The 58871-nt window shown below is 47.4% G+C and overlaps 1 protein-coding gene across 2 annotated transcripts; it reads right to left on the reverse strand.

Annotated features, from left to right (window-relative positions):
* Nucleotides 1-5650: 5650 nt before the first annotated feature.
* On the reverse strand, nucleotides 5651-54264 carry LOC149430681 (transmembrane channel-like protein 6). Of its 2 annotated transcripts, XM_089666104.1 has the most exons (20): nucleotides 54054-54264; nucleotides 50349-50443; nucleotides 42380-42457; nucleotides 39813-39959; nucleotides 36942-37047; nucleotides 35326-35410; nucleotides 34725-34979; nucleotides 34412-34605; nucleotides 31805-31949; nucleotides 29803-29955; nucleotides 27956-28128; nucleotides 26595-26676; nucleotides 23506-23603; nucleotides 23190-23288; nucleotides 20260-20335; nucleotides 16774-16907; nucleotides 11646-11822; nucleotides 10547-10625; nucleotides 8898-8993; nucleotides 5651-5985 (listed from the first exon to the last, which is right to left on the reverse strand). In XM_089666104.1, the coding sequence occupies exons 1-20, from the start codon at nucleotides 54092-54094 to the stop codon at nucleotides 5965-5967; spliced, it is 2334 nt and encodes a 777-aa protein (XP_089522230.1). In that variant the 5' UTR covers nucleotides 54095-54264; the 3' UTR covers nucleotides 5651-5964. The 2 variants fall into 2 exon arrangements, with proteins under 2 accessions (XP_089522230.1, XP_089522229.1); XM_089666103.1 differs by lacking the exons at nucleotides 29803-29955; nucleotides 42380-42457; nucleotides 50349-50443; nucleotides 54054-54264 and having other exon boundaries at nucleotides 39813-39952.
* Nucleotides 54265-58871: the final 4607 nt, after the last annotated feature.

The raw sequence follows: 58871 nt of genomic DNA on the forward strand, positions 1-58871 counted from the left end.
ACCAACCCCCCCCCCCCCTCAATCACATCAGCAGTCCTCTCTCATATCAGCCCCCCATCACATCAGCAGTCCTCCCTTCATATCAGCCCCTCCATTACATCAGCAGTCCTCCCTCATATCAGCCCCCCCATCACATCAGCAGTCCTCCCTTCATATCAGCCCCTCCATTACATCAGCAGTCCTCCCTCATATCAGTCCCCCCTCCATCACAAAAGCAGTCCTCCCTTCATATCAGCCCCCGCCCCCTCCATCACATAAGCAGTCCTCCCTTCATATCAGCCCCCCCCCCCCTCCATCACATCAGCAGTCCTCCCTTCATATCAGACACCCCCATCACATCAGCAGTCCACCCTTCATATCAGCCCCTCCATCACATCAGCAGTCCTCCCTCATATCAGCCCCCCCCCCCTCCATCACATAAGCAGTCCTCCCTTCATATCAGCCCCCCCGTCCATCACATCAGCAGTCCTCCCTTCATATCAGACACCCCCATCACATCAGCAGTCCTTCCTTCATACCAACCCCCCCCCCCCTCAATCACATCAGCAGTCCTCTCTCATATCAGCCCCCCATCACATCAGCAGTCCTCCCTTCATATCAGCCCCTCCATTACATCAGCAGTCCTCCCTCATATCAGCCCCCCCATCACATCAGCAGTCCTCCCTTCATATCAGCCCCTCCATTACATCAGCAGTCCTCCCTCATATCAGTCCCCCCCCCTCCATCACAAAAGCAGTCCTCCCTTCATATCAGCCCCCGCCCCCTCCATCACATCAGCAGTCCTCCCTTCATATCAGCCCCCCCCATCACATCAGCAGTCCCCCCTTTATATCAGCCCCCCCCATCACATCAGCAGTCCCCCTTTATATCAGCCCCCCCCCCATCACATCAGCAGTCCCCCTTTCATATCAGCACCCTCCTTCCATCGCATCAGTAGTCCTCCCTTTATATCAGCCCCCCCCCCCCCCCCATCATATCAACAGTCCTCCCTTCACTTCAGAAGCACCCATTACATTTTAAGTTCTCTCTCATATCAGATGCCAACCCCCCCCCCCCCCCCCCACCATCACACCAGAAGTCCTCCATTCACATCAGAAGTTCTCCCTTCACTTTAGAGGCCCCCTCATCACATCAACAGTCCCCCTTTCACACTGGAAATGTTCCCATCAGATCAGAAGCCCCCCATCATATTAGAAGCCCCCCCGTTACATCAGATTCCCCCCTATCCCATCAGAAGCCCCCCATCACATCTGAAGAGCTCCCTGCACTTCAGAAGCTCCCCATCACATCATAAGTTCTCCCTTCATATCAGATACCACCCCCCTTCATATCAGAACCCCGCCATTGCATCAGAAGTCCTCCCTTCACCTTAACCCCCCCCCATATCTGAACCCCCCATCACATCAAACATCCTCCCTTCACATCAGATCCCCCCCCCCCCTTCATATCAGAACCCCCACCCTATCACATTCAAAGTTCTTCCTTCACATCAGATACCCCCCCCCTTCATATCAGAATCCCCACTCTATCAGATCTGAAGTTCTCCCTTCACATCAGATACCCCCCCCCTTCATATCAGAATCCCCACCCTATCAGATCCGAAGTTCTCCCTTCACATCAGATACCCACCCCCTTCATATCAGAACCCCCCCATCACATCAGAAGTCCTCCCTTCACATCAGATACCCCCCCCTTTCATATCTGAATCCCCACCCTATCACATCCGAAGTCCTCCCTTCACATCAGATACCCCCTTCCTATCAGAACCCCCCTTCCATCACATCAGAAGTCCTCCCTCCACATCAGATAATCCCCCCCTTCATATCAGAACCCCCACCCTATCACATCAGAAGTCCTCCCTTCACATCAGAAGTCCTCCCTTCACATCAGATTCCCCCCCTCCCCCTTCATATCAGAATTCCCACCCTATCACATCCAAAGTCCTCCCTTCATATCAGATACCCCCTTCCTATCAGAACCCCCCTTCCATCACATCAGAAGTCCTCCCTTCACATCAGATAACCCCCCCCCTTTCATATCAGAGCCCCCACCCTATCACACCAGAAGTCCTCCCTTCACATCAGATAACCCCCCCCCTTCATATCAGAACCCCCACCCTATCACATCAGAAGTCCTCCTTTCACATCAGAAGTCCTCCCTCCACATCAGATAACCCCCCCCCTTCATATCAGAACCCCCACTGTATCACAACAGAAGTCCTCCCTTAACATCAGATCCTCCCTCCCCCATTTCGTATCAGAACTCCCCTGACCCCTGCACTCTGTACCAGGGGTGGACTGACAACTCATGGGGCCCCCGGGCAATAGGGGATCATGGGGCCCCTGTGTCTTTGCCCAGACTCAAAAAAGCCTATGAAAAGGTACCAGGAGCATGTCACGGGGCCCCCTACTGACCCCGGGCCCTTGGGCAGTGCCCGAGTTTCCAAATGGTCAGTCCACCCCTGGTCTGTACATTCCTAACTCCTGACCCCTGAAGGCTGAACCTCCAGTACAGAAAAAAAATATCTATGGCCTTTGCATGCAGACAGACAGTGTAGGAGGTTATCAGCTTATAAGATTGCTGGCATCTGGATCAGCAGATATTTGTTCTTCTTATTGAACAGATATTTAAAAAAAAAAAGAACTTTCAATGGTATATTTATCAGACCAAAAGGGAGCAGATAATAAAATGTCATTGTACGGGTTTTACACACAATTCAGAGTTATCTGATAGTAATCAAAGAACAATGTATTTGTGACTTTGTTACTTCATTTGCCACTTTACTATATAGGAATGTTAACATTGTTCTAGATGGTCTTCTGTAATTTGGCCACTAGATGGCAGCAGGGTTTAAAAAAATTCAATTACCACATCCTGATGATTTTCCTGATATAAAACATTAATATTCGTTATATTTCCCCAAGTATTGGACCGCCGGCCTTTCCCCGCACATGACCTTTAATGGCCCCCCAGTCTTTGTCCATAGGGTTCAATATTGAGTTGGCCCCACCCTTTGCAGCTATAACAGCTTCAACTCTTCTGGGAAGGCCGTCCACAAGGTTTAGGAGGGTGTCTATGGGAAGGTTGGACCATTCTTCCAGAAGCACATTTGTCAGGTCAGGCACTGATGTCGGGGGAGGAGGCCTGGCTCGCAGTCTCCACTCTAATTCATCCCAAAGGTGTTCTATGGGGTTGAGGTCAGGACTCTGTGCAGGACAGTCAAGTTCCTCCACCCCAAACTGGCTCCTCCATGTCTTTATGGACCTTGCTTTGTGTACTGGTGCGCAGTCATGTTGGAACAGGAAAGGGCCATCCCCAAACTCTTCCCACAAAGTTGGGAGCATGAAATTGTCCAAAATGTCGCCTTAAGAGTTCCTTTCACTGGAACTAGGGGGCCAAGCCCAACCCCTGAAAAACAGCCCCCACACCATAATCCCCCTCTGTGACGGAGGAGTGGGTGGAACAAAACAAACATGGAGAGCAGGAATACACACAAGTCTTTTATTGAAAGGCAAGGAAAGCAGAGTTCTGGTAGGCAAAGGGGTAAATCTGTAACACAGGGCTGAACACACTACAGGGATAGCAGGAATCCAGCAGACAAAGGGTTAAGTTCGGCACGCAGGGCAAAAGGTCCAGGCAGAGAAGAGTTAAGTCCAGCACACAGGGCAAAAGATCCGAGCAGAGCAGAGTTATGTCCGGCACGCAGGGCAAAAGGTCCAAGCAGAGCAGAGTTATGTCCGGCACACAGGGCAAAAGGTCCAAGCAGAGCAGAGTTAAGTCCGGCACAAAGGGCAAAAGGTTCTCGGCAGAGCAGAGTTAAGTCCGGCACACAGGGCAAAAGGTTCTCGGCAGAAGGGGGTTTAGTCCAGAGTCAAAAGCAACAGTCCATCTAGGCTAGATCTAGGGGGTGCTGGGGTGGGCTGTGGCCCCCCCAGATTTCATTTCTGCCCCACAAAGCTTACTGGACTCTGTGCCCTGCCGCTGGGCTCCTGTTCCCAACCCTGTACTGCACACACAGAAGACACTGGCAGTGCAGCTCCCCGTCTCCCGCACAGCAGAGTTCACGTTCCTTTACATAGAGCCAGGACAGTGCACAATGCAATGTGAGGGGATGTAAACTGCAGAAGAAGAATAAGTGGGAAAAGTGTGAAATGGAGATGGTGACCATACCATCATCCTGACTCAGAGGGTAGGGGGCGCACCCCTCTGTTACTCAGTGACCATACCATCATCCTGACTCAGAGGGTAGGTGGAGCACCCCTCTGTTACTCAGTGATAGTACCATCATCCAGACTCAGAGGGTAGGAGGAGTGCCCCTCTGTTACTCAGTGATAGTACCATCATCCCAACTCAGAGGGTGCCCCTCTGAGTCGGGATGATGGTACGGTCACTGAGTAACAGAGGGTAGGAGGGAGCGCCCCTCTGTTTACTCAGTGACCGTACCATCATCCTGACTCAGAGGGTAGGAGGAGAGTCCCTCTGTTACTCGGTGATCGTACCCATCATCCGAACTCAGACTGCAGGAGGAGAGCCCCTCTGTTACTCTGTGGCCGTACCATCATCCCGACTCAGAGGTTAGGAGGAGCGCCCCTGTTTTTCTGCAACCGTACCATCATCCCGACTCAGATTGCAGGAGGCGAGTCCCTCTGTTACTCTGTGACCGTACCATCATGCCGACTTAGAGGTAGGAGGAGCGCTCCTCTGTTACTTGGGGACTGTACCATCATCCAAACTCAGAGGTTAGGAGGAGATCCCCTGTTATTCTGCAACCGTACCATTAGTCTAACTCAGAGGGTAGCAGGAGAACCCTCTCTGTTACTCTGTGACTGTACCATCATCCCGACTCAGAAAGTAGGAGTGCCCCTCTGTTTCTCAGTGACTACCATCATCCCAACTCAGAAGGTAGGAGGAGCGCCCCTCTGTTTCTCAGTGACTGTACCATCATCCCAACTCAGAAGGTAGGAGGAGCGCCCCTCTGTTTCTCAGTGACTGTACCATCATCCCGACTCAGAAGGTAGGAGGAGCGCCCCTCTGTTACTCAGTGACTGTACCGCCATCCCGACTCAGAAGGAAGGAGGAGCGCCCCTCTGTTTCTCAGTGACTGTACCGCCATCCCGACTCAAAAGGTAGGAGGAGCGCCCCTCTGTTTCTCAGTGACTGTACCATCATCCCGACTCAGAAGGTAGGAGCGCCCCTCTGTTAGGAAAAATGAATAGGAATAGCAGTAGAGACACCTTACAGAACCACATTCCTTTGAGACAAGTCCTCTTGTATTTCTAGTTATTGAGAAGACTGCTTATCCCATAATTTAGCATCTTTAGAAGCGTCCAGTTTCCCGGGTCTTCCATCCGAGCATTAGGCTGTCGAATGGGTGGAGTTATGTGTTAAACATTAGAGGACTGTAAACTATAAAAAGGCTTAAACCAACTTCAGAGCCTTTGTAGGACAGATAATTGTGCAAGTTCAGGGCAAGGCGGAGCAGAATGGCTCTGCCTAAGGACTGCTGCTGGCATTGGATATCAGCCACACATGGAGAGCATTGTTTTCAGTGAGTCGGCCGACTCCACAACTGCTATACAGCACTGCAAAGTAGGATGCAATGTTGGAATATGTAAAGCCAACATCTACATAGATAATCACAATCCATACATAGATGCATTTTTTTTTATTTTGTTTTTCAAAAACAAAAACACAATAATAACATTTCATATAAAACTCATCTCTTTTACACGTCATAAAAAATAAGACTATACAATTCTCTTTACAGTGGAAATCCCCAATAAACAAGTATCATTTTTTATTATAAATAGAGTCACATAAAAAGACATGATTCTGCAATTGAAATGATCCAGGATCTGGCCGCACTTTACAGGGGCCCAGCTATGGCATGACGAGTCATTTGGCAGAGATCGGCCTCACGGTCCCAATGTTTTTGTTGTTCTTTTTTGCGTTTCTGCACTTCGATCAATCCTGTCCCGTAGATTCCTGTAGATACAAATAGTGATCATCATCAGTATAAAAGCAGATAAGATCATCCTGAGATTCAAATGTCACAAATGCATGAAAAAAATAATGTGAACCCCACAGTGGTCCGAATATATTGTCACAGTGTGAGAACCTGACAGTGTAAAAGCAGGCAGAAGGGACACAGGGTTCGCAGAGTGAGGGGTCCCAGAATGTCCATGATAAATGGAAAGGCTTTGCAACTTTCTCTTGGTTCTGCAATTTCCAAATTGGGTTCCAGAGTCCAAAGGCTTCAAAGAGTCTCAGGTGGGATGAAGCCTTTAACCCTGGAGACCAGCAGGGTGTGTGCACAGCCCTTATAATAAAGTGCCTGCCAGCAGGTCAGGGCTCCCATTAGGAGACAGGTGTGCTCAAGTAGGAAAAACTGACGAATAGATTTATCACTGAAAGCAACTCAGATCCCTACACAGAACACTCACCTTCTCCCTATAGCATCACCCCCTCACTGTCAGGACCTAGGTCTGAACCTGCGACCTCTGCTGTGTCTGGCAATGTGTCCTCTCGCTGAGCCACCTGAGATGCTGGACAGCACCCTGTCTGAATCAATGAACAATCCTGCCTTGAACCTTGTTCCTGCTACTCCATGAACTTTCTATTTAAGCTATGCCTTTGCACTTCCTGTTTGCCAGAATATTGTACTGTCTGCAGCCAATATCTTGCTCTAGTCACGCCTGCTGTCATCTATATCTCTGCTACCACTCTTTACCTATTTTTGCCTTGTTCCTTGATTACGCTTCTGCTTAATCCCAACCTGGGACCATTTGTTACCGACCTCTAGCTAGTTAACTGACTACGCTTCTGCTTGATCCCTACCTGCTATATCTGCTACTGGACCCCACCTTGCTCACCTCCTAGTGGGGCGATCCTGAGGACCACAACCTGGTACTAACATGCAGCAAAACCCATCTCCACCATCAGGGGCTCTGGTGAATACCAGTTAGTGCCTCGACTTCGCACCTCAGGTGAGCCAGGGTCATCCTCCAGGGTGACCTGCTGTTGCACTTATCCAGCTGGTCGGTGAAAGCCTCTCTACTGCGATAGCTATGGGACTCTGAGCCTGACCCCTGATACTCAATTACCAAAATGCTGCAATAACTCGGTCGCCAGGGAGGCAGGAGCAATGAAGGGATACCACTGGAGCAAATTAGTGTTCTGCTCCTAATAATCCTGTCGTTGGCAAGTTGCCACTTATAATGTGCCTTGGGCCTTGAAGAGTCAGATCATAGACTGATATGGGCCTTTGGTTGAAGAGTTGATGGATCTTACAATGACATGGGACTTTGGTTGAAGAGTTGGATCATAGTGTGACATGGGCCTTTGTTTGAAGAGTTGATGGGTCATAGTGTGATATAGGTCCTAGGTTGAAGAGTCAGATCATAAACTAATATGGGCTTTTGGTGGAAGAGTTGATGGATCATTTAATGATGTGGGCCTTAGGTTGAAGAGTCAGATCATAAATTCACATGGGTCTTTGGTTGAAGAGTTGATGGATCATAGTGTGACACGGGCATTGGTTGAAGAATTGATGGATCATAGTGTGATATAGGTCTTAGGTTGAAGAGTCAGATCATAAACTAATATGGACTTTTGGTTGAAGAGTTGATGGATCATACAATGATGTGGGCCTTAGGTTGAAGAGTCAGATCATAATTTCACATGGGTCTTTGGTTGAGGAGTTGATGGATCATCGTGTGACACAAGCCTTTAAAGAGTTCAGATCATAACATGACATGGGCCGTATTATGAAGGGAAAAATTGTAATGTGACATGGGCCTTTGGTTGAACAGTTGAAGAATCATAGTGTGACATAGGCCTTAGGTTGAAGAGTCAGATCATAGACTGATATGGGCCTGTGGTTGAAGAGTTGATGGATCATACAATGATGTGGGCCTTAGGCTGAAGAGTCGGATCATAGTGTGACATAGGCCTTAGGTTGAAGAGTCAGATCATAGACTGATATGGGCCTGTGGTTGAAGAGTTGATGGATCATACAATGATGTGGGCCTTAGGCTGAAGAGTCGGTTCATAGTGTGACATGAGCCTTAAGTTGAAGAGTCAGATCATAGACCGATATGGGCCTTTCGTTGAAGAGTTGATGGATCATACAATGACATGGGCCTTAGGTTGAAGAGTCAGATCATAATTTCACATGGGTCTTGGGTTGAGGAGTTGATGGATCATCGTGTGACACAAGCCTTTAAAGAGTTCAGATCATAACATGACATGGGCCGTATTATGAAGGGAAAAATTGTAATGTGACATGGGCCTTTGGTTGAACAGTTGAAGAATCATAGTGTGACATAGGCCTTAGGTTGAAGAGTCAGATCATAGACTGATATGGGCCTGTGGTTGAAGAGTTGATGGATCATACAATGATGTGGGCCTTAGGCTGAAGAGTCGGATCATAGTGTGACATAGGCCTTAGGTTGAAGAGTCAGATCATAGACTGATATGGGCCTGTGGTTGAAGAGTTGATGGATCATACAATGATGTGGGCCTTAGGCTGAAGAGTCGGTTCATAGTGTGACATGAGCCTTAAGTTGAAGAGTCAGATCATAGACCGATATGGGCCTTTCGTTGAAGAGTTGATGGATCATACAATGACATGGGCCTTAGGTTGAAGAGTCAGATCATAGTGTAACATTGGCCATTGAAGAGTTCACAGATCATAGCATGACATGGGCCTTATTATTTTTTCCCCAAGTGCAGTACAAGAACTAAAAAAGCCTCCTGTTTTCAGAAAATAAAACTTTCAAACCTTACCAGTCAAAGCCCAGTGTCCTTCATGTTAGGAGATGAATCGTCTCCATTACAACTAATATGTTTCCTCTATTGGGAATTGTCAGTTGTATGGGCTACAATGGTAGACTCACCCTGGCTTGCAGTGATTTCTGACATCTGTGAATTCTGCTCCTCCTCTCATATACTGAATGGAGTCTTACAATCAGGAAGCGTTTATCCTCTCCTTCCTAGGGCAGACAGGAGAAAAGACAAGAGTTAAACAAGAGCTTGATTAGATCTGACCTTCAAGAAGATAGTACGGTTGTGTATTCCTTTAGACAGAATTACATGTATGGTTACGTACAATTAGTGTGATTGTTGTATCAGCCAAGAAACAGGATCCCAGAACACCTCCCCGCTGTACTGCGAAGATGGGGAAAGGTGGAGGTGTGGTTTAGCCCTAACACATTTCATCCCCAAGGATGACAATGGTGATACTCCATAGTTAGAGTACAGGACAAGAAGCGGGTTACTGGCAGGATTACAGGTGAAAATAAAGGAAAAAAGCCTGATAAAGAAAAAGAATGCAGCCATCACATCTAAGGAATGGTAAGGAGCTATAATATATTTTTGCATTTGGCAGCACACATTGATTTGTGTCCCACTGGTGGCAATCAGGATGGGCCTTGTTGATGCCTTTAGTTGCCACAAAGCAGTTCTCCGAGAGGAGGCAATCAAATCTCACCCACCCCCACTCAAAGGAATAGAACAGTGGGGGGAGCCCCTGAGGATATCCCATAGGACGAAATGCTTTGGGCGGATCTAGCAGATTGACGTCATACTCAGGCAGGAGTCTTGCCAACAGTGTCTGCTGTATGTTTTAGCTGGCTTGCCTTAATTTTTAGCTCATTATTTTAAATTGCACCAATGGTAACACTATTTGTAGCTTCTTTCTACTCTTTCCTGGGGATTTGGAGAACATTTTCCACCCTTTCAGACTGGTGAACAGTGGAAGGCCTAAAGAACAGTTTGTTTCCATGTTGACTTCTATATCTGCGAGGTCCTACTGTCCGGTGAGTGTGCACCCAGGTAACTTTTTAGTGGTTGGTGTCCATCATAGAGGTCTCAGCCTGTATAGGAGCAGTGTGAATACAAAGCATTTGCAGAGTTTCAGCAAGCTTTGTTGAAGCTTTTAAAGTACCATTCAGCTCCAGTTTGTAAATGCTGAACACAGATACTAATGGGAGTGCTGATTGCCACTTTAAGCAAACTGCTAGCAGGCTTCAGCAGCTTTCAACAAGCTTCAAGAAGTTCTGAAGCCTGCTAGCAGCTTGCTTAAAGTGGCAAGCAGTGCTCCCAATAGGATCTGTGTTCAACATTTACAAACTGGAGCTGAATGGTACTTTAAAAGCTTCAACAAAGCTGTGCTAAAGGTTCTGCAAATGCTTTGTCATAGCTTGCTATTCACACTGCTCTTATATAGACTGAGGCCCGTGTGAAACAGGCCCAAAAGCCTTTTGTGCAAGCATTTCCTCCTGTTTGGAGGGCTGATCTCCAGGATTTTAGGATTGGACTTTTTGGATTGTTATGGAGGATATGGACTCTCAACATGAGATACATATTCTGACATTGGTCTCTTTTATATGAGGTGGTATACAAGGACTTTATATATCGTTCTTTTTCACTGGCTGTTTGTAAGTATTATTGTGGATTGAGCTCTTTACTTTGTTGTAATGGGACATGCTCACCACTAATGGTGAGTATAAGAGACCTTAGGGATCCTTGTAATAAATGGACTTACGTTGGCGATCTGCTCCTTCAGCAAGTTGATGACTTTTCTCTGTCCTTTTACAATCTGGATATGGAAGTAAATTACCACCCTGGGAAAACAATATTATCATTAGAATATTTCTCTCTTCAGATTATATAATGCAGTACTTTGTAGACGTTCATCACATTCAACAGGAAATGCTCAGCAATTAAAAAAAAAGTCTCATCAACCATCTATGTATCTTCTGCAGCTCTGATGATACTATCTGGATGAGTATCAGAAAGTTCAACAGATGAAGGACATTTATATGTGACCAATTAGGGGTACCTTGTCCTGGGTAGTTGAGAACCTTCACAAACAACTCTTTATTTATCCAACCTATACTCTCAAAGTCTACTTATTCACCATAGTTCCACAGATTATTTCTTCTCTTTCATGTAAAAACTTCCCTGGCATTCAGTCCCACCAAGAAGCCAAGGCATGGCTTAGCCTGGTGGAGCCAACATCTATTAAAGGGGGTACTACCACAAACAACTCTTTATTTATCCAGCCAATACACTCAAAATCCACTTGTTCACCACCATAGTTCCACAGAATAATTTTCTTCTTCCACGTATAAATTTCCATGACACTCATTCCCACAACATTAACCTGGTGGAGCCAACATCTACTAAAGCAGGGGTGTCCAAACTGTGGCCCGAGGGCCCTTTGCGAGCCTTTATCCAGCCCTTGGGGCACTATTCCTCCCAATGATATGAAGCAGTATTCCTTCACTGACAACAACAACGGGGCACTATTGATAACACTTATGTGGTCCTATTCCTCCCATTAATACCAATGATGGGCACTACACTTCCTCCTACTGACCACCATCCTTGAGGCCATGTTTATTCTCACTGATGCTGGGCCCTAAACATTTTCTACCCCCACTGGCCACACTCCGGCCCATAATCCGAAGGACCATAATCCGGGGCCTTTGTTTGAGAAGTTTAGAGACCCCTGTAAAGGATGAGTCCACTCACTCTAGCTCTTCTGCCCTAACCCATTGATTGACCCTTTAAGTGCATTCTTTGAATTTTTTTTTCCTAGCAGAGATGTATTTATCATCCAGTACTCTCCAGCAACTCACAACAGGACTGAAGATGCCACGTATATGAACAAAGTATTCTCCCAGAGGTAGTGGTGGATCCAGCTGACCCAGCTCAGACGAGGGTTCAAGACTTCTAGTTGCCGGACATAACTTTTGCCGGCCTCATTCATTGTGCTGAGAGATTGGAATGGGCCGCAGGATTTTGAAGGCGTTACCCTGTCAAAGAGAGAGGGATGGTGTCACTGCATATGGTATTAAAGGGAACGTTCTGTATAGTGGATCAGCGCACAAGATTTTTTCTTTATATACAGTTTGAATCCCTCAGCTCACAATCTGAACATTAATGTTCCTCAGCAAGTTGCCCAATGTAAATTCCATAAATATTATCCTTATTGTGAGAACCACCAGCCGACACTTTGCCTGGCTGATGGTTCTCAATCATGGCAGCTCCGCCCCCCACTGACAATTGAGAACCAGAGTTGTTTCCAGTCATGTGATGCAGGCTGGAGACTTCATTGACAAAACAAGACTTCAACTCTTCAAGCAGTAGTAGTGTGCATCTGATTAAAGTGTTACTAAACCCAGGAACCTGCATTCACTATATCCACTCCCTCCGAACCCCGCATTCACTATATCCACTCCCTCCGAACCCCGCATTCACTATATCCGCTCTCCCCGGACCCTGCATTCACTATATCCACTCCCTCCGAACCCCGCATTCACTATATCCGCTCTCCCCGGACCCTGCATTCACTATATCCGCTCTCCCCGGACCCCGCATTCACTATATCCGCTCCCTCCGGACCCCGCATTCACTATATCCCCTCTCCCCGGACACCGCATTCACTATATCCGCTCTCCCGGACCCCGCATTCACTATATCCGCTCTCCCCGGACCCCGCATTCACTATATCCGCTCTCCCCGGACCCCGCATTCACTATATCCGCTCCCTCCGGACCCCGCATTCACTATATCCGCTCCCTCCGGACCCCGCATTCACTATATCCGCTCTCCCCGGACCCCGCATTCACTATATCCGCTCCCTCCGGACCCTGCATTCACTATATCCGGTCTCCCCGGACCCTGCATTCACTATATCCGGTCTCCCCGGACCCCGCATTCACTATATCCGCTCTCCCCGGACCCCGCATTCACTATATCCGCTCTCTCCGGACCCTGCATTCACTATATCTGGTCTCCCCGGACCCCGCATTCACTATATCCGCTCTCCACGGACCCCGCATTCACTATATCCGCTCTCCCCGTACCCCGCATTCACTATATCCGCTCTCCCCAGACCCCGCATTCACTATATCCGCTCTGCCCGGACCCCGCATTCACTATATCCGCTCTCCCCGGACCCTGCATTCACGATATCCGCTCTCCCCGGACCCTGCATTCACTATATCCGCTCTCCCCGGACCCCGCATTCACTATATCCGCTCTCCCCGGACCCCGCATTCACTATAGCCGCTCTCCCCGGACCCCGCATTCACTATATCCGCTCTCCCCAGACCCCGCATTCACTATATCCGCTCTCCCCGGACCCCGCATTCACTATATCCGCTCTCCCCGGACCCTGCATTCACTATATCTGGTCTCCCACAGTATACAGAACATAGAAATGCAATTATTTTAGTCAATATAAACTGCTAAATACCTTTTCTGATCAGCGGTATATAGCAGTCTTGTGACTTCTATCAGTGTCCAGCAGAGCACTGGTTAAAGCTTGTAGGAGGAGTTTTAGTTCTCCTCTGACTGTTCTGTGAGGCTGCATGACCCCTGACCCTCTGTCTGGATACCACTGATTGGCCCTGTGCCTATCACATGCACCCTCCCAAAAAAAAAAGCAATTCACACCAAACTGAGCATATACCGGGTGCCTCCTAGGGCTCTGTGCTATCAGCAGATGGACTGGGGACTGTGGAAGAAGGGGAGGATCAGAGAAGACAGGATCAAACAGCCTTTTTTACACAATATGGAGGATTAATCCCTTAGGTTCCACAGTGAGTATAACAAGCATGCTTTACTGCATCTACAGACTGATTTTACAGTTGTGGGTTTAGTAACACTTTAATACAGTACTTGTCAGGTTCAATTACAGTATGAAGAAAAAATATTAAGAAAAATGCATTTTTTTTTCATTTTTGCACATTTCATAGCCTATAATAAAAAGACAGCACAATTTTTTTTTTTAAAAGGTGTACTAAATAAAAGCCTTATATGTCCTTAAAACAATGCCAATATATATTATTCATAGAGTCTCTTTCATGCTGAATACATTTGGCCCCGACATCTAGGCATTAATCACCTTTGGTCAAAAAAGGATTAAAAACAATAATCTCTTTCAAACTTAAATAAAAAAAAAATTTAAATGACCGCAAATGTTAGGTGTACACCTTTGTGTCTGCATTTTCATACTTCTTTTTTGCATTTTTTAAATGCGCTGCCACTGAAGTCTATAGGGCCAAAAATGTGCATTGGTGCACCAAAAAAGCACCTGCGGTATTTTTCACGCCCCAGGGAAGTGCAGCGTACAAGGGTGAATGGGACCCATGGAAAAGAATGGAAATCATCTTGTCGTGCGTTGTTACATGTCAGGCAAATGCACGCTAAATCACACACATGTGAACAAGGACCAGGGACTCCTCTATTAACAAGCACAAAATATGAAGAATCATCTTTTGGCTGCATCGCCACCTACACGTGTATCTTGGTACTGCAGCCCCAAGTATAGAACTCGCGTAAGTACAGAGCTCAAGTCTAAGTATAGGGCTTGGGTCTGATTACAGAACTCAGGTCTAAGTATAAAGCTCAGCACTAAGCACACAGATTGACCCTAAGCACAGACCCCGGCCCCAAGCACAGACCCCGGCCCCAAGCACAGACCCCGGCCCCAAGCACAGACCCCGGCCCCAAGCACAGACCCCGGCCCCAAGCACAGACCTCGGCACCAAGCACAGACCTTGGCACCAAGCACAGACCTCGGCACCAAGCACAGATCCCGGCACCAAGCACAGAACTCGGCCCCAAGCACAGATCTCAGCCCCAAGCACAGGTCTCGGCTCCAAAGGCAGAACTTGACCCCAAGCATAGATCTCGGCCCAAAGCACAGATCTCGGCCCAAAGCACAGATCTCGGCCCAAAGCACAGATCTCGGCCCAAAGCACAGATCTCGGCCCAAAGCACAGATCTCGGCCCAAAGCACAGACCTCGGCCCCAAGCACAGACCCCGGCCCCAAGCACAGACCCCGGCCCCAAGCACAGGTGTCGGCCCCAAGCACAGGTGTCGGCCCCAAGCACAGGTGTCGGCCCCATGCACAGGTGTCGGCCCCATGCACAGGTGTCGGCCCCATGCACAGGTGTCGGCCTCAAGCACAGGTGTCGGACCCATGCACAGATCTCGGCCCCAAGCACAGATCCCGGCCCCAAGCACAGATCTCGGCCCCAAGCACAGATCCCGGCCCCAGGCACAGATCCTGGCCCCAGGCACAGATCCCGGCCCCAGGCACAGATCCCGGCCCCAGGCCCCAAGCACAGGTCTCGGCTCCAAAGGCAGAACTTGACCCCAAGCACAGATCTCGGCCCAAAGCACAGATCTCGGCCCAAAGCACAGATCTCGGCCCAAAGCACAGATCTCGGCCCAAAGCACAGATCTCGGCCCAAAGCACAGACCTCGGCCCCAAGCACAGACCCCGGCCCCAAGCACAGACCCCGGCCCCAAGCACAGGTGTCGGCCCCATGCACAGGTGTCGGCCCCATGCACAGGTGTCGGCCCCATGCACAGGTGTCGGCCTCAAGCACAGGTGTCGGACCCATGCACAGATCCCGGCCCCAAGCACAGATCCCGGCCCCAAGCACAGATCTCGGCCCCAAGCACAGATCCCGGCCCCAGGCACAGATCCTGGCCCCAGGCACAGATCCCGGCCCCAGGCACAGATCCCGGCCCCAGGCCCCAAGCACAGGTCTCGGCTCCAAAGGCAGAACTTGACCCCAAGCACAGATCTCGGCCCCAAGCGCAGATCTCGGCTCCAAAGGCAGAACTTGGCCCCAAGCACAGATCTCGGTCCCAAGCACAGATCTCGGCCCCAAGCACAGATCTCGGCCCCAAGCACAGATCTCGGCCCCAAGCACAGATCTCGGCCCAAAGCACAGATCTAGGCCCCAAGCACAGATCCCGGCCCCAAGCACAGACCCCGGCCCCAAGCACAGACCCCGGCCCCAAGCACAGACCCCGGCCCCAAGCACAGACCCCGGCCCCAAGCACAGACCCCGGCCCCAAGCACAGACCCCGGCCCCAAGCACAGACCCCGGCCCCAAGCACAGACCCCGGCCCCAAGCACAGACCCCGGCCCCAAGCACAGACCCCGGCCCCAAGCACAGGTGTCGGCCCCATGCACAGATCTCGGCCCCAAACACAGATCCCGGCCCCAAACACAGATCCCGGCCCCAAACACAGATCCCGGCCCCAAACACAGATCCCGGCCCCAGGCACAGATGCCGGCCCCAGGCACAGATGCCGGCCCCAGGCACAGATCCCGGCCCCAGGCACAGATCCCGGCCCCAGGCACAGATCCCGGCCCCAGGCACAGATCCCGGCCCCAGGCACAGATCCCGGCCCCAGGCACAGATCCCGGCCCCAGGCACAGATCCCGGCCCCAGGCACAGATCCCGGCCCCAGGCACAGATCCCGGCCCCAGGCACAGATCCCGGCCCCAAGCACAGATCTCGGCCCCAAGCACAGATCTCGGCCACAAGCACAGATCTCGGCCACAAGCACAGATCACGGGTCCAAGCACAGAACTCGGCCCCAAGCTCAGATCTCGGCCCCAAGCACAGATCTCGGCCCCAAGCACAGATCTCGGCCCCAAGCACAGATCTCGGCCCCAAGCACAGATCTCGGCCCCAAGCACAGAACTCGGCCCCAAGCACAGAACTCGGCCCCAAGCACAGAACTCGGCCCCAAGCACAGAACTCGGCCCCAAGTGCTGAGCTTGGGTCTAAGTACAAAATTTTGATTTTTCAGATACAGACATAAATAGACATTTCACACACTGCTGAGTTCTTTGGGGGGGGGGGTGTAGAGGTAATGTAAACCTTCTGAATTATATACAGTAGCTCATATACTATATGTACTGTAGATACACGTGCATTTCATCTACTTACGACCACACAGTGTAAGAGAGGAATATGGACGCCCCGAGAAAAGACGGAAAGCAAAGCAGAGTCAGAAACACCGTACTCATATGAGAGGCCCTCCACGGCTTACTGGGCGATCGGCAGTTCCGCATCAGGCTAGCCTACAAAAGTTTAAAATGAGATCTTATTTAAAGTGTTTGAAAACGTCCGAAAAGAAAAATGAACAAAGCATAAACTGCTATAGTGTGTACTTGCCTCAATCCAAAGCACCTAATGTGGTTCCTATTTGATCTCTCCTTTATCTCCATGAGTCATTCTGACAGGCTATGTAGACACCACAGACACCCACTCCCCCTCCAGCACACAGAAGGTGGTTGACAGCCAGGGGGGTTTGTCCTTTCCCTCAACTCGGGTCTCAGATTACACTCAGCTCTCCTCTATCAACTTGTGCAGTGTGTAACCTAAGATCCCCACCCCCTGTTTGCTGGAGCTGAGCAAAAGCCTTTGACCTGTGTGATTTAGAAGGCTGTAGACAAGAGAGGGCTGCAGATAAACAGGTACAACGTATGCAGGAGGAGTTGTTAGATCTCTGTGTATCACATGAGGCCAGTCACTTCACTGAGTATATGTAAGAAAGCGACCACTTAACAAGAATAGGTCTATACCATTTCCAGACCTACTACAGGATGAAACATATCCACATCCAAACTGCACCCAGATTCAGTGTCTAAAACCGTCTAAAAAAATCCATAATATTATAACATTCAAATACACGTCAATTCTGCTAGAAGTCCAGTGAGCTCCTCTTCTGTACCTGAGGTGTGGAGTCCAAGCACTAACTGGTGTTCACCAGAGCTCCTGATGGTGGAGATGCATTTTGCTGCGTGTTAGCACCAGGTCCGGTCCTCAGGATCACCCCACCAGGAGGTGAGCAAGCAGAGGTCCAGTAGCGTATAAGCAGGTAAGGATCAAATGGAAGAGTGGTCAGTAAACAAGCCAAGGTCGGTAATGAGCAGTCGCAGGTTGGGATCAGGCAGAAGCATAGTCAAGAACAAGCCAAGGTCGGTAATGAGCAGTCGCAGGTTGGGGTCAGGCAGAAGCATAGTCAAGAACAAGCCAAGGTCGGTAATGAGCAGTCGCAGGTTGGAATCAGGCAGAAGCATAGTCAAGAACAAGCCAAGGTCGGTAATGAGCAGTCGCAGGTTGGGATCAGGCAGAAGCATAGTCGAGAACAAGCCAAGGTCGGTAATGAGAAGCCGCAGGTTGGGATCAGGCAGAAGCGTAGTCGAGAACAAGCCAAGGTCGGTAATGAGCAGTCGCAGGTTGGGATCAGGCAGAAGCGTAGTCGAGAACAAGCCAAGGTCGGTAATGAGCAGTCGCAGGTTGGGATCAGGCAGAAGCGTAGTCGAGAACAAGCCAAGGTCGGTAATGAGCAGTCGCAGGTTGGGATCAGGCAGAAGCGTAGTCGAGAACAAGCCAAGGTCGGTAATGAGCAGTCGCAGGTTGGGATCAGGCAGAAGCATAGTCGAGAACAAGCCAAGGTCGGTAATGAGAAGCCGCAGGTTGGGATCAGGCAGAAGCGTAGTCGAGAACAAGCCAAGGTCGGTAATGAGCAGTCGCAGGTTGGGATCAGGCAGAAGCGTAGTCGAGAACAAGCCAAGGTCGGTAATGAGCAGTCGCAGGTTGGGATCAGGCAGAAGCGTAGTCAAGAACAAGCCAAGGTCAGTAATGAGCAATCGCAGGTTGGGATCAGGCAGAAGCGTAGTCAAGAACAAGCCAAGGTCGGTAATGAGCAGTCGCAGGTTGGGATCAGGCAGAAGCGTAGTCAAGAACAAGCCAAGGTCTGTAATGAGCAGTCGCAGGTTGGGATCAGGCAGAAGCGTAGTCAAGAACAAGCCAAGGTCGGTAATGAGCAGTCGCAGGTTGGGATCAGGCAGAAGCGTAGTCAAGAACAAGCCAAGGTCTGTAATGAACAGTCGCAGGTTGGGATCAGGCAGAAGCGTATTCGAGAACAAGCCAAGGTCGGTAAGGAGCAGTCGCAGGTTGGGATCAGGCAGAAGCGTAGTTGAGAACAAGCCAAGGTCGGTAAGGAGCAGTCGCAGGTTGGGATCAGGCAGAAGCGTAGTCAAGAACAAGCCAAGGTCTGTAATGAGCAGTCACAGGTTGGGATCAGGCAGAAGCGTATTCGAGAACAAGCCAAGGTCGGTAAGGAGCAGTCGCAGGTTGGGATCAGGCAGAAGCGTAGTCGAGAACAAGCCAAGGTCGGTAAGAAGCAGTGGCAGGTTGGGATCAGGCAGAAGCGTAGTCGAGAACAAGCCAAGGTCAGTAATGAGCAGTCGCAGGTTGGGATCAGGCAGAAGCGTAGTCGAGAACAAGCCAAGGTCAGTAATGAGCAGTCGCAGGTTGGGATCAGACAGAAGCGTAGTCAAGAACAAGCCAAGGTCGGTAATGAGCAGTCGCAGGTTAGGATCAGGCAAAAGCGTAGCAGACAACAAGCCAAGGGTCAATAACGAGTGATAGCAAGATATGGATGACAGCAGAGAAGGCAAGGAGCAAGATATCGGCTGGAGAGCACAATAATCTGGCAAACAAGAAGTGCAAAGACATGGCTTATATCAGGAAGTTCATGGGAGGAGCAAGGGGTTCAATGTTCATGACAAACAAGGTCAAGGTAGGATCATCCAAGTAATTGTCATGGAGCTGTCCAGCATTCCAGGTGGCTCAGCAATAAGAAACATCGCCACTCACCGCAGAAGGCCCAGGTTCAGATCCAGGCTCTGACAGATGCAAAACTGCACCCTCTCCCCCACCCCTACTGCATGCCGTCACACGGGCGTACCACCTGTTCACTATGTAGACACCACAGACACCCCTTGCACAAGCTGTCCATAGTTGGTATGAAGTGCGCACTGCATATTCGTGGCCATTTTCTTGATTTTTGCAACAGTAGTTGTCAAAGTAGATCCTTTGGCCCTGCTTACTAGCCACTGTTCTAGAGCTTGGGTGCAGAAAGGGGTCCCCTTTCCTGCTGCACCCTGGGCAGCTGCCCCTCCTGCCCACTCCTTGTCTAGGCCCTGGTTGGAAGGATAGATATCTAGTGCATGTGAATACTGTATGCATTTTTATTGATACTCTGCATATTTTGTGGCGTATGTTGTGTAATATTTTTCCTACAAGTGAGTACAGCATTTTTGTTTAGTAAAGCAAATTAACATACACTACAGAGGTTTTTATTTATTTATTTCAGGTACTTATATAGCGCCACCAATTTACGCAGCGCTTTACATATAAATTGTACATTCTGCTTCCTTCATTTTACCGCAAAGTAACCTTAAAATGAAAAGCAAAAAAACAGAATGGGGGTTTGGATGGTGGCATAATGGGCAAAAAATATTTCCCACCTGAAGAGTAGAACCTTGGATTTCATAAAGAGATGTTTGTGTGCGTTCCACACTTTGAATCATTCTGAATGTAGATCGTAAATTAGACAAAATTTTGTATGATCTCTCTTACCTTTTTGACATAAAAAAGCAGAAGTAATTTCAACATCTGGATGACTGGAAGTAGAGGACAAAACAGAACGCCCAGCCTGCAACCCAAGGGGCAAACATGAAAAGATTTATTAAAGATAAAATAAATTAAATTGTATCTAACTCCAAACATTTAAAGTATAACGAAAGGCAAAACTTTGGAGAGAGTGCCGGGGTATTAAAGGTTTGTCAGTTTTTCACTGCTGTCTGTGGTCCCGTTAAGGAGATTCACCTTCTATTTTTCCTGTCTACTAATATCAATGAAAGTGAAAGTAAAAGAAAATCCCAAAGTTTGGGTCGTCCCCAAAAAAGTAAGAGGGGAAATCTTCCGATGGGGACATTAGTTTTGATCTCCAAGGAATTACCTTAATTTGCAGGGTTTTCCGCTCACTTCCTGTTTGCAGAGATTTCCCTCCACTTCCTGTCCCACTACCAATGGGGTACAGATGGCAAAACAAAAATCTGACAGGGGTTATAGCTCTCCCTTACATCCAAAATGAAAAAAAAAAACGTTTTTCCTATAGTTCTACTTTAAACCAAATATGTTGTTGTACACATGCCTGTGACAATACATTTAAGATGTATGTAAAGCAAAAAACATATTTTGGAAAGTGTGAGGAAGCATTAGACTGTTGAAAGAGAAACAAGGAGAAAGAGAAAAAAGAGAAAGAGAGAAAAAAGAGAAAGAGAAAAAAAGAGAAAGAGAGAAAAAAGAGAAAGAGAAAAAAAGAGAAAGAGAGAAAAAAGAGAAAGAGAAAAAAAGAGAAAGAGAGAAAAAAGAGAAAGAGAAAAAAAGAGAAAGAGAGAAAAAAGAGAAAGAGAAAAAAAGAGAAAGAGAAAAAAAGAGAAAGAGAAAAAAAGAGAAAGAGAGAAAATAGAGACAGAGAAAAAGAGAGAAAAAAGAGAGAGAGAGAAACAGAAAATTGGCAGTGATGAGTGTTGGTACCAGAGTATTAAGTCCACTATTTAATACTGTATTGTTTTGTCTGAGTTTCTCTCCTTCAATGCATACATCATTGTACATTGCCTTGAAAAAGTATTCATACCCCTTGAAATTTTCCCCATGTTGTCATGTTACAACCAAAAATGTCAATGTATTTTATTGGGATTAGATGTGATAGACCAACACTAAGAGGCACATAATTGTGAAGAGGAAGGAAAATGATAAATGGTTTTCAAATTTTTTTACAAATAAATATGTGAAAAGTGTGGTGTGCAGGGGCGTCCCTAGGGTTGGTGTCACCCGGTGCGGTAACACTTGGTGACACCCCCTCCGACGATCCCCGCAGAATGGATCGGATCTGCAGATTGAGCATAATGGATCGGACTCCGATCCATTATGCTCAGTCCGCAGATCCGATCCATCCTGCTGGGATCGCCGGCTTTCTTTACAACTTACGTTTTCGTGGAGCGGGTCCGGTGTCACCCCGTATAGGTTGCATGCTGACGATCCCCGCAGGATGGTTCGGATCTGTGGATTAAGCATAATGAATCGGAGTTCAATCCATTATGCTCCCCAATCCGCAGATCCCATCCATCCTGAGGGGATCGTCGGCATGCAACCTATACGGGGTGACGCCGGACCCGCTCCACGAAAAGGTAAGTTGTAAAGAAAGCCGGCGATCCCCGCAGGATGGAACACTTTTTCAAGGCACTGTACTAAGCGGATGGGGCCTTGAAATAAATTTCCAGTCTCAGGGAAGCCCTGCTAAAAATGACTATATCTGCAACTCATGATAAATTAGTGTGATGGTCAGTGGGAGGGATGATCCTTGCACTTGTGGTCATTGGTAAGAATTACTCCCTTACAGATAGCCAAGATTAATGATGTGAGTGGGACCTTATCTGAGAGGCAGAAATTGCTCATTGCTGAAGGAACCCCTAGCAACATCTGGAGGAACCCTAGGATTCCATTGGTGGTCAGTGGGAAGAATGCTCTATACACTTGCAGTCATTGAAATTAGTTGCCCCCTTACAGGTAGCTAAAAAGATCAATGGTGTCAGTGGGAACTTATCTGAGAGGCAAAAATTGCTCAAGGAACTCCTGGTAACCTCTGGAAGATCCCTAGGATTCCATTGGTGGTCAGTGGGAAGAATGTTCCTTACACTTGTGGTCATTTGGATGAATTGCCCCTTCCAGATAGCTAAAATGATCAATGGTGTCAGTGGGATCTTATCTGAGAGGCAAAAATTGCTCAAGGAACTCCTGGTAACCTCTGGAAGATCCCTAGGATTCCATTGGTGGTCAGTGGGAAGAATGTTCCTTACGCTTGTGGTCATTGGGATGAATTGCCCCTTCCAGATAGCTAAAATGATCAATGGTGTCAGTGGGATCTTATCTGAGAGGCAGAAATTGCTCAAGGAACTCATGGTAACCTCTTGAAGATCCCTAGGATTCCATTGGCGGTCAATGGGAAGAATGTTCCCTACGCTTGTGGTCATTGGGATGAATTGCTCCTTCCAGATAGCTAAAATGATCAAAGGTGTCAGTGGGAACTTAACTGAGAGGCAGAAATTGATCAAGGAACTCCTGGTAACCTCTTGAAGATCCCTAGGATTCCATTGGCGGTCAATGGGAAGAATGTTCCTTACACTTGTGATCATTGGGATGAAAAGATCACTAGTGTCAGTGGGAACTTATCTGAGAGGAAAAAATAGCTCAAGGAACCCCTAGCAACCTCTGGGAGAACCTAGGATTCCATGGAACCGTTTTAGAAACCCAACAGTGAAGGGATGAATAGACAATGAAGATGAGGTGCTTATGGACGATGAAGATGCTGCAGTCTAGAATGCTGAAGGAGCCTTCTATTGAAGGTAACCCATTCTTGCTCTCTACACTGCCGATCTTACTCGTCGTGGCCCCATAGATAGAATGGGACATACAGACAGCAGTAGTCATTGAGATGATCTCACCATGCCAGCGTCTGCCCATAAATGAGCTCCAGAACATTGCGAGCGATGTCAAACTCAGTGCGATACTTTTCATTCTTCTGTCTCTTCTGCTGGATTAACCTGTCACAAAAATCACACACAGACGGGTGAGTCGGCAAAGGCAGGCGAAGGGTGGTGGGGCTGGAAGAGGCAGGCGGAGGGTGGTGGGGGCTGGAAGAGACATGCGGAGGGTGGTGGGTGGTGGAGGCTGGCAGTGGCAGGCAGAGACTGGTGAGGGCTGGCGGGGTGGGGGGGGGGGGGGGTTGGGTTCCGCGACAGCTTGAACCGACAGATTTACCTGAATAATTGCTCTCCAAAGAGGGTGTCCAGCAGATTGAAGATCAGATCCATGACGACGAAGCGGTACAACTCCTGCCCCACCAGCGTCTCCCAACACTGAAACAACAAATACTGAACTCAGCATTGAATAGAATGAGTCTTTGTGAATTCATGAGAAGTACAGGGGGTCACCGGCATGGAAATCTCCCATCACCCTGCAATACGCTTTTCATCTATTAGTACACAAAGCAGGAGGGTAGAGAAGGGAGGACAGCTCATGCCAATGTAATGCCGATATCTAGGCAATTAAAAAAAATCCTTTTTCTATTGCACCCTCCTTTTGATAATCTACTTTCGTTAAAAAAAAATTAAAAAGTTACATTAAATGAATTTAAATTAAATTAAAATGTAATTATTAAAAAGAAAAAAAAAATGAATATTAAAAAAAAAAATTTTTAAGCCCTGATTTTGTAGCTGAAACTGCAGCCACATCACTGGCCGTGTCCCAAGTCTTCCATCATCAGATCTATAGTGTGGGAAGGTAGCACTTTCAGCGTCCACATCTAGTGGACATTACCCACTGGCTCCAAAAAGGGCCCACAAAGGGTTTTCATAGGGCCCCTTAGTTTTACAGCGACAACATCAGGACTCTGGACTGGTTAGCTGCCCAAGGAGCTGCTAGAATCACTGGCCCCCAGCAGATTCATGTCACTAATTAAGGATCTTAGAACATTTTTATAAAAGGCATAGTCCAATTTTTGGACCATGTTTAAAGTGTTACTAAACCCCGGACCCCGCATTCACTATATCCTCTCTCCCCGGACCCCGCATTCACTGTATCCGCTCTCCCCGGACCCCGCATTCACTATATCCGCTCTCCCCGGACCCCGCATTCACTATATCCGCTCTCCCCGGACCCTGCATTCACTATATCCGCTCTCCCCGGACCCCGCATTCACTATATCCGCTCTCCCCAGACCCCGCATTCCCTATATCCGCTCTCCCCGGACCCCGCATTCACTATATCCGCTCTCCCAGGACCCCGCATTCACTATATCCGCTCTCCCCGGACCCCGCATTCACTATATCCGCTCTCCCCGGACCCCGCCTTCACTATATCCGCTCTCCCAGGACCCTGCATTCACTATATCCGCTCTCCCAGGACCCCGCATTCACTATATCCGCTCTCCCAGGACCCCGCATTCACTATATCCGCTCTCCCAGGACCCTGCATTCACTATATCCGCTCTCCCAGGACCCTGCATTCACAATATCCGCTTCCCCCGGACCCCGCATTCACTGTATCCGCTCTCCCCGGACCCCGCATTCACTATATCCGCTCTCCCCGGACCCCGCATTCACTATATCCGCTCTCCCCGGACCCCGCATTCACTATATCCGCTCTCCCCGGACCCCGCATTCACTATATCCGCTCTCCCCGGACCCCGCATTCACTATATCCGCTCTCCCCGGACCCCGCATTCACTATATCCGCTCTCCCTGGACCCCGCATTCACTATATCCGCTACCCCCGGACCCCGCATTCACTATATCCGCTCTCCCCGGACCCCGCATTCACTATATCCGCTCTCCCCGGACCCCACATTCACTATATCCGCTCTCCCCGGACCCTGCATTCACTATATCCAGTCTCCCGGACCCCGCATTCACTATATCTGCTCTCCCCATCAGAATCCCGCCAACCAACATCAGGATCTTTATCAGAGTCCCCCCTTACATCAGGTGACCCTATCAGAGTCCCTCCACATCAGGTGGCCACATCAAAGCCCCCCCTTACGTTAGGTGTCCCTACCAGTTCCTCCCTTCAGGGTCCCCATCAGAGTCCCCTCCCCCACACTCACACACACACACATACTAGGGTCCCCTTTAGAGCCCCCCCCCCCCACATCAAGGTCCCCATCAGAGTCCCACCGCACATAAAGGTCCCCATCAGAATCCCACCAACAAACATCAGGGTCCCCATCTGAGTCCCCCCTTACATCAGGTGTCCCTATCAGAGTCTCTCCACATCAGGGTCCCACCTTTTATTAGCTGGCCACATAAAAGCCCCCCTTACGTTAGGTGTCCCTACCAGTTACCCCCCCTTCAGGGTCCCTATCAGAGCCCCCCCCCCCACACACACACTAGGGTCCCCTTTAGAGCCACCCCCCCAACATCAGGGTCCCCATCAGAGTCCCCCCTTACATCAGGTGCCCCTATCAGTTACCCCCTCATCAGATGTCCCTATCAGAGTCCCTCCATATCAGGGTCCCACTTTATATCAGGTGGCCACATCAAAGCCCCCCCTTATGTCAGGTCCCCCTATTAGTTACCCCCACTTCCCCATCAAGGTCATCAGAGCCTGCCCCACCCACACACACACTAGGGTCCCCATCAGAGTCCCACCCCACATTAAGGTCCCCATTAGAGGCCCCACAACAATAGGGTCTCACATTACATCAGGTGCACCACCAGAGTGTCCCTAAATCAGGTGTCCCCTCAGAGTGCCACTGTAATTCACAGTCCCCATAGGAGTTTCACCCTACATCAAGGTCCCCATCAGAGTCCTACACCACATCATAGCCCTTCATCAGTGTTCCCACCCCACATCAAAGTCCCCATCAGAGTCCCCCCTCACATCAGGGTCCCCATCAGAGTCCCACCCCACATAAAGGTCCTCATCAGAAGCCCCTCCCCCACATCCGCGTCTCCATCAGAGTCTCACCTTACATCAGGTGTTCCCATCAGAGTGCCCCTGTAATTCACAGTCCCCATTAGTTACATGTAACAAAGCATGGTGGTGTTTTTTTAATATCTGCCCGGAGTTCAGTTGGAAGCTCTGTCACAGTCCAGATTCCATGTCCCCATAGCAGTCTGCGGAGGTGCGGGGCAGTCGGGTGTGATACGGACAATCGAATCTAATAAATCCTGAGATATTGATGCATTTACCATTGTTGTCACCTTTTTCCTGCCCCCTCCCACCAACTGTTAGTTCTTCCCTTTTACAGGTGCTTCTCCATACTATAGGGCCATCCGCCAACTCTCCAGCAACCAATGCCATGGGGAGATTTTCACCTCGTGGAAAGTGAATGGAAATCAACGGCATACCTTATAATCTGAGTAATTGGCCTTCCTTCTCAACCAATGGTAACACAGAATGCCAAGGATGACAATCTTCAGCAGAAGGTTTCTAGTAAAAAGAGTGAAAAAAAGATCACCAACAAAAATAATAACGACAGCTAATGTTAAAGAGGTACTCCGTCTGAAAGTGGTGTTCTACCTTCAGATAGATACATGTTCAGAAGGTGACTTAGTCACAGGATAGATATACACCGATCAGCCATAACATTCAGACCACTGGCAAGGACAGTGAATAACATTACCTCCTGACAATGGTCCCTGAAAGTGGCTGGGATATATTAGGCAGAAAGTGAACATGTTGTCCCTGAAGTTGACGTGTTGAAAGCAGAAAAAAATAGACAAGCATAAGGATTTGAGCAACTTGACAAGGGCCAGGTTGTGATGGCTAGACAACTGGGTCTGAGCAACTCCAAAACTGCAGCCCTTGTGGGACATTCCAAATGTGGTCCAAGGAAGGAGAACCAGTGAACTAGCAACAGCTCTTTGATGCACATGGGGAGCGAAGGCTGGTGTATGTAGTCCAATCCAATAGAAGAGCTACTGTACATCAAATTCTGATAGAAAGGTGTCAGAACACACAGAGCATCGCAGTTTGTTGTGTATGGGGCCGCGTAGCAACAGACCGGTCAGGGTGCCCATGCTGACCCCTGTCCACAGCCAAAAGCACCTACAATGGGCATGTGAGCATCAGAACTGGATTACGGAGCAATGGAAGAAGGCCTAGTCTGGTGATTTCAAGAATGGTTTGAGGAACCAGATGATTTCCCGGTGTTGACCTGGTCTCCAAATTCTCCAGATCTCAATCCAATCAAGCATCTGTGAGATGTGCTGGAAAAACAAGTCTGATCCATGGAGGTACCACCTCTCAACTTAGAGAATCAGAACTGGATTACGAAGCAATGGAAGAAGGCCTAGTCTGGTGATTTCAAGAATGGTTTAAGGAACCAGATGATTTCCCGTTGTTGACCTGGTCTTCAAATTCTCCAGATCTCAATCCAATCGAGCATCTGTGAGATGTCCTGGAAAAACAAGTCTGATCCATGGAGGTACCACCTCGCAACTTACAGAAGGATCTGCTACTAACAGCTTGGTGCCAGCATACCATCAGAGGTCTAGTGGAGTCCATGCATGGGCTATGGTCATAGTGGTCATAGTGCTGTGGCTAATCGGTGTTTCTTTTGGGTTTAGATATGCTTTAAAAACAATTCAGACTGAGACAATGCCTCAGTGGAGATTGTTGTCTGGAGCTTTACTACTGGTTGGGGAGGACACCTATCACATTGCACACTGCCCTAGTAGTCCTGTTCTATGACACCTAAGGCTCTTACCTGCAGATGGCAATGTAGACTTCCAGTATAGGAGAGTCCAGGCGCTCCCAGAGTCTTAGGGCGTTATACATGTATGGCAGTAGAAGGTTACACAGAGATACAGCCAAAGGCAGTAAGAGCAGCATAGCTTCCTCCTCCAGGTCTCTCTCACTATTCATCCGCGCCCGATGATCCTGCACAAATCATAACAACAGAATGTTAAAGTGACCTTCGTATCTTCTGTGAGCCAAGCTGAACCACCAATCCTTCTGTTAGTGAGAAGCCTACATCTGATCCTACGACTCAGCCAATGCCAGGTCCTACACCTCAGCCAATGCAGGATCCTACACCTCAGCCAAGGCCGGATCCAGGCCGGATCCTACGCCTCAGCCAATGCAGGATCCTACGCGTCAGCCAATGCAGGATCCTACGCCTCAGCCAACGCCAGATCCAGGCCGGATCCTACGCCTCAGCCTACGGCGGATCCTACGACTCAGCCTACGGCGGATCCTACGACTCAGCCTACGGCGGATCCTACGACTCAGCCTACGGCGGATCCTACGACTCAGCCTACGGCGGATCCTACGACTCAGCCTACGGCGGATCCTACGACTCAGCCTACGGCGGATCCTACGACTCAGCCTACGGCGGATCCTACGACTCAGCCTACGGCGGATCCTACGAATGAGCCCGCACCTGATCCAACGAATGAGCCCGCACCTGATCCAACGAATGAGCCCGCACCTGATCCAACGAATGAGCCCGCACCTGATCCAACGAATGAGCCCGCACCTGATCCAATGAATGAGCCCGCACCTGATCCAAGGAATGAGCCCGCACCTGATCCAAGGAATGAGCCCGCACCTGATCCAACGAATGAGCCCGCACCTGATCCAACGAATGAGCCCGCACCTGATCCAACGAATGAGCCCGCACCTGATCCAAGGAATGAGCCCGCACCTGATCCAAGGAATGAGCCCGCACCTGATCCAAGGAATGAGCCCGCACCTGATCCAACGAATGAGCCTGCACCTGATCCAACAAAATGAGCCCGCACCTGATCCAACGATCGGGACCCGGGACTCCTGATTCCGGGACACACGATCGCTGTGATAGCCTCTGATTGCCTATCGCAGTGATCTGTCACTGTGAAGCCCGCCCCCTCCACTTGTTTTCTCTCTCTGAATAGAGAAGAGAGATACATTGTATCCTTATATACATTATATTATACATTGTATCTCTCTCGGTTCTTTCAGAGAGAATAAAAAAACAAAACAAGTATGAGTAAAAAATAAATAAAATAAATACATGAATAAATCAAAATAATAAAAAAAAATATTAAAAAAATAAACAAAAATACCTAGATCAAGGTTTATATAGTAGCAGAATTAAAAAAAAAAAAAAGCAAAATTGCGCACGATTGTTTCTGGGCCGTACTACGGGTACAAACAACAAGTAACATACACATATATGGCATCGTTGCGATTGTCAAATTATTTTGGGTTGTTCTTCAGTGGTTGGTTGTGGTAGTAGCAAGAAATATACAGCTACATTTAAAAAAAGTTTTGTTTTTTTATATTATTTTGGCCCAGTTTTCCTTTGGTAATAAAAAAAAGTTCAGGAGATACATACATTACCATTCACCGATCTGTCCTGAAATAAACGCGGTACAATCCACCTGCATGCACGAAGTAGTTGCGATGATATGGACGGTTTTACTAACACTAATGTCAAAGTTGCAAAATTGTGCTTAGGCATTTAGATTTGTTTTACCCTCGGGCGGGAAGGGGTTAAGGAAGAGCCGAGTCCTTCACAGAACGGAAGAGAAAAACGTTTTTAAAGTCTGAAAGACGCCGCCAGGAACGTACCTTGTGCAGATATTCTGAAAGGACGTAAACAGCCAGAGCGGAGCCCAGCCAGCTGACCATACACAGCACCCAGGAGAAGACGTGGATGAACATGGTCTGCATCTTCTTCCGGAGATCAGGACGGCACTCGGTCTGCAGCTCACTCAGCAGCTCCTGGAAGGACAGCAAGGAGAAGGTTCCTCACACAGAGACCTACAGCAGTCTAATGGTGGCCAACTGCGCAAGAGTCCTCTACCACCATCAGCTAGAGCTCTGTCTCATTTCCTGGCTGGAGGACGTCCAGCATCATCCAGATCTTTCCTCCCCAGCCTGACTGTCCCACATGGAAGAAAAATATATTTGAAATATATTTTAAAAATATTCCTCCAAAATATATTGCCATATATTTGAAATGCTACAATTTTGGCCATATTCAATAGATTTCAATTATTTATATATATATATATATATACATACATACATACATACATACATACCTACCTACACACACACACTGCATGTTGAAAATGCGTTTCTATTACAAAATATATGAAGACTGTTTTTAAAAATACATTTCAAATATACTCTATGTCTTTAAAAATACAAAATCTACATTTTTGGGATGCATTTACATATATATGTAAAAATATATGTTAAAATGACTTTTTTGTATGTTAAAAAAAAATCTGAAGAATATATTTAAAAAAATATATATTTTTTAAAATATATTCTTCAGATTTTTTTTTACATATATATATATATATATATATATATATATATATATATATATATAAAAAGTAATTTTAACATATATTTTTACATATATTTGTAAATGCATTCCAAAAATGTAGATCTGTATTTTTAAAGACATACAATATATTTGAAATGTATTTTCAAAAATATTTTTCATATATTTTGTAATAAACTTTTTTCACATATTTTTCATATATTTTGTAATAAAATTTGAAATGAATTTTTAAAAATACTTTTCATATATTTTGTAATAAAAAAGCATTTCAACATACAGTATATATATATATATATATATAAATATATTGAATATGGCCAAAATTGTAGCATTTCAAATATATGGCAATATATTTGGGAAGAATATTTTTAAAATATATTTCATATATTTTTATTCCATATGGGATCCCTGGCGCCGCCCCTTTTATTAATTGGATTTCAGTTCTGTCAATCAGGGAGGCTCAGCATTACCTGTGGGCATTGCTTATGTAAATACAGCCTGCCTAGGAACACCCACTCCTCCAGACTGACACCCACCCAGTCGACCCTCTCTTTGCATCAGGACTGTGGGCTCTTGAGAGGAGTACTGAGGCAAGGTGCCATGATGGTTTCAGTACAGCACCTTTCCAGCCTCTCCCACCAGTCATGATCTGCCTGCATTGCATAGAGTAGCATAGAGATCCAGTTATGACATCACTGGGTCCAAAATAAGGAAAAATGGAAATATTTTGTTTCAAAATTTCATTATCGTATTGATGAAGGGGGGAGGGAGACCACTGAAGGTCTGCTTGCATTGCATAGAGAAGCATAGAGATCCAGATATGACATCACTGGCTCTAAAATAATTTGCTTTCTTTATTTTCACCTGGTGATCCTGCCAGTGGGTCTGTTAATTTTCAGCAGAACTTACAGTCATGCGGAAGTAGCAAGTTGGAGGGCTCAGACAAACTATTTACCACTGATGGGGGTGCTAAAAATGATCAGCTTTTATTTATGTAAAACCTTTAACCCAAAAGGAACAAAAAAGTTTGCTGTAACTTTTTATAATGTATTATATGGAGTTCTAAGACTTCCCCCTCCCTCAGACTGACAATGCTGCTGTCTAAATGTGCCTCCTGTGCTCCTTCGTCCAGTGGCCAGATCACCAGGTGGAAAAAGGAGGGAAAAAAGCCTACAAAAAAAAAGAAGAAAACTAATGCAGCCATGATTGGCAAGCTGCAATATATCACATTTTTGGTTTTGGGTTCAACTGCAATAGTCGGTGATTTGGCCTCACCTTCAGCTGCATGTGAATGTTGTCCTTCTGGCGGTGCACGGATCGGATCCGGGTCACTTTGAAGTCCCAGGAACCAAAGACTTTCAGAGCTAGAGCTCCAGAGAAGAAGCCGACTCGGAAACTCTCCCCGAATGAACATGACATCCTAGAAGGTGACAAATGAGGACGGGGAGGGATCAGTGTCACCTGGTAATGCGGTGTGGAGTACAGCAATACGGCCCAACCAGAGAGTGGCATTAGTCCAGTGAAAGAAGAATTCTGATTGGCTCTTATGATCCTGCTGGGGGGAGCCCTCGTCTCCGCTCCCACCTTGTCTCAGCAGTCGGCAACAGAGAGGAGAAGAGAACTCCTCCGCCAGATCCTGCATTCTCTGTGCAGCTGCAGCACCCCCTCGTATCTGCCCCCACCTTGTTTTAGCAGTCGGCAACAGAGAGGAGAAAAGAACTCCTATGCCAGATCCTGCATTCTCTGTACAGTTGCAGCACCCCCTCTTCACCGCCCCCTCCTTGCATCAGCAGTTGGCAGCAAAGAGGAGGAGAGAACTCCTCCACCAGATCCTGCATTCTCTTCTGCAGCTGCAGCACCCCCTCGTCTCTGCCCCCACCTTGTCTAAGCAGTCGGCAACAGAGAGGAGGAGAGAACTCCTCTCCCAGAGCCTGCACTTCTCTGTTCAGCCGAAGCACCCTCCGTCTCTGCCTCAGCAGTCAGCAGCAGGGAAGAGGAGAGAACTCCTCTGCCAGATCCTGCATTCTCTGTGCAGCCGCAGCACCCCCTCGTCTCCGCCCCCACCTTGTCTCAGCAGTCGGCAGCAAAGAGGAGGAGAGAACTCCTCCACCAGATCCTGCACTTCTCTATGCATCCAGGGGAAGGCTGGTCTCTGCCGCCCCCCCCCCCCCCCCATCTCAGCAGCTGGCAGAAGGGAGGACAACTCCTACAGATTCTGTGTTTTCTGTGCAGCCACAGCACCTCCTCATCTCCCTCCCCTCGCCTCCCCTGGTCTCTGCATTCAGCTGACTCCAGCCCTCCTCCAGACCCTGCACTTTCTGCTTCTTAGCTTCCTCCAGTCCAGCAGCAGCACAAGATAAATGGGGGGGGGGGCACTGGGATGAAGGAGAGGGTGGGGGACTCTTGACATCTAATGTATGGGGGGAGGGGCTCTGGACATCTAGTCTTACAGATATAATTGGCCCTTTGAGGGGGCAACCATAATGCTGATGTGGCCAGCAATGAAACAGAGATTGACACCCCTGCCCTAGCAGGTACAACATTGGCGGCCATTACAAAAGGGATAGTTTACAACATGGAGTGTCTCCTGTAATTCTTGTGTATGCCCCAGAGGCACAACTAGAACCTTCAGAGCCCCAGTGCAAGAAACCATGAAGGGCCTCCAGGGCTCTTTCCATCGGTTCCAGGGTCCTTCCTTCTGAGCTCAGGGCCCTTTATTACGGTCCTGCAGTGAGACCCTTAAACATGTTTTGTAAAAGGGTTCTTCCTTGCTGCTGTCTTGGGGGGCCAGGGCCCGGTCGCACGTGCAACCTTTGCGACCCTGGTAGTTCTGCCACTGGTATGCCCTATACTCTCTACCGGTGACAGGATTCAGCTGGCTCTGCCATGAAGGATGGACCTTTGTTTTTAATGTTATGGCTGACTTAATATACTTTAATACCCTCTTGATATGTATCTCCAACCCCTGAGAAAGATTTAGAACGAAACGCGTTGGGGCATCTCTCATGAAGTCATCTACTTTGCATAACGTGAACTGGATTGATACCTGCGTCATGTGGGAATGTTTAGAAGATATGGATGTTCCAATCACTGTAGAGTTATATTATATAGTAGGTCTTTTCAGTCGTTTTCCTTTACTTAGGAATTTTATATGTCTTTTGTAAAAAACAAAAAACAAAAAAAAAAACGTATAAAAAGTTTTTATTTTACCATTACTTTTTTTATTGCTGTTCTTTGTTCCTTTAAAGTCCCATTCACAACTGGTTTGGGATTATGACACTGTCCCATCTGACTCCCAATTGCCATGTATCAACACTGTCACATGGGGTGGGGCCAGGGGCGTATTTACCACAAGGCATTTGCCTAGGGCGGCATTTTTCAGGGAGGCAGCACCGCCCCCCTGGAAGAGGGGATGGAAGAAGGGACACATGCGGATTGGGGACCAGGTGGGATCTGAGAGAGGCTGCAGGCTGCTTGAATCTCCTCCCTGGGGATGTTCAGAGCTGTGGAGGCTAGTGTCTCTCTGTTGCTGGGAGGGGAGTGGCCGGTGTATGGGGGCAACGGTAGCGGAAGGCTCTCTCGGGTGGGGTGGCAGGGGTATTGTTGGTCAATGACGGCGGGGGGGGTGAATTTTGTGTTGCCTAGGGCAGCACAAAACCTAAATACACCACTGGGTGGGGCAATGACCTTCAACCACCTAGGGCAGCTCAACCACCGTTGGATACCAGAGCTTACTCAGGGGAGGCTCCTTCGGTGTGGGGGCAAGGAAGGGGCGCAGATCTGTTGGTACTCCCACTCTACCATGTGACACCAATTCTTTATGCCCACACAAGGGCAACTTGAACTATCAGCAAAAGGAGTGCAACGTACAAAGTTTCTTACTTGTACACCAAAATGATGCAAGTGCTGAGGAAGACGAGTCCGATGGTGAAGAGGTAAGCCAAGGGCATGTGATACGGAAGCCAGGCAGGCTTGAGGTTTTGACACGTGGACATGTTGTACCCGGTAGAGCAGCCTTCATTCAGGGTCACGTTGCTGTAATAACCATAATACATCACCGTATCGGAGAAATAGCCCTAGAAATATTAAAAGACTTGTAACTTTTTCCTGTTTCTTGTGTGACAAGCACTTTTGGTGCCCATAACTACAATGTTTAATCTGCGAGTGTGCCATGTTTCTAGGTCTTTTCACTTACCGCCCCAGTGAGAAGCTCCAGGCTGGTGAAGGAACGAGGGTTCGAAGAATTATGGGGATGTACAGCCTGAGGGGTGACAATAAACAGGAGGCACAAGAGGCTCATAAAGATATTAAACCCCAGGAGAGTCTTCAGAAAGAGGAAATAGGAGAGGACGCTGGAGCCAAACCGCCCTCCAATCTGCTTGAGAGCCACGTGCCAGGGCCGCTGGGCGCAGATCATAGACAGAAAGGACAGCCAACACCTGTGCATGGTCTGGAGGAGGACAGAGATGTCTTAATTATGAAAAGCACAAAAAGGGGTAACCACTACTATTATTATATATACCACTTACACTATATCAAAAACCTAAACTTTTCTTTTTTTAATTTTGGATAAACCAGGGAATAGATCAAACCTCTGTCTGTTTTTTGGAGGAATCTGAACATCATCGCTATTAGTGAGTTTCTAAAGACTTGACAGACTATCCACCAATCCCACCATAGCTGGTTACCACCATGCTACTCTCCCACTAACAGCAGCCAGCCAAGAGCTTGGTGTCCGGTTGTTACTTGCTGAGAGATTTATTCACATTGCTGCTGAAGCCATACTGCAATCTCACCATGCTGATACTGTCTGAGATGTTGCTGCAGCAAGGGTTGGCATTGCTTCTCTTCAAGACTGAACCAGGTTCCAATGTCAAGTACCTGAAATAGAAACAAAGCACAATGAACAGATTCTGGATTATTTAAAATGTTTCACACCAATTAGGAACAAGCAATCACACACACAATCATTTTACATAAGGGGGGGATATGATCTCCATGTATAATACATAAGGGGGATATGATCACCATGTATAATACATAAGGGGGATATGATTTCCATGTATAATACATAAGGGGGGATATGATTTCCATGTATAATACATAAGGGGGATATGATTTCCATGTATAATACATAAGGGGGGGATATGATCTCCATGTATAATACATAAGGGGGGGATATGATCACCATGTATAATACATAAGGGGGACACGATCTCCATGTATAATACATAAGGGGGGATATGATCTCCATGTATAATACATAAGGGGGGATATGATCTCCATGTATAATACATAAGGGGGGATATGATCTCCATGTATAATACATAAGGGGGGGATATGATCTCCATGTATAATACATAAGGGGGGATATGATCTCCATGTATAATACATAAGGAGGGATATGATCTCCATGTATAATACATAAGGAGGGATATGATCTCCATGTATAATACATAAGGGGGGATATGATCTCCATGTATAATACATAAGGGGGGATATGATCTCCATGTATAATACATAAGGGTGGATATGATCTCCATGTATAATACATAAGGGGGGATATAATCTCCATGTATAATACATAAGGGGGGATATGATCTCCATGTATAATACATAAGGGGGGATATAATCTCCATGTATAATACATAAGGGGGGATATGATCTCCATGTATAATACATAAGGGGGGATATGATCACCATGTATAATACATAAGGGGGTATGATCTCCATGTATAATACATAAGGGGGGATATGATCTCCATGTATAATACATAAGGGGGGATATAATCTCCATGTATAATACATAAGGGGGATATGATCTCCATGTATAATACATAAGGGGGGGGTATGATCTCCATGTATAATACATAAGGGGGGGTATGATCTCCATGTATAATACATAAGGGGGATATGATCTCCATGTATAATACATAAGGGGGGGGTATGATCTCCATGTATAATACATAAGGGGGGATATAATCTCCATGTATAATACATAAGGGGGGATATGATCTCCATGTATAATACATAAGGGGGGGGGGGTATGATCTCCATGTATAATACATAAGGGGGGGTATGATCTCCATGTAGAATACATATATATATATATATATATATATATATTTATATTTATTGAAATATTTATTGAAATATATTGAATACGGCCACAATTGTAGCATTTCAAATATATGGCAATATATTTGGGAAGAATATTTTTATATTTTTAAAATATATTTAAAATATATTTTTCTTCCATGTGGGATCAGGCAAGGGAATAATAACCACTTAAAAATCATATTTCATTTGTACGGCTAATAACAGTTACTCGTATGGCACACCATCACTGATGATGAGGTTTCATCAATAAACACCGCAGACTTGGATATCTCAGGTAAGGGTACTCTGTTACCTCAACTCCCTTTTCACCTGAAGACTTAATGGGAAACTCTTCAGCAGGCGAATTCTCTGGGTTCCCGACGTCTTCTGCAGCTCCAGCACCAGCAGCCTTTGATGTTCTATAGGAGGTACATACAGTACAAAACATAAAACGAAATGAAATTTTTTCCTTCTCCTCCCCTTCAACAAAATGCTTTCAAAGGATCAAAGCCTTTACAAACCCAAATATATATGACTTTCATTGGATGAAGACCCATTTCAACATGTTAAAGCTTGTGAGTAACATATACTTCCATTGGGTCACATACACGTCCAGTGGGTCGCATACACGTCCAGTGGGTCGCATACACGTCCAGTGGGTCGCATACACGTCCAGTGGGTCGCATACACGTCCAGTGGGTCGCATACACTTCCAGTGGGTCGCATACACTTCCAGTGGGTCGCATACACTTAAACTGCCAAATTCATATTAAAGCCCAACTCCAAGTATGAATGAACTTTAAACAGTTCAAATGGAACACACGGTTCTTCTCGGACACGCGCCTGCGGGCAGTGCTGTAGGAATCATATATATGATCATCAGCTACATACAGTTTCTATAGCGTTGACCACAAGCGTACCTGCAGGTGAAAGAAATATGGGAATAGATTTGATGGAATGGGATTTTTAGGGTGCTACATCCATAAACCAAAACATAACGTATTTTTCGCTCCATAAGACGCACTTTCCCCCGCCCCCCAAAAAAGGGGGGGAAATGTCTGTGCATCTTATGGAGCGAATATTGACCAGGACTCCCCCCCCCCCCCCCTCCCCGCCACCGTGTTAGAACACCGGGACGGCCGCTCGGCTCTTCTGTGGCAGAAGAGAGGAGGAGTGTGATTCAGCAGGGCAGCAACGCCAGGCAGGGCCCAAAGCAGATGACCCTTAAAGCGCAGTTCCAGCTGAAGACAAAAAAAAAAAAACTGTAGCTGCTGACTTTTAAAATACAGCCACTTACCTGTCCATGGGTCCAGTGATGTCCTCACCACCGTTGTTTTCACCGGCCATCTTCTCTCCCTGGCGTCGGCATCTTCAGTGTGGGCACCCGGCTGTGGCAGCTTGCGGCTTCACAGCCGGGTGCCCACTGTGCATGCGTGAGAAGCGCTGTGCTTTGTGAATAGCCCCGTTGTTTTGTGGGACCTGTCATGTGTCTCAGAGTACTACGGGGAGGGTGGGGCATGGTGGACAACGTCCGCTTCCGATTGCCTAGGCGATCGCAGCAGAAGTGGGAGCGGGTACCTGTCAAATGCGGGTACCCACTCCCCAAAGGTCTGCAGTCTCTGGTCATCTCCTGTACTATGTCCGCAGTCTCTGGTCATCTCCTGTAGTATGTCCGCAGTCTCTGGTCATCTCCTGTAGTATGTCCGCAGTCTCTGGTCATCTCCTGTAGTATGTCCGCAGTCTCTGGTCATCTCCTGTAGTATGTCCGCAGTCTCTGGTCATCTCCTGTAGTATGTCCGCAGTCTCTGGTCATCTCCTGTAGTATGTCCGCAGTCTCTGGTCATCTCCTGCACTGTGTCCGCAGTCTCTGGTCATCTCCTGTACTATGTCCGCAGTCTCTGGTCATCTCCTGTACTATGTCCGCAGTCTCTGGTCATCCCCTGTACGTCCGAAGTCTCTTGGTCATCCCCTGTACTATTTCCGCACTCTCTGGTTATTTTCTGTACTGTGTCCGCAGTCTCTGGTCATCTCTTGTACTATTTCTGCAGTCTTTGGTCATCTCCTGTACTGTGTCCACAGTCTCTGGTCATCTCCTGTACTATGTCCGCAGTCTCTGGTCATCTCCTGTACTATGTCTGCAGTCTCTGGTTATCTCCTGTACTATGTCTGCAGTCTCTGGTCATCTCCTGTACTATGTCCGCAGTCTCTGGTCATCTCCTGTACTGTGTCCGCAGTCTCTGGTCATCTCCTGTACTACATCCGCAGTCTCTGGTCATCCCCTGTACTGTGTCCACAGTCTCTGGTCATCTCCTGTACTATGTCCGCAGTCTCTTGTCATCTCCTGTACTGTGTCCGCAGTCTCTGGTCATCTCCTGTACTCTGTGTGCAAACTCTGGTCATCTCCTGTACTACATCCGCAGTCTCTGGTCATCCCCTGTACTATGTCCGCAGTCTCTGGTCATCCCCTGTACTGTGTCCGCAGTCTCTGGTCATCTCCTGTACTATGTCCGCAGTCTCTGGTCATCCCCTGTACTGTGTCTGCAGTCTCTGGTCATCTCCTGTACTGTGTCCGCAGTCTCTGGTCATCTCCTGTACTACATCCGCATTCTCTGGTCATCTCCTGTACTACGTCCACAGTCTCTGTACACATACATCCTAAAGAAGCCTTGCGGTGAAATATGTAAAAGAAAATGCATAGAGGACCCTGCTAATATGTTTACAAGTGTAGAGGATATCCATCAAATTTATCTCTGTGAAATCTTTCTATGGCTTTAATATAGACTTGTAATAAATATTACTGATTTTTAATTGTTTATGGATGTAGCACCCTAAAAATCCCATTCCTACCAAATCAATTTCAAGAGTCAAATACCCTCCCAGCAGCCAGCTTCAGGTGAAGGCGATTACTGGGATCTGCTGGATGCTGGGAGACACCCACTGGTGGACACTGGAACTGCAGCCCTCCTCCCAGGGAATTACAGTGCCACCAGTAGATGATCCAGATCCAGAGAGCAGCAGTGGGTGGTCTTTACTAAAGGAAGTCTCATGCTGGATTACTGCACAGATCTGGAAGAAAGACACAAAGCTCACCAAGATTCTAGAAGAACACACATGACACACGTGTTTTGACAATATCTACTTCTCCCAGAGTTAAGTAGTAAAGTTTCTTTAGGTGAATCCTTACCTTCTTCTCCACCGGCCACCTCGTCTCTTTGACGCACACTGGGTCTGGCACTGCGATCCATGGTGTACAAAGACGGCCGCTTCTTTGACTGTCTCCTCCTCACTGTGCGATTATAATACTCAGACAACATGGCTCCCTTACAACGACCTTTGGTGTTATGGAGGGATGAAGAAAGAAAAAGAAATGGTGAGTAGAGAACCCTGGATGGCATATGGCCTTCAAGAAAATCTTAGTATTCAGTCCACAGATGTAAATTACAGCAACCTAGAGCAAAGAGAATTCTGATTTTACAGATATTACTGCTCTAAATTATGAAAACTGATTGATCACGGTTTCCATTTGCACACCTTTGGTATTTTACTGCAAAAATAGAATGGTAAATCAATGTTTTGGTGTTGGTTGTCCAAAATAACTTCATTCCATTTCAAGTTGCCAAAAAACAAAAAAAAAATGGAGACATCCTGAAACCGAACTTTAGACAGGCAGCCATATACAAAGTTGAAAAATATGTATTGAAGCTGTTTTACATGCCAATGAATTTGTTATTCCGTATAATCAGTCTTATGAGACCCTCACTTGACCAGCACAGCCTGGTTAAGAACACAACCTCAGCCTGTGTTTGGACAGTGACAGAGCAGTGGAAGAGTGATTGGGTCACCACTCTTCTCTCTTCTCCTGTCAGCACGATGACCGGTTGTTCAAATGCACAGCAGTAGACCCTAACAGGCTCCTAGATATGTCCCTCTCCTAATCAGAGTTCTGTTATATAGGGGGAATGACGAAGGATTACCTTAGATGCATTAAATTACTTTTTTGGATAGATAAATTGTTTGTTCTTTGATAGATACATTCTTTTGTTGTATTTCTTCCTGGACTTAACCTTAAAAGCCAATGTCCACCAGAAACTATCTATCAGAGTTCAGTAGATATTGACTGCTTGTACCATTAAAAGCACTTGTGTATCTCTCTGGGTCTCCGGCCCTACAAAGTCCACCAAAGACAGTCTAACTGCTATGCTAAACATTTACTTCTCATGCCAAATAGATCCTGGCCAAACAAGCGTAAGCCTATGACCTAAACAAAACAAAAGTAATGAAATTTGAATAATTGGCTGATAGACCAACCAGGAGCACAGGGCCTGCAACATCCTGAAGACCAGAGAGTTGGATAGGGCACATTTGGGACATGTGGGTGGAAGGCGTTGAATCCGAAGGTTGGTTTAGTCTTGCAATGCAAAGTGAAGTCAATGGTATAGAGTTTACTGACCTTGGTTGAGCAGTTCTCATACATGGAAGGGCCTAGCCAGGACACCATCTAGAACAGAGGTGCATATGTGCAAGCACACAGGCCTGGCACATCCACCAGTATGCTGCGTGGTCAAGCATTCAATTCCAGAACTGGCTCCAAACACCCTATTTAAGGAAGGAAGCAGTGACCATGGACTATAGATGATCTTCAGCTTGCCCGTGTTCTTTGCTCCTGTGTATCCTGCATGTATCCTGATCTCTCCGTACCGGCTTGCCTGCCTATCAATTTCCCTTCTGCTCAATCTCTAGTTGTGACCCAAAATTGTTTTAGGACTCTTCTTCTGACCACCTGTGTATGACTCTATTTCCTCCTAACTATTGCTGCCTTATCCTCCTGATTCCCATATATGACCCTGGCTCTGACTTCTGACAACATTCTTAGCTTGTATTCTGTTGACCCTCTCTGTAAGACTCAGATCTTGACCTTGACCTCATTTCTCCAGTTCGGCCTTTCCAGTCTGTTCCTGAATCTTCTATGAGTTTTATCACACCACCTACAGCTGCACCTGACTTGCTCCACCACTATTGTACCCTGTGTTCCTGTGGCTCTTGGCCGCCTGCCTAAGAACCACCTAGTTGGACACTTCCTGAAGCTGCTACCAACAGACCAACGTAAACAGCACCCATGATTCTTTGAGCTCTGCACTCCCTGTCGTTACCGCCAAAGGTGCTAGGAACTTAGCAGTAAGAGAAGCTCTCTTGTCACTTCGGCCTCCAACCAGATGCCTGACAGGCCTAGAGAGGGCATTCTGGTTGAAAGCAGAAGAGATGAGAATTCAAGGACATTTATTTATATGGTAAAAGTCAAACAAAACAGGACAAACCTTTTGATTGTTGTGTACTCTACATTCATCAGGGCTCAAGATGAGGATACGAAGTAACATAAAGAAGAAGGCTTCAGCAGCTGGTAGTGGCAAACGACTCTTTCCTATACACTTTACACTCTGGAATTCCAGTTTGAGTCAAGTGCCTCTTATCATGACATTTAAAATAAGTAAACTGTTAAAAACTCTGAAACATGTTGGACAGTTTATCCATAATTTTATGGTGTGAATAATAAACATCCCAGTTATCAGTGTGGCTTTTCTACAATTCTTAGACCTTTAGCCAAAGTAGCTTTCTATGGTTCAAGTTTTGACAGAACCAAGCATGGGAACCTGTGTACATGTATTATACTAGCACAAGTGTGCCCAATTGTCACATCAGGGATCAGGCATGCAAACAGAACAATTAATTTTATATAGGAATCATTGTACCTACCAATCGTACGACTTGGCATGTTGGAAAGGATTCTCATGGTGGCCATGTAGTGGTCATCATGTCTCTGAGATCTGTGGCCTGTCAGAAGGATAGAAGAGTGAAACACAACCTCCTAAACATTTATCATACACATTACTAATTGTAAGAATGAGATCACACAACATTTCAGGACTTATTAAAGGATAGGGGGGTCCTTTGGCTCTAAAACCCTTATACAGGTTCTCCCACCCTGCTATCTATTATACCCAAATACAGACCTCAGAAGAAGCTAGGACCCACTTTATATTGTCTGTCTGGATCTATGCTGGGTTGGACAGGGCATAGTTTAAATCCATTTTCCTCCTAGAACCTCTACTGAGACTCTGCAGTGTTATCGGAGAGCCAAACCAAACATGATGAGAGGGGGTAAGGTACAGAAACCCGCCATGCTTATAAAATAGCCTCTCATCATGAACGACCAAGTTGGTTTAAAGTTGGTCACCATCCCTTAAAGAAAAAAGAGCAATCCACCCATACCTTTCCTCATCTGCCACATTCTGCATTTTCATCTTGCCCCGTCCATCTCATCACTTGCATCAATCCCTCACATCAGGCTCTACTTCTACAGCCACCATCTCATCATCTTTCCCTGGTAGCATTGTCATCCTTAATCCATCTATATTTATGGGTTTTTTCATGACCCCATTTTCCAGCCTTATTTTGCTGTATGTTCAGACATTACCCAAATTAAACCAAACCTCCCTCTCTCTCCAGATCACATCCCAGCATTCAGTTTTTTTACATCACCAGGGTGTACAGGATGCAAGGGATGTCTACCAGATGGGAGATATGTGTCCCTATTATTTTGGTTGCGGTCCCTTTAATGGGGAGGAAAATAAGCACTGTGGAGTCTTCAGGGATTCTCACCCATACAGGATGAGGGGTTCCAGGCTGATCCAGTAAAGAGGTAAACCCGATTTAGCCCTGGTTTACGCTGATGCAATTTCTGAAGTGTTCCAGAATGCATGGAATCGCATGACAAGTGAAGTAACATGAGTTTCTATGGAGGCCTTTCACATATAAAGGATTTTTTTTTCCCAGCAGGAGCAAATTGTATCATGCTTTGCTCTTTTTTTTGCCCTCCTCTGGATCAACTATGGGTATAGGATTATAACTTTTTTTTTTGCTGGTGGTGAGCCATATCTTTTTTTGCTGGTGGTGTGCCATATTGTTTTTTCTGTTTGGAAGAAATAAAGACTACTTGCTGTTATCCCGTGGCTGGCGGTGATCTGGACTCCCCCAAATATCACAAGGGATAGCTGCTGGGACCTTAGTTACTATGGACAGAGGCATGCCATCTGGCACAACATCTCCCAAGAGCCATGTTCCTATACACCGTATGAGCAAGGCTCTTGAGAAGCGTTTCTCAACAAGGGCTCCTCCAGAGGTTGCTAGGGGTTCTTTGAGCAATGAGCCATTTCTGCCTCTCAGACAAGTTCCCACTGACACCATTGATCTTTTTAGCTATTTGTAAGGAATTCTTTCCAATGACCTTCAAACTAATGTATAATGAGTTGTAGCTATTGTAATTTTTAGCAGGGGTTCCCCGATACCGGATAGGGTTCCTCTGTGTTGAAGAGGTTGAGAAAGGCTGCTCTTGAGAGTCAAGGCAGCAGTGATGTTTTGCTGGGAAGGAACCAATGTGGAGTGGGACAGAGAAGGGTTAAGGAAAGATGGAGTTCTTGTCCGGGCATTGCATATGGTTGTTGTAAACATTTCATATCAGTAGCAGCTTTGGCAACAACCAGGACTCTGCCACTTCCACCGAGGTTCCCAATATATGGTCACATGGTCTGCCTAGCACTTCCATTAAGTGCATACTGTATAGATTCCAGTTACAACCATTAAAAAGTAATATGTTTTATTCCTACGCAGTAAATCTATAGATGAAGACTTTTACATTTTATATTGACTCCTGTTACTAAGCTCTTGCTGATGGATTGGTTAGATGGATGGTGCTCAGCTCTGGATGAGCAGGGATGTGTGTACAAGATGTGTACAAGATGTATACTTTTTTTATATACCAGCAGAATAAAGGTCTGCAACAGCGATCTGGGTATAGTGAAGTCTGTGTCCCCGGTGGATAGATTGACCAACTCACTCAGGGTGTCCTGAGGACCATGGTCACCAGAAGGGAATCCGAGGGAAAATCCAAAATTTAGAGTTGTCACCAGAACATGCATAGAGGGGAAATCTTCCATTGGGGACACATGTTCTGAAGACAACTGTCACAGTGGCTTAGTGGTTAGCACTTCCGTCTGGCAGTACTCGGGTTGTTGGTTTGAATCCCAACCACGGCACCACCTGCCTGGAGTTTGCATGTTCTCCCTGTGCCTGCGTGGGTTTCCTCCGGGTACTCCGGTTTCCTCCCACACTCCAAAGACATGCTGGTAGGTAATTGGCTCCTGTCTAAATTGGCCCTAGTATGTGTATGTATGAATGTAAGTTAGGGACCTTAGATTGTACACCCCTTGAGGGTTAGGGACCTTAGATTGTACACCCCTTGAGGGTTAGGTACTGATGTGAATCTACAATATATATGTAAAGCGCTGTATAAATTGACGGCGCTATATAAGTACCTGAAATAAATAAATAAATAAATAACTGTCAACAGATAGTTCTAGGCAGGGTTGGAGTTCCAAAACCACTTTACCAATAAAGGAATATGTTTCAGATTGTAAGGATCTTGTAGGTTTCTGGGGATGTTCACCCCCACGTATGTGGTGTAAGTAGATTTATCTTACAAGCCACATGGGGTAGCCCAATCAATCTCTGCATTTAGGGGTTATCTGGCCAGATACATGAGCTTACTTTGATCCAGGTTTATATTTATGCCTAAAAAGATGCTTATGGGTAGGTGCCGCAGCAGAAAACACACAGAGCCCAAGTGTAAAAACAGGAATATATTAGAACGGAAGTCCAGTAACACACAATGTACCTGGCGGGAAGGAAACCCAACCCGGGAACACTCACAGGTTACTGCAGTGATTCAACAGTAGATAGAAGACCAAGAGGTGCTGACAACGTCTATCTCCAGGGGCGGAATGTGGTCTGGCCGGTCTGTACCCAAGTAGGGAGGCTTAAAGGAAGATTGTCGTGTCCCTGCACTTTCCCTGCTCCTCCAGAATGTTCCTTGACAGATGGGTATCCTGTCCCTACACTAGCCACATGCAAAAATGTGTGCCAAACCTGGGAGCCAGGGTCTTAAATAGACTCTGTTTGATCCAAGACGTTACATGGGGTGCCAGCATCCAACCAGATAGCTGTCTCCTTTACCAAGGAATACATTTTAACGGAAGTCCAGAAGCGTGCAACGGAGCCGGTGGAAAGGCAACCCAACTGGGAACAGTCACTGGTTATGGCAGTGATCCAACAATATATATAAGACCCAGAGGTGCCGACAATGTCCGTCTCAAGGGGCGGCCTGGCCAGTCTGTACCCTAGTGGGGAGGCTTCCAGGAAGGCAGACAGGTAGGGTGCCCTGCCCCTACACTGCCACTTGCAAAAATGCGCACCAAGTCCGGGAGCCAGGGTCATAAATAGACTCTGCCTGACCCAAGATGGCCACCAAAGATACATGGGGCGCCAGCATCCAATCGGATAGCCGTCTGCTTGTGGCCGAGGAAACCATAGAGGAACTAGGTTCCTCTCAACCTCCTCCAACTAGAAGAATGGCACTTGCATGGAGAAAATAGACTGCACCTACCTACATGCTGAACCGGGAGTCAGATAGTATTAAGATTAGGCCATCAGCAAACACCTGTCTACACATGGCTCCTGAAATATGTCAGGAAAGGTAAAAGATCTCAGCAAAGGCTCTAAAGATATGTTAAATGTAAGCTGGGATGGAGGGTACCCCTTATGGTAGTGCAATAGGGCAGACAAGGAACTAGACATAAATATTTAGCCACAGAAGCCAAGTACATGTGCCCACTATACCCATTCATCTTAGACCTTTCCATACTCCCAAATCACATTGATGAAAGCCTTCTCTGCATCCAAGGCTAATAAGGCCACTAACGGTTGAGAAGGGTCAGACTAGCAAATGTGTTCCATCACCGCCATGATTTTGTGAACATTCATCACAGCCACTCTACCCAATATAAAGCCCACCTGGTCAGGACACGTCAGTTTCGCAGGAGAGTGGCTGGTCTATTGACCATCAGCTTAGACAGGAGCCTAGAGAAGCTAGCCACCGAGGTGTCCTCGTCTTTCTTAGGTGATAAGAACGTTTATTTATCCGTAGCGGTATGTTGGCCGCCTATTCATAACAAATGGCCTGTTCCCATGTAATGCACATTAACGCACGGCATCAGAATGCTTACGTGTATTTGGGTCTTCATAGTTCTCTGCAAAGTGCTGCATTACATGCGCCAGCGTTAGATACCTGACTAATAGTGAATCAAAATAGTTCAGATCTTTCTGCTATGAATCATTTTCAGGATGGATTAAATGAAATCTGATCCTTACAGGTCTTGCACAACACACTTGAGATAATTCCATATCTGCACACCCTGAACAGTTTAAAGGAGACATATAATATATTCTCCAATGTAAGCGACATTATTCCCACTGACCACCAATGTAAGGAGAATTTCTTTCAAGTGACCACCAATGTAAGGGACATTCTTCCCACTGATCACCAATGTAAGGGACATTCTTCCCACTGACTCCCAATGTAAGGGACATTCTTCCACTGACCACCAATGTAAGGTACATTCTTCCCACTGACCACCAATGTAAGGAGCATTCTTCCCACTGATCCCCAATGTAAGGAGCATTCTTCCCACTGACCCCCAATGTAAGGGACATTCTTCCCACTGATCACCAATGTAAGGGACATTCTTCCCACTGACCACCAATGTAAGGAGCATTCTTTCCAGTGACCACCAATGTAAGGTACATTCTTCTCACTGACCTCCAATGTAAGGGACATTCTTCCCACTGATCACCAATGTAAGGGACATTCTTCCCACTGACCACCAATGTAAGGAGCATTCTTTCCAGTGACCACCAATGTAAGGTACATTCTTCCCACTGACCTCCAATGTAAGGAGCATTCTTCCCACTGACCTCCAATGTAAGGGACATTCTTCCCACTGACCCCCAATGTAAGGACATTCTTCCCACTGACCCCCAATGTAAGGGACATTCTTCCCACTGATCACCAATGTAAGGGACATTCTTCCCACTGACCCCCAATGTAAGGGACATTCTTCCCACTGACCCCCAATGTAAGGGACATTCCTCCCACTGACCTCCAATGTAAGGTACATTCCTCCCACTGACCTCCAATGTAAGGTACATTCCTCCCACTGACCCCCGATATAGGGAACATTTTTCCCACTGACCACCAATGTAAGGAGCATTCTTCCCATTGATCACCAATGTAAGGGAAATTCTTCCCACTGATCACCATTGTAAGGATCATTCTTCCCACTGACCACCAATGTAAGGGACATTCTTCCCACTGATCACCAATGTAAGGATCATTCTTCCCACTGATCACCAATGTAAGGGACATTCTTCCCACTGACCCCCAATGTAAGGGACATTCTTCCCACTGATCCCCAATGTAAGGGACATTCTTCCCACTGACCACCATTGTAAGGAGCATTCTTCCCACTGATCACCAATGTAAGGGACATTCTTCCCACTGACCCCCAATGTAAGGGACATTCTTCCCACTGATCCCCAATGTAAGGGACATTCTTCCCACTGACCCCCAATGTAAGGGACATTCTTCCCACTGACCCCCAATGTAAGGGACATTCTTCCCACTGATCACCAATGTAAGGGACATTCTTCCCACTGATCACCAATGTAAGGGACATTCTTCTCAATGAGTCCCAATGTAAGGGACATTCTTCCCACTGATCACCAATGTAAGGGACATTTTCCCACTGACCACCAATGTAAGGGACATTCTTCCCACTGATCACCAATGTACGGGACATTCTTCCCACTGACCACCAATGTAAGGGGCATTCTTCCCACTGATCACCAATGTAAGGGACATTCTTCCCACTGATCACCAATGTAAGGAGCATTCTTCCCACTGATCACCAATGTAAGGGACATTCTTCCCACTGACCACCAATGTAAGGAGCATTCTTCCCACTGATCACCAATGTAAGGGACATTCTTCCCACTGACCACCAATGTAAGGGACATTCTTCCCACTGACCACCAATGTAAGGGACATTCTTCCCACTGATCACCAATGTAAGGGACATTCTTCCCACTGATCACCAATGTAAGGGACATTCTTCCCACTGATCACCAATGTAAGGGACATTCTTCCCACTGATCACCAATGTAAGGGACATTCTTCCCACTGACCCCCAATGTACGGGACATTCTTCCCACTGACCCCCAATGTAAGGGACATTCTTCCCACTGACCCCCAATGTAAGGGACATTCTTCCCACTGATCACCAATGTAAGGGACATTCTTCCCACTGACCACCAATGTAAGGGACATTCTTCCCACTGATCACCAATGTAAGGGACATTCTTCCCACTGATCACCAATGTAAGGGACATTCTTCCCACTGATCACCAATGTAAGGGACATTCTTCCCACTGACCACCAATGTAAGGGACATTCTTCCCACTGATCACCAATGTAAGGGACATTCTTCCCACTGACCCCCAATGTAAGGGACATTCTTCCCACTGACCCCCAATGTAAGGGACATTCTTCCCACTGACCCCCAATGTAAGGGACATTCTTCCCACTGACCCCCAATGTAAGGGACATTCTTCCCACTGACCACCAATGTAAGGGACATTCTTCCCACTGACCACCAATGTAAGGGACATTCTTCCCACTGACCCCCAATGTAAGGGACATTCTTCCCACTGATCACCAATGTAACGGACATTCTTCCCACTGACCCCCAATGTAAGGGACATTCTTCCCACTGACCCCCAATGTAAGGGACATTCTTCCCTCTGACCACCAATGTAAGGGACATTCTTCCCACTGACCACCAATGTAAAGGACATTCTTCCCACTGACCACCAATGTAAGGGACATTCTTCCCACTGACCACCAATGTAAGGGACATTCTTCCCACTGACCACCAATGTAAGGGGCATTCTTCCCACTGACCACCAATGTAAGGGACATTCTTCCCACTGACCACCAATGTAAGGGACATTCTTCCCACTGACCATCAATGCACCAAGAATAGTATAACTGTGCTCCCATAATGTAAACAACATAACTGGGAGGGACTAGCAAAGGCAGATCGTTTGTGAGGGTTAAGATGGATCTAAACCTAAGAACAAAAATGTCATAGCAGTAAATTTCCGATCCTTAGATGTGTCGGCTGCATTACTTTTTTTCTGGTTTGTTTTTTCTTTTCACCTGATGATCCTGCCAAGAACACATTTCCTGTCTTAGGTTGACAACACTTGCGGACTGCACTGTATTTCTGGAGGAGCAGCATTGTCACCCTATAACAGTACTACAGGACAACCCCTGTTCTCCCCATTCCCATAACACATGGGAGGTGTTCTATAGTCCACAGAGAGACAACTGGGAACAATGTAACAGACCCTGGAACAGTACTACAGGACAACCCCTGTTCTCCCCATTCCCATAACATATGGGAGGTGTTCTATAGTCCACAGAGACAACTGGGAACAATGTAACAGGTAATAGGGCAGCAGAGGGATAGAGCACAGGAAGTTTTCAGCTGACAAGATTTCTGGCAGGATCAACAGGAATTTATTTCTTATAGAAGAGACAGTTAACAGATCAGAAGGGAGCAAACAGGAAACCTTCATAGCCAGGGCTGTATTATCTTTTCTCCATTGTAAGGAAGGATTCTGCAACAGCTTTGATCAAAGTTCTCGTCACTTCCTCCCCCCAAAGCATATCCTGATCTTCAGCGGGACGGAACACATCAGGGTGACATACCTGAATCCCATTCCTGCAGCTCCAGCAGGGCTTCCTCTTCTGCATCTTGAATGACGCCTTGGAAGGAATGGTGAACATCACACTCATCGGAGGGGCTGGAGAGAAGACGAGACAATGTGAGGATGAGGATGACACACATGCACAGCATAGACTCCCAGGAACGCTCTCTGAGGCCCCTTTGCGTCAATGACGTATTGTTTATTTTCAGGGTTTTTGCACATTTGTCATGCAACAGCATAGGACAGCCCATTCACTTGAATAGGCTTCCCTGAGTGCGTCAAAGTAGCTCCTGCGCGTTTTTTTTTGCAGCGAGTGTTGTAAGACTGCTACGTGTGCGTTCGGATAGCCATTGAGGCTGGGTTCACATCTGTGCGGGTGGTGCGGCTGTGGATCCGCATGAAAATGTGTACAGCCACACCACCCGCACAGAGAAATGCAGACCCGCGAGCGGGTGCCATTACTTCTAATGGCACGTCGCCCGCACTGAAAAACGTGCCCGTGCGGGCTGCGTTTTTGGAAGAAGTGCAGGGACTTCTTCTCTGCCTGCGTGTCACGGGGCATGGAAGTCCATTCAAATGAATGGGCTCTCGTGCCCACGCAAAACACAGCCCGCACGGTCGCATAGATGTTAACCGGGGTTAAAAATTAGGCCTCGTTCACACTTGAGATCAAAAACATTTTACAGGCATTTGATGTTTTTTTTTTTCCTTCTGCCTCTAAACTCCTCCCCATGTTAACCTATGTGTCCATGCACAGGAGTATAGAGGCAGAAAAAAAAAACCTATCACTTGCACATTCTGAAGAGGAGTGTTAAGGCTGAAAAACGCATAAATGTGCAACAATGCTCATAAGCACACCGATCAGCCATAACATTACGACCACCCACCCTAAACTGTTGAGGCATAGACTCCACTAGACCTCTGAAGGTACGCTGTGGTATCCGGCACCATGCCGGCAGTAGCAGATCCTTTAAGTCCTGTAAGTTGGGAGGTGGGGCCTCCATGGATCAGACTTGTTTTTCCAGCACATCCTACAGGTGCTCGGTTGGATTGAGATTTGGAGAATATGGAGGTCAAGTCAACACCGCAAACTTGTGTTCCTCAAACCATTCATGGATTCAGGCCACCTTCTTCCATTGCTCTGTGTTCCAGTTCTGATGATCACATGCCCATTGTAGGTGCTTTTGGCTGTGGACACGGGTCAGCATGGGCACCCTGACCGGTCTGCGGCTACACAGTCCCATACACAACAAACTGCGATGCTCTGTGTGCTTTGACACATTTCTAACAGAACCAGTATTAACTTTTCAGAAATTTGAGCTCCAGTAGCTCTTCTTTTGGATGAGACAACATGGGTCAGCCTTCCCTCCCCATCTCCATCAATGAGTCTTCCCCCCAACTCCATCAATGAGCCTCCCCCCCCCCCCCACTTTCATCAATGAGCCTCTTCCATCAATGAGCCTTCCCTCCCCCCACCTCCATCAATGAGCCTCCCCCACCTCTTCCCTTCCAACCTACATCAGGGAGCCTTCCCTCCCTACCTCCAACAGAGAGTCTTCCCTCGACCCAACCTCCATCAATTAGCCTTCCCTCGCCCCCACCTCCATCAATGAGCCTTCCCTTCCCTCCACCTCCATCAGTGAGCCTTACCTTCCCTCCACCTCCATCAATTAGTCTTCCCTCGCCCCCACCTCCATCAATGAGCCTTCCCTTCCCTCCACCAATGAGCCTTCCCTTTCCTCCACCTCCATCAATGAGCCTTCCCTTTCCTCCATCTCCATCAATTAGCCTTCCCTTTCCTCCATCTCCATCAATTAGCCTTCCCTTCCCTCCACCTCCATCAATTAGCCTTCCCTTCCCTCCACCTCCATCAATGAGCCTTCCCTTCCCTCCACCTCCATCAATGAGCCTTCCCTTCCCTCCATCTCCATCAATGAGCCTTCCCCCACCCCCACATCCATCAATGAGACTTCCATTGCCTACACCTCCATCTATGAACCTTCCCTTGCCTCCATTTCCATCAATGAGCCTTCCCTCACCCCCATCTCCATCAATGAGCCTTCCCTCACCTCCATCAATGAGCCTTCCATCCCCCACCTCCATCAATGAGCCCCCCCCCACCAATGAACCTTCCATCCCCCACCTCCATCAACGTGCCTCCCCACCTCCATCAACAAGCCTTCCCTCCCCACCTCCATCAACGTGCCTTCCCTCCCCACCTCCATCAACGTGCCTTCCCTCCCCACCTCCATCAACGTGCCTTCCCTCGACCCCACCTCCATCAACGTGCCTTCCCTCGACCCCACCTCCATCAACGTGCCTTCCCTCGACCCCACCTCCATCAACGTGCCTTCCCTCGACCCCACCTCCATCAATGAACCTTCCCTCGACCCCACCTCCATCAATGAACCTTCCCTCGACCCCACCTCCATCAATGAACCTTCCCTCGACCCCACCTCCATCAACAAGCCTTCCCTCACCCCCATCAATGAGCTTTCCCTCGCCCTACACCTCCATCAATAAGCCTTCCTTCGCCTTCAACTCAGTCAATAAACCTTCCCTCGCCTCCATCTATAAGTCTTCCCTTGCCTCCATCTATGAGCCTTCCCTCACCTCCATTTCCATCAATCAGTCTTCCCTCGCCTCCATCAATGAGCCTTCCCTCTCCCACCTCCATCAATGTGCCTTCCCTCTCCCACCTCCATCAACGAGCCTTCCCTCCCCACCTCCATCAACGAGCCTTCCCTCGCCCCCACCTCCATCAACTTGCCTTCCCTCCCCACCTCCATCAATGAGTCTTCCCTCCCCACCTCCATCAACAAACCTTCTCTACCCACCTCCATCAACAAACCTTCTCTACCCACCTCCATCAACGAACCTTCTCTACCCACCTCCATCAACGAACCTTCTCTACCCACCTCCATCAACGAACCTTCTCTACCCACCTCCATCAACGAACCTTCTCTACCCACCTCCATCAACGAACCTTCTCTACCCACCTCCATCAACGAACCTTCTCTACCCACCTCCATCAACGAACCTTCTCTACCCACCTCCATCAACAAACCTTCCCTCCCCACCTCCATCAATGAGCCTTCCCTCCCCACCTCAATCAACGAACCTTCTCTACCCGCCTCCATCAATGATCCTTCCCTCCCCACCTCAATCAACGAACCTTCTCTACCCGCCTCCATCAATGATCCTTCCCCCCCATCACCCCATCAATGAGCCTTGGCCACCCATGACTCTGTTGCTAGTTCTCCTTCCTTGAACCCCTTTTGGTCAATCCTGACCACTGCAGTTCGGTAACATCCCAGAAGAGCTGCAGTTTTGGAGCTGACCCAGTCATCCAGCCATTAGATTGGTCCATGTCAAAGTCCCACAAATCCTTACACTTGGTAATTTTTTTCGGTTTTCCACACATCAACTTCAGGGACAACTTGTTCACTTGCTGCCTAATATATCCCACCCTCCTTCAGGTGCCATTGTAAAGAGATAATCAATGGTATTCACACATATATACAAATTCATTTATACGCACTATATACATTATTAAAAAAAAACACACACAAGTACTGAAGACCCCAAGATGGGTGGGGGCAGGGCAGGTGACTCCACCAACAGGTGAATAGTCAGTTCAGGGTGGATACAATGTGTAAAAGACAAAGACAGGACATGGAATGGGATTGGAGGGTCGGGGACTCACCTGAACTCCTCCGGAATGTCCACCAGGAAAGCCACAGACATGGTGCCCGAATCAGACCTTCTTCACACACCTGGAGGAGCAATCAGGAACAAGGATGACACATGACCGAGGAGCAGGATGACACTCCCCATACACAGGATCCCTCTACCCGGCCAACACTCAGCACATCGCGATCCTGCGGCTTCCAGCGCACTGTCCCAGGAATATCATATCCCCCCTGTATAAAACTTGGTCTGACCCATACCCCCGGGGCATTCACACGCGGCTATACCATCCCACGTCAGGATGGGGAGGAGTGTGCCCCGCGGATTTGTTTGACTATGCAAGCCCCGCCCCTTCTACCTGTCCGGGCAGAGTCTGCGGAGGGAGTGTGCAGGTGGAGGAGGGGCACGTGACCTGAATCCGGACTGAGATCTATTGGGAGGGGGGAAATGAGGGGTGCCAGAGTGATACATTGTAACAGCTGGAGGGGAGCACGTGACCGGCCGGTTGAGGGAGGGGGGCTGACTTCTCTGCACTTTGCATTGTCAGATATAGAAGACTCAACTCATGGAGGGGGAGGGGAGGGGTGTGCAGACAGACATGGTCAGAATTTATATCCCACCAACCTGTATATATATATATATATACATTAATAGTATATACTCTATATTGACAAAAGTATTGGGCCGCCACCAGGGGCGGACTGACAACTCATGGGGCCCCCAGGCAATAGGGGATCATGGGGCCCCTGTGTCCTTGCCCAAACTCAAAAAGCCTATGAAAAAGGTACCAGGGGGCATCCCCTGGGGCCCCCTACTGACCCCGGGCCCTCGGACGGTGCCCGAGTTTCCGAATGGTCAGTCCACCCCTGGCCGCCACCCTTTCCATGCACATGGACTTTAATGGCCCCCCAGTCTTAGTCCATAGGGTTCAATATTGAGTTGGCCCCGCCCTTTGCAGCTATAACAGCTTCAACTCTTCTGGGAAGGCCGTCCACAAGGTTTAGGAGGGTGTCTATGGGAAGGTTGGACCATTCTTCCAGAAGCACATTTGTCAGGTCAGGCACTGATGTCGGGGGAGGGGGCCTGGCTCGCAGTCTCTGCTCTAATTCATCCCAAAGGTGTTCTATGGGGTTGAGGTCAGAACTCTGTGCAGGACAGTCAAGTTCCTCCACCCCAAACTGGCTCCTCCATGTCTTTATGGACCTTGCTTTGTGCACTGGGGGGCAGTCATGTTGGAACAGGAAGGGGCCATCCCCAAACTCTTCCTACTAAGTTGGGAGCATGAAATTGTCCAAAATGTCGCCTTAGGAGTTCCCTTCACTGGAACTAGGGGGCCAAGCCCAACCCCTGAAAAACAACCCCACACCATAATCCCCCCTCCACCAAACTTTACACTTGGCACAATGCAGTCAGGCAAGTAATGTTCTCCTAGCAACTATCAAACCCAGACACGTCCATCGGATTGCCAGACAGTGAAGCATGATTGGTCACTCCAGAGAACACATCTCCACTGCTCTATAGTCCAGTGGCGGCGTGCTTTACACCACGGCATCCGACGCTATGCATTGCACTTGGTGATGGAAGGCTTGGATGCAGCTGCTCGGCCATGGAAACCCATTCCATGAAGCTCTCTACGCACTGTTGTTGGGCTCATCTGAAGGCCACACCAAGTTTGGAGGTCTTTAGCTATTGACTCTGCAGACAGTTGGCGACTTCTGCGCACTGTGCGCTTCAGCATGCGCTGACCCCGCCCTGTCATGTGACGTGGCCTACCACTTGGTGGCTGAGTTGCTGTTGTTCCCAGTTGCTTCCACTTTGTTATAATCCCACTAGGACCCCAGTGACACCCTATTGTCCACAATTAGATTGGTCATATCAGTATGGTTCCATCTTGGTCAGAGCCGCACCGATTTCTATAGTAGTGCATGCACTACTTTTGATGCACTTGCATAGACATCTAGGCAGATGTCTTGCACGTCGCACCACAAGTCGAAATGACATCCGAGTTTGAAACCGTGCAACTTCACTGTAAGTCGCACGATTTCAAAGCCAGGATCAGTGTGTATGGGGGGTAACAGTTCACGGATGGACATATTGCACAGGTGGCCACCTATCACGGGACCACGCTTGGAGTCACTGAGCTCCTGAGAGCGACCCATTCTTTCACCAATGTTTGCAGAAGCCGTCTGCATGCCTAGGGGCCTGACTGTATACACCTGTGGCCATGGAGGGGATTGGAATACCTGAATCACATGATTGGGAGGGCGGAGACAATACTTTTGGCAATATTGTGTGTAGATTTTTATATATATACACGGCTCAAAAAAATGAAAGGAAGACTTTGAAAACACATCAGATCTCAATGGGGAGGAATCTCCTGTTGGATCTCTATACTGACATGGACGGGGGGTGGGTGAGGAATGTAAGGACGCCCCATCATTTGTTGGAAATGAAAAAGATTGACCTACAGAGGGCTGAATTTTAAGACACCCCGAAAATCAAAGGGGAAAAATGATGCAGCAGGCAAGTTCATTGTGCTGAAATGTCATTGCAGCAACTCAGAATGGTCCTCAGTAGTTTGTATGGCCCCCACATGCTTGTGCTGGAAGACACAATAAACCTTCTGGCAATGTCACGTATTGATGTGCCATCCTGGAGGAGTTGGACTGCCTGTGCAACCTCTGTAGGGTCCAGGTATGGCCTCATGCTACCAGTAGTGACACTGACCCTAACCAAATGCAAAACTAGTGAAAAACAGTCAGAAAAGATGAGTAGGGAAAAAAATGTCAGTGGCCTCCACCTGTAACACCATTCTTGTTTTGGGGGTCATCTCCTTGTTGCCCATCTAGTGCCCCTGTTGTTAATTTCATTAACACCAAAGCAGCTGAAACTGATTACCAAACCCCTCTGTGACTTACCTGGCCAGATCAAGAGCGTCTTCAAAATTCACACACATAAATCTGCCTCTGTATGAAACATTTTTCACCTTCTACAGCATACTTATTACATTTGTTAAAATATTTATATATTAAATACATATTTTATGTATTATACATTTTGGAACTCAGAAGCAATTTGTCGGCTAATGAACATTTTGATATTTGCTGAAATAATTTGTTGGTGATGAACTAAACAGAGCTGCTTAAAGGAGAAATGAAGATGCTATAAAGTAAACTGGAATGTTTTTTTGTAACCATTGTATTAAACAAACAAATTCCAAACAGAATTTGTAATATTAAAGCCCACTAAATGTAGCCGAACAATAAGCCGCCTTGTAATCTTTCTTCATTTGGTGTATCTGCTTGGTAATTAAATATATTTGTAACGCAACCGGCCCCAGACTGCACTTGAGTACTTCCGTTATAATACCGCTTCCCCGTCTGAACACCGATCACAGACACCACCACTGACCAAACAAGACTAGACGCCACCAGTCTTGAAGTAAAACACAGATACAAGATATATAAATTCAAGGGAACAACCCCCCCCCCCCTCCTGCATAATGACACAGGGCGGGGCAATCTATCTTTAGTAACAAGAGATACACCAGCAGACAGTCCCAGCAGGAGGGAGGGCTGCTGGAGACACCCCCCACCAAGCCAAAACTCATAAACACATACATCCCATAATAATTTTCTCCCAAGCAAGACACACAATAAAACAATGGGATGCAACCATATGGTAATAAACAATCCACACCCCCCCCACCCCAATATTAGGCCAAATCACCCTTTACCCCTAACAGGCACAGGGTGACTTACACATAAGAGGGATATGGGGAGCTGAGACAGGGGGTCTCCCCACCTCTCCAAAGTGAGCGGGGTTCCATGGGCCCCCCACCCAAAGTGACTCCCGTCACAATATTACTTTATGATCTTCCTCTATAATTATTTTTTTCATTGATTTTTCAAGTCCTTATACTATTCATTTCCTTTGCTTTATTATTCTCCTTCTTCTTCTTTTTTTTTCTAATTATGATTATTATTCAGGATTTATATAGCACTGACAGTTGAAAACCCCTTTCAATATAAAGGAGACAGCCGTGTTACAATACAATTCAATACCAGAGGCTTAGGAGGGTCCTACCCATGAGAGCTTACAATCTAATATTTGTTTATCCTTCTAGTTTCGGCATTTTATTACTTCCTGTACCTCTGATGGAAATTTCTGAACCTAATTACATATATAAAGACAGAACGAGCCACGGACCGTGCAACAATTATACCTAACGCTACATTCAGGGCAGCCGTGTGACATCTGTGCTGCTTGTGGTTTACTTCTCTGTTAAGGAAAAAACTGAGAATTTGAATTTAAGAAGAAAAAACATTCACCCGGCACTTCCTGCTGTGATGTACTGCGCCACATAGATTCTACCTGAAAAGTGGACCTTATGGAATGATAACTGAAAACAGGAAGACAGAAATGTAAACATTAATATTTAAAAGTCCTAATTGATTAATAAATAAAAAACAAAATCCAATGATTTGGAGGGGTGTCCCAATACGTCCGGCAGTATAGTGTGAGTCAGCCACCTGCAACACCAGAGAGCAGAGAAATTTCTCCTGACAGTGATCACTGTGTCTATCCCCTCTGTTGTCTGCTCCCTACAACTCCCCCAGTAATTCTCCCCCATCCCTCTCATTCTCTCTCTCTCCCCTTCCCCTCCTCTTTCTCAACCTTCCACTCTCCCTCCCCCTCTCTCTCTCTCCCTCCCCCTCTCTCTCTCCCCCCTTCTCTTCACCTCTTCTCCCCTTTTTACCCCCTTCTTTCTCCCTCCCCCTCTTTCTTTCTTTCTTTCTCTCTCCCTCTCTCTCTCCCCCTCCCTTCCTCCCCC

This window comes from Staurois parvus, unplaced genomic scaffold (assembly GCF_062004578.1).
Source record: "Staurois parvus isolate SC_StPar_1 unplaced genomic scaffold, SC_StPar_1.0 ptg002528l, whole genome shotgun sequence".
In the NCBI taxonomy this organism is placed as follows: domain Eukaryota; kingdom Metazoa; phylum Chordata; class Amphibia; order Anura; family Ranidae; genus Staurois; species Staurois parvus.

Excerpts from the sequence above, each read along its gene's own strand:
- LOC149430681 (XM_089666104.1), bottom strand. The coding sequence starts at position 54,094 with ATGTCTGTGGCTTTCCTGGTGGACATTCCGGAGGAGTTCAG. Across the intron at positions 35,411-36,941 it reads CAGGTGAAAAGGGAGTTGAG|GTACTTGACATTGGAACCTG; the intron begins GTAACAGAGTAC and ends TTTCTATTTCAG. Across the intron at positions 23,604-26,594 it reads CCAATTACTCAGATTATAAG|TGTTGGGAGACGCTGGTGGG; the intron begins GTATGCCGTTGA and ends TTGTTGTTTCAG.